General features: G+C 44.6%; 1 protein-coding gene across 1 annotated transcript; it reads left to right on the forward strand.

Moving 5' to 3' along the window:
• The first annotated feature begins 27,073 nt into the window (after positions 1 to 27,073).
• On the forward strand, positions 27,074 to 52,846 carry tshz3a (teashirt zinc finger homeobox 3a). Its single transcript, XM_046310419.1, has 2 exons — positions 27,074 to 27,545; positions 48,299 to 52,846. The coding sequence occupies exons 1-2, from the start codon at positions 27,506 to 27,508 to the stop codon at positions 51,820 to 51,822; spliced, it is 3,564 nt and encodes a 1,187-aa protein (XP_046166375.1). The 5' UTR covers positions 27,074 to 27,505; the 3' UTR covers positions 51,823 to 52,846.
• Positions 52,847 to 70,184: the final 17,338 nt, after the last annotated feature.

The raw sequence follows: 70,184 nt of genomic DNA on the forward strand, positions 1-70,184 counted from the left end.
AGTGAGTTGTCAAAAGCAGTTATGTTCGCTGCGATAGAGAGAGAGTCATCTTCCTGTTATAGTGGCTGGGTGCCAGCGATGAAGCCATCCTGGTTCTAACTATGTGTCACTCTATTGTGATTGCTGCTTCCCGGTTAAAGACTGAAGTTTGCGGTTATCAACCATTGCAACTCACTGACTACACAAAATAAAAACACGGGAGGCCATCTTGATGTTGTATCCTATTGTACTGACTGACAAAAAGGAGGCCATTTTTATACACAGAGCTCTGTTACTCTAAAGTGACATAAGGCCGGAAAATGTGAAGTGAAATCTGTTTGCGTATGGTGAGGATGATTCAAAGTGCCATTCAGCTGTGTGAGAACAGCCTTCACAAATACACTCGTCACATAGAGACGTTGTTGTCATGTTCCTCGTCCTCGCTGTGTGCTAAGTGATGTCTCCAAGTGCCATCAAATGCATGTAGGTTACACCCACTAACACTCATTTCTACTCCTCCTTTTCCCGTAGCTTTCTACCACCATCTTTCCGCTGAAGAGATTGGATATTGTACTAGGATGTGGGACTGAATTCCCATGTGTTCTCACTTGTTTCGATGTTGTATTTTCCCCATATTAGCACCATTGTTTGTTGTTTAACCTCTTTGATGTATGAAGTTATCCAACTAGCTAGCAGGACCGAAGTAGAAATACATTTGAACTACGTATTTCGGGTCAAGTGAAAGTGGCTGTACATGAGGCGAATAATGGTTTGTTGAATACTGAATGGCTTTACTCCTTGCTTCTCTGGTCTGACAGTGGCTGTTTCAAATCCATGTTTTTATACATTTTCAATTCTGGTGGCAGAGAAACTGAGGTTGGGGAATAGGAAGATATTTGAATGAGCGGGATTTCTGGAGCCGCCTGGTTGAGTCAACAGTCTAAATGCACAGATAGATTCTCCTGGGGGAAATGATTTGTCAACACATACATGGTACACAATTCAAATATGACTACATTTGCGAGGAAAGACAAAAACCATGGCTCATGGAGGCTTGGATAGGTTTCCTTTCAGTAAGCTTTCAGTTACATTCCAAGACAGTTATATGGAAAAATATAAATATTACAGGGCTAGGTTCCACACGGTAAGTTATTTTCAGTCCCCGTTTAAGTGACTAGTCCATTAAGGCTGTCTCCAGTAGTTACAATGGAGCCAGTGAAGACATGGCAGCCCCATTACAGCTTTAGTCCCTCCATCCCCCTAAATATCTCTTCTCATTACCTGATCGACCTGGAGGGACCGAGGGAGTGCATTCGTTACCCAAATAGCCTGGCCAGGGCTCCCCGCAGAGTAGTTCAGATAGATTTCCCATTTGAGATCAGAGCAAACTGAAGTCAGCTTCGATTGCACTAGATAACTAGGAGTTCTTCAGGGCAAACCAACTGTGACTGGGTTGATGTGTAGCTGTCAACGTGCCGTGACATGATATAATATGAAATGATATGGAACAACGTCAGTTTGGCACTAAATTGATAGCAAGGCTTCTGCTCTGACAGCAGTCGGTTTATGGCTTTAATCCCAAGGTCTTTTAACCTTGCTTGACATAAAATGTGTTTGGCTTTTGGAGAAAAAATAAATGACAGAGGAAACACTTGATGCCATTGTTCCTTTTTGCCTCAACTAAGTGTTGTTTTTCTGATCCAGTAATGTGTGCTACCCAATCAGTGGTTTTGTTTTTCTGATCCAGTAATGTGTGCTACCCAATCAGTGGTTTTGTTTTTCTGATCCAGTAATGTGTGCTACCCAATCAGTGGTTTTGTTTTTCTGATCCAGTAATGTGTGCTACCCAATCAGTGGTTTTGTTTTTCTGATCCAGTAATGTGTGCTACCCAATCAGTGGTGTTGTTTTTCTGATCCAGTAATGTGTGCTACCCAATCAGTGGTTTTGTTTTTCTGATCCAGTAATGTGTGCTACCCAATCAGTGGTTTTGTTTTTCTGATCCAGTAATGTGTGCTACCCAATCAGTGGTTTTGTTTTTCTGATCCAGTAATGTGTGCTACCCAATCAGTGGTTTTGTTTTTGCCTGAGACAAGAAATGAGATTGAGATGTAAAAATAGAGGATTTTTTTCATGTGTGTGTGCCTATGTGCATGCATGCGTGTAAGCACAGTACTACATTGTAAAACCTTTCGTGTGGTTTTTACGGTAACTTACAGGCAGACAGTTTCCTGTACGTAACCTTAAAAAAAGGTACAGTATGTTACTGTATTGTATTACTGTTAGTGTAATCCTTTCTGCTGTTATTTTTTACAGTAACTTACAGGCATCTGACTGCCTGTAAGTTACCATAAAACAACAGTACAATGCATTACTGTAATCTTATTATGGTAATTGTAATGACTTAATGAATGGATGGATTCAATTTATTGAGAGGAGATGGGTTTGCATTTTACAGTATGTTACCATAATTGCATGAGATTGGTGCAAGCAGTGCCAGCTAATGGCTTCTAGGTAATTTATTTACATGCAACAGCATATAAATTAAAGCCAGTTTGGAAGCCTTTGTCAAGGAAACTAGAAGTGTAAGTGATATAAAATACCAAATGTTGGTCTTTCATATCACTTGCACATCTAGAGGCCTTAAAAAGGCTACCAGACCAAAACTTCATAGTATTTTACTGTTGATAAATGTAAAAATGTACTGTATAAATCACAGTTTTCCATAACAATGTAATTCAGTGTAATACATTTTGTAATGTTGAAGACACCTTGTTTGGTTGGTTCACTTCAGACCTTGATGTCTCTCAATTCTATCAACAACAGAATTGTTTGAAAAAGTAGCCAGTTGCCAATCCCACAATTATGTGCTGTTACAGTAATGTACTGTTAAACCCGAGTTTTGGGGGGAATTTACAGTATAATTTACTGTTTACACCTAAAATCACCCAGTGTGCGTTGCCTTTGAGACTGAGATGTAAATGTGGAGGATCATTATGTGTGTTTGTGCGGGTGCCTGCGAGCATGCACGTGTACATGCATTGTGTGTGTGTGTGTGTGTGTGTGTGTGTGTGTGTGTGTGTGTGTGTGTGTGTGTGTGTGTGTGTGTGTGTGTGTGTGTGTGTGTGTGTGTGTGTGTGTGTGTGTGTGTGTGTGTGTGTGTGTGTGTGTCAACTACACTGTAAAACTTTTCCTGTTGTTTTTTGGTAACTTACAGGCAGCCGCAAAAAAAGGCACAGTATGTTACTGTACTTTAAGGTATCCAAAACTGTTACTGTAATATTTTATACATATTTTTTACAGTAATTTACAGGCAACAGGCAACAGCCAACAGTACAGTGCAGTGCAGTGCATTACCAAATGAATGAATGAATGATTTAATAGATTAATTAATTCATTAAATTAATTGAGTGGAGATGGCTTTGTATTTTACCATAATTGCGTGGGATTGGTGCAAGCTGTGTAAGTGATTGCACGGTATTGTTGTTCTTGAGAGACACCATTTATGGCAATTTACTGTAAATAATGAATACAGTACTTTACTGTTAGTTTTTATTATATAATACTGTCAAAAGAAGAAGAAAGCTTTACAGTGTACAGTGTACACCATATTCATGCACGACAGGGAGATCAAGTCAGATCAAGTGTCTCTATCTGAATGTACTGTCAGGACTTCAGAGTGTCACAGAGTGACAATGCACACCACCACCCCTAGAGGGTCATGTCTCTCTCCAGCCAACCCATCACACTGTGATCCATGATTGATCTGCTATGTAAAGCGTCAATGGAAGCCCCTGAACACAGATCAGACGGAACATTCACCATGACTAATGTCTCAGCCGACAGGGAAAGATAAGAGTCATCCCTCAACTCACCCAAGCCCATTTCTCAACACTAAAGGATCCTAATGGCATGCTCCTGGGTCGTTATTGTGTGAATAATTGAAATGGTGATTTAAGGGGGCTGAGGTGAGGTCAGAGTCAGAGTCAAAACACCTCAATGAGATATTACTTCATTCTGGAAGACGTCTGACGAGGTGGAAATGTATCTAGCAGTGGAGGGTCCTGCCCTTCCTCTGAGGAGGAAGGGGAGGACCATCCTACTCAGTGAATTTCATAAAAATAATAGTTAAACATTTTTTTTAAGTTATCCTTTTTAGATAAAACTATAGCAATTATATTCACGTCACCAAATAATTGATTAAAACACACTGTTTCGCATTGAAGGTCTACAGTAGCCTCAACAGCACCCTCTATGGTAGCACCATGGTGTAATCGGAGGACAGCTATTTTCCAACCTCCTCTGGATACACTGACTTCAATACAAATCCAGGAGGCTCATGGTTCTCACCCCTTCCATAGACTTACACAGTAATTATGATGAATTCCGGAGGTTGTCCTCCAACCAATCAGAGCTCTTGCAGTATAATCTGACATGTTGTCCACCCAATCAAAGGATGAGAGAATCAATGTACTACTGAAAGCATAAACTACAGGTAGCTAGCATTGCAGTGCTTAAAGTGCGGTCAGTAGATGACTCAAAGAATGACTCAAACCTCCTCTGGATACACTGACTTCAATACAAATCCAGGAGGCTCATGGTTCTCACCCCCTTCCATAAACTTACACAGTAATTATGATGAATCCGGAGGTTGTCCTCCAACCAATCAGAGCTCTTGCAGTATAATCTGACATGTTGTCCACCCAATCAAAGGATGAGAGAATCAATGTACTACTGAAAGCATAAGCTACAGGTAGCTAGCATTGCAGTGCTTAAAGTGCGGTCAATAGATGACTCAAAGAATGACTCAAAGACAATAGTTGAACAGGTTTGAGCAAATGTATTTATTTAGAAATTAAGGAGATGCACTTACTTAACAAATGCAGCTAATTTAGCCTACTCAACAACCTGACTCAAACAGAGAGAATGCTATCTATTCATGTTAGCTATTTATGTTAGCTAGCTGGCTATCCAACACTGCAACTAAATAAGATTTTGGTTTCATTAATTTATTGCCACCAGGACACGGTGATTGTACACATGGATTGGATTGTGGGTTTACTAACGCGTTAGTTCTAGTTTGTTGACTATAGAGTTAATATGCTGTGTAACGTTAGCGGTTAGTGGTTATGGCATGACGGTTTAGCTTGGGGGTCACAGACAACTGTTGTGTTGAGCACTGAAGTCCACGAGCGAAGGGAAACGGTGAGAGGAGGAGAGCGCTTAGACGTAAAAAGGAGTTATACAACAAGCAAAGTGGTGAAGCTGTATGTGGCTGCTATAAAAGGGAACTGTGTGTGCGGGTGATCAGGGGTGTTGTCATTCTGCCGATTCTGTTGCACCTCCTCCTCCATGCTTTACGGTGGGAAAGAGTGTTGCAAAGCTGTCATCAAGGCAAAGGCTGGCTACTTTAAAGAATTTCAAATATAAAATATATGTTGATTTGTGTAACCCTTTTTTGGTTACTCCATGATTCATTATGTGTTATTTCATCGTTTTAATGTCTTCAGTATTATTCTACAATGTAGAAAATAATACACATAAAGAAAAACCCTTGATTGAGTAGGCGTTCTAAAACTTTTGACAGTAGTGTATATGAATAGAATAGGCGTTCTAAAACTTTTGACAGTAGTGTATATGAATGGGATATGAATGTCAGTCATCTAATATGCTGTAATAGAAAAAGGCCACAAAATAACACAGACCAAAAAGCTAAAAAAATCATTAACGAAGCTGGTACTTAGTTAGCTAGATGTTCTGGTGGCATCGGTTTTGAAACCGAAACTGTAACTACGGCACATTAAATTGCAATGTACGAAATGACTGGTGTCATTCAGAAAGAGGAAAGTATGCCTGCTGTGTGTAATGCTGTGATGCTTTTCCATCTGTTTGGCAGAAATCCTGCATGCTCCTCCAATATTGGCACAGGTACACGAGGAGAGGAGCGATTCAAAATGAGCTGATGCTGATTGGAATGTCTCTGAAGGGGAAAATGGAACCTAGATGGAGTAGACATTACACCACTGGATCTTAGTTAAGGACGCCTCAAAAGTAGGTGACAGTGTCATTAATCTCATGATATGAACAAAGAAACCAAAACAATTGAATCACAGGGACCAAAAGAATGCAGTCCTCTATGTACACTGCAAGAAAACCCAGTGAATAACATTGTGTGAGTATCAAGTTTAATTTCACTATTACTTTAGCCTTTTGCAATGTAACATAAACTAGTTTTGTATGTGTTTTTTGCATTTAATTAATATACTGCCTTGTTCTCTGTTTTAGAGTCAGTATGAGTTTCAGTAGATTCATAGTCAGTATGAGTTAGATTCAGGGTCAGTATGAGTTAGATTCAGAGTCAGTATGAGTTAGATTCAGGGTCAGTATGAGTTAGATTCATAGTCAGTATGAGTTAGATTCAGGGTCAGTATGAGTTAGATTCATAGTCAGTATGAGTTAGATTCAGGGTCAGTATGAGTTAGATTCATAGTCAGTATGAGTTAGATTCAGGGTCAGTATGAGTTAGATTCAGAGTCAGTATGAGTTAGATTCAGAGTCAGTATGAGTTAGATTCAGAGTCAGTATGAGTTAGATTCATAGTCAGTATGAGTTAGATTCAGGGTCAGTATGAGTTAGATTCAGGGTCAGTATGAGTTAGATTCAGGGTCAGTATGAGTTAGATTCATAGTCAGTATGAGTTAGATTCATAGTCAGTATGAGTTAGATTCATAGTCAGTATGAGTTAGATTCAGAGTCAGTATGAGTTAGATTCAGGGTCAGTATGAGTTAGATTCAGAGTCAGTATGAGTTAGATTCAGGGTCAGTATGAGTTAGATTCATAGTCAGTATGAGTTAGATTCATAGTCAGTATGAGTTAGATTCATAGTCAGTATGAGTTAGATTCAGAGTCAGTATGAGTTAGATTCAGGGTCAGTATGAGTTAGATTCATAGTCAGTATGAGTTAGATTCAGGGTCAGTATGAGTTAGATTCATAGTCAGTATGAGTTAGATTCAGGGTCAGTATGAGTTAGATTCAGAGTCAGTATGAGTTAGATTCAGGGTCAGTATGAGTTAGATTCAGGGTCAGTATGAGTTAGATTCAGGGTCAGTATGAGTTAGATTCAGGGTCAGTATGAGTTAGATTCAGGGTCAGTATGAGTTAGATTCAGAGTCAGTATGAGTTAGATTCAGGGTCAGTATGAGTTAGATTCAGGGTCAGTATGAGTTAGATTCAGGGTCAGTATGAGTTAGATTCAGGGTCAGTATGAGTTAGATTCATAGTCAGTATGAGTTAGATTCAGGGTCAGTATGAGTTAGATTCAGAGTCAGTATGAGTTAGATTCAGGGTCAGTATGAGTTAGATTCAGAGTCAGTATGAGTTAGATTCAGGGTCAGTATGAGTTAGATTCAGGGTCAGTATGAGTTAGATTCAGGGTCAGTATGAGTTAGATTCATAGTCAGTATGAGTTAGATTCATAGTCAGTATGAGTTAGATTCAGGGTCAGTATATGAGTTAGATTCAGAGTCAGTATGAGTTAGATTCAGGGTCAGTATGAGTTAGATTCAGAGTCAGTATGAGTTAGATTCAGGGTCAGTATGAGTTAGATTCATGTCAGTATGAGTTAGATTCATAGTCAGTATGAGTTAGATTCATAGTCAGTATGAGTTAGATTCAGAGTCAGTATGAGTTAGATTCAGGGTCAGTATGAGTTAGATTCATAGTCAGTATGAGTTAGATTCATAGTCAGTATGAGTTAGATTCATAGTCAGTATGAGTTAGATTCAGGGTCAGTATGAGTTAGATTCAGAGTCAGTATGAGTTAGATTCAGGGTCAGTATGAGTTAGATTCAGGGTCAGTATGAGTTAGATTCAGGGTCAGTATGAGTTAGATTCAGAGTCAGTATGAGTTAGATTCAGGGTCAGTATGAGTTAGATTCAGAGTCAGTATGAGTTAGATTCAGAGAGTTAGATTCAGTCAGTATGAGTTAGATTCAGTCAGTATGAGTTAGATTCAGAGTCAGTATGAGTTAGATTCAGGGTCAGTAGATTCATTCAGTCAGTATGAGTTAGATTCAGTCAGTATGAGTTCAGAGTCATTCAGTCAGTATGAGTTAGATTCAGGGTCAGTATGAGTTAGATTCAGGGTCAGTATGAGTTAGATTCATAGTCAGTATGAGTTAGATTCAGGGTCAGTATGAGTTAGATTCAGAGTCAGTATGAGTTAGATTCAGGGTCAGTATGAGTTAGATTCATAGTCAGTATGAGTTAGATTCAGAGTCAGTATGAGTTAGATTCAGGGTCAGTATGAGTTAGATTCATAGTCAGTATGAGTTAGATTCAGGGTCAGTATGAGTTAGATTCAGTTAGTTAGATTCAGGGTCAGTATGAGTTAGATTCATAGTCAGTATGAGTTAGATTCAGGGTCAGTATGAGTTAGATTCAGAGTCAGTATGAGTTAGATTCAGGGTCAGTATGAGTTAGATTCAGAGTCAGTATGAGGCCCAAATCATTCTCTGTTTCTGTCTGACGAGATGAAGGGGGCCTCAGCCTGTGTTTCCAACCTGTGTGGCACAGGAGTCCAAGGGGGCCACTTGGCATACGGAGTGACTGCCTGTCATAAGTATGTTCAGATGAAATCTGAATTCTGTTCACTCACTGATAATGACAGGGGATTTGCGATATGCCCCACATCCAGAGTGATTTACGAAACATGGAAAAGTCAAGGGGCAAACGTTCAAATCCCAACAAATGCAATTGGCATGAGAGTTGAGTTTGGATGCTGGCTGAGACTGCTTGACACAGCGTTGGGTGCATGATATGCTTGATTGGCCTCCATGATATGCACTATTGTATTAATAGGCAGCTTTGCCGTTAGACTGCTGGCTGATGAGATATTGCGACGACAAATCCATCTCTTAAACTATCTCTCCTATCTTCACGTCTTACTAAGCCCGGGAGGATCAAAGAGTAATTGGTGAATATTATGAGAAATACAAAGGGGAATGAAATAATTTCACGTTTCGGGGGGTGTGAATTTGAAAATGATCTAATAAATGACAGAAGACATAGATGGAAATGGCCACTGTAACGTACTTCCTATCCTTCTGCTACTGTAACGTACTTCCTATCCTTCTGCCACTGTAACGTACTTCCTATCCTTCTGCTACTGTAACGTACTTCCTATCCTTCTGCTACTGTAACGTACTTCCTATCCTTCTGCTACTGTAACGTACTTCCTATCCTTCTGCTACTGTAACGTCCTTCTGCTACTGTAATGTACCCTATCCTTCTGCTACTGTAACGTAATCCTTCTGCTACTGTAACGTACTTATCCTTCTGCTATCCTTCTGCTACTGTAACGTACTTCCTATCCTTCTGCTACTGTAACGTACTTCCTGCTACCCTTCTGCCCTCTGCTACTGTAATGTACTTCCTATCCCTCTGCTACTGTAATGTACTTCCTGTCCCTCTGCTACTGTAATGTACTTCCTATCCCTCTGCTACTGTATCTGCTACTGTAATGTACTTCCTACACATCTGCTACTGTAATGTACTTCCTACACATCTGCTACTGTAACATACTTCCTACCCCTCTGCTACTCTAATGTAATTCCTACCCCTCTGCTACTGTAATGTACTTCCTACCCCTCTGCTACTGTAATGTACTTCCTATCCCTCTGCTACTGTAATGTCCTTCCTACCCCTCTGCTACTGTAATGTACTTCCTACACATCTGCTACTGTAATGTACTTCCTACACATCTGCTACTGTAACATACTTCCTACCCCTCTGCTACTCTAATGTAATTCCTACCCCTCTGCTACTGTAATGTACTTCCTACCCCTCTGCTACTGTAATGTACTTCCTACACATCTGCTACTGTAATGTACTTCCTACCCCTCTGCTATTGTGATGTACTTCCTACACATATGCTACTGTAACATACTTCCTACCCCTCTGCTACTGTAATGTCCTTCCTACCCCTCTGCTACTGTAATGTACTTCCTACCCCTCTGCTACTGTAATGTACTTCCTACACATCTGCTACTGTAACCTACTTCATACCCCTCTGCTGCTGTAACATACTTCCTACCCCACTGCTACTGTAATGTACTTCCTACACATCTGCTACTGTAACGTACTTCATACCCCTCTGCTACTGTAACGTACTTCCTACCCCTCTGCTATTGTGATGTACTTCCTACCCCTCAGCTACTGTAATGTACTTCCTACACATCTGCTACTGTAACGTACTTCATACCCCTCTGCTACTGTAACGTACTTCATACCCCTCTGCTACTGTAATGTACTTCCTACACATCTGCTACTGTAATGTACTTCCTACACATCTGCTACTGTAATGTACTTCCTACCCTTCTGCTACTATAATGTACTTCATACCCCTCTGCTACTGTAATGTACTTCATACCCCTCTGCTACTGTAATGTCCTTCCTACCCCTCTGCTACTGTAACATACTTTCTACCCCTCTGCTACTTTGACATACTTCCTATCCCTCTGCTACTGTAATGTCCTTCCTACACCTCTTCTACTGTCATGTCCTTCCTACACTCTTCTACTGTAATGTCCTTCCTACCCCTCTGCTACTGTAACGTACTTCCTACCCCTCTGCTACTGTAACGTACTTCCCCCTCTGCTACTGTAACGCACTTCCTACCCCTCTGCTACTGTAACGTACTTCCTACCCCTCTTCTACAGTAATGTCCTTCCCACCCCTCTGCTACTGTAATGTACTTCATACCCCTCTTCTACTGTAATGTCCTTCCTACCCCTCTGCTACTGTAATGTACTTCCTATCCCTCTGCTACTGTAATGTCCTTCCTACCCCTCTGCTACTGTAATGTACTTCCTACACATCTGCTACTGTAATGTACTTCCTACACATCTGCTACTGTAACATACTTCCTACCCCTCTGCTACTCTAATGTAATTCCTACCCCTCTGCTACTGTAATGTACTTCCTACCCCTCTGCTACTGTAATGTACTTCCTACACATCTGCTACTGTAATGTACTTCCTACTCCTCTGCTATTGTGATGTACTTCCTACACATCTGCTACTGTAACATACTTCCTACCCCTCTGCTACTGTAATGTACTTCCTACACATCTGCTACTGTAACCTACTTCATACCCCTCTGCTGCTGTAACATACTTCCTACCCCACTGCTACTGTAATGTACTTCCTATCTGCTACTGTAAAGTACTTCCTACCCCTCTGCTACTGTAATCTGCTATTGTATGTACTTCCTACCCCTCTGCTACTGTAATGTTTCCTACACATTTGCTACTGTAACGTACTTCATACCCCTCTGCTACTGTAACGTACTTCATACCCCTCTGCTACTGTAATGTACTTCCTACACATCTGCTACTGTAATGTACTTCCTACACATCTGCTACTGTAATGTACTTCCTACCCTTCTGCTACTGTAATGTACTTCATACCCCTCTGCTACTGTAATGTAGTTCATACCCCTCTGCTACTGTAATGTCCTTCCTACCCCTCTGCTACTGTAACATACTTTCTACCCCTCTGCTACTGTGACATACTTCCTATCCCTCTGCTACTGTAATGTCCTTCCTATCCCTCTGCTACTGTAATGTACTTCCTATCCCTCTGCTACTGTAATGTCCCTCCTACCCCTCTGCTACTGTAACGTACTTCCTATCCCTCTGCTACTGTAATGTACTTCCTATCCCTCTGCTACTGCAACGTACTTCATACCCCTCTGCTACTGTAACGTTCTTCCTACCCCTCTGCTACTGTAATGTACTTCCTACCCCTCTGCTACTGTAACGTACTTCATACCCCGCTGCTACTGTAACATACTTCCTAACCCTCTGCTACTGTAATGTACTTCCTATCCCTCTGCTACTGTAATGTACTTCCTACCCCTCTGCTACTGTAATGTCCCTCCTACCCCCCTGCTACTGAAACGTCCTTCCTATCCCTCTGCTACTGTAATGTACTTCCTATCCCTCTGCTACTGTAATGTCCCTACTACCCCTCTGCTACTATAACGTCCTTCCTACCCCTCTGCTACTGTAATGTCCTTCCTACCCCTCTGCTACTGTAATGTACTTCCTACCCCTCTGCTACTGTAATGTACTTCCTACCCCTCTGCTACTGTAATGTACTTCCTACCCCTCTGCTACTGTAACATCCTCCGTACCCATCTGCTACTGTAATGTCCTTCCTACCGCTCTGCTACTGTAATGTACTTCCTACCCCTCTGCTACTGTAACATCCTCCGTACCCATCTGCTACTGTAATGTACTTCCTACCCCTCTGCTACTGTAACATCCTCCGTACCCATCTGCTACTGTAATGTCCTTCCTACCGCTCTGCTACTGTAATGTACTTCCTACCCCTCTGCTACTGTAACATCCTCCGTACCCATCTGCTAATGTAACGTACTACCTACCCCTCTGCTACTGTAACGTACTTCCTACCACTCTGCTACTGTAATGTCCTTCCTACCCCTCTGCTACTGTAATGTCCTTCCTACCACTCTGCTACTGTAATATCCTCCGTACCCATCTGCTCTGTAATGTATTTCCTACCCATCTGCTACTGTAATGTACTTCCTATCCCTCTTCTACTGTAATGTCCTTCCTACCACTCTGCTACTGTAACGTACCTCATACCCCTATGCTACTGTAACACACTTCATACCCCTCTGCTACTGTAACGCACTTCATACCCCTCTGCTACTATAACGTACTTTCTAACCCTCTGCTTCTGTAATGTCCTTCCTACCCATCTGCTACTGTAATGTCCGTCCTACCCCTCTGCTACTGAAATGTACTTCCTACCCCTCTGCTACTGTAATGTACTTCCTACCCCTCTACTACTGTAACGTACTTCCTACCTCTCTGCTACTGTAACATACTTCATACCCCCTGCTACTGTAATGTACTTCCTACCCCTCTGCTACTGTAACGTACTTCCTATCCCTCTGCTACTGTAACATACTTCCTATATCTCTACTACTGTAACGTACTTCCTACCCCTCTGCTAATGTAATGTACTTCCTACCCCTCTGCTACTGTAACGGACTTCATACCCCTCTGCTACTGTAACGTACTTCCTACCCCTCTGCTACTGTAATGTACTTCCTATCCCTCTGCTACTGTAACATACTTCCTACACCTCTGCTACTGTAACGTACTTCCTACCCCTCTGCTACTGCAACGTACTTCCTACCCCTCTACTACTGTAACGTACTTCATTACCCCTCTGCTACTGTAATGTACTTCCTATCCCTCTGCTACTGTAATGTACTTCCTACCCCTCTTCTACTTTAATGTACTCCCTACTCCTTTGCTACTGTAATATCCTCCGTACCCCTCTGCTTCTGTAATAACCTCTGTACCCCTCTGCTACTGTAATGTACTTCCTACCCCTCTGCCCCCTCTCTCTTCATCTGCTTTCCTGTCTTCTGGATCCATCCCCCTCTCTCTGGAGGAGTGATGATGCTGTCTGTCTGCTCAGCTCAGATTCCCCTCAACCCGACATTTCGACATGTGGAAAAAGAATGTTCCTGTCCGTCTGTCTCTTCACATCACAGACGTCCTGACTCCACTCCCTCTCTCTCTTACCCGAGACTGTGATTCTTTTATTTTCAAATCTGACTGTCCATCATGAACATCTTCTCTTTTATGTTCCCCACCTGTCTCAGACAGGAAGGAGAAGAGAGAAACCCAACGGCTAACAATATCCAAACTGACAGCATTGGCTGACACTGTAGACTGACATCAGAAGTGATGCCTGTTTTATACAGTATGTTCTTATTAAAACAACACACAATGCAACAATTTCAAAGGTTTTACTGAGTTACAGTTCATAGAAGGACAGCAGTCAATTTAAATAAATTCATTAGGCCCTAATCTATGGATTTCACGTGGGCGGGTGGACCTGGGCAGGAGCGCAGCAATGGGTGGGACTGGGAGGGCATAGGCCCACCCTCTTGGGAGCTATGGTTCACCCACTGGGGAGCCAAGCCCAGTCAATCATAATGAGTTTTTCCCCACAAAAGGGCTTTATTACGGACAGAAATACTCCTCAGCACCATCCCTCCCTTCCTCAGACGAGCCCACAGGTGAAGAAGCCAGATGTGAAGGTCCTACGTTGGTGTGGTTACACGTGGTCTGCGGTTGTAAGGCCGGTTGGATGTACTGCCAAATTCTCTAAAACGAGGAGGCGGCTTATTGTAGAGAAATAAACATAAAATTATCTGGCAACAGCTCTGGTGGACATTCCTGCAGTCAGCATGCCAATTGTACACTCCCTCAAAACTTGAGGCATCTGTGGCATTGTGTTGAGTGACACAACTGGTCATTTTAGAGTAGCCTTTTATTGTCCTCAGCACAAGGTGCACCTGTGTAATGATCATGCTGTTTAATCAGCTTCTTGATATGCCACACCTGTCAGGTATATATTTTGGCAAAGGAGAAATGCTCAATAACAGGGATGTAAACAAATCTGGTCATGAAATTTGAGACATAAGCTTTTTGTGTGTTTGGAAAATTTCTGGGATCTTTAATTTCAGCTCATGGAAAATGCGACCAAAACAACATTGAGTAAACCAGCAGCAAAAACTGGTTTAATCAATGTTGTTTCCATGTAATTTCAACAACAAAAAATAAATGGGAGGATGTTGAATCATTGTGGAAAACTGATCTGATTTGCAAAAAGTCATCAACGTACGGGAATTTTGTGGTGGCATTTTTTGTTGATTTCAAGTTGAATTCATGTTAGTTGACAACTCAAACAAATGTAAATCAAAACTAAACTAACTGACGTCTGTGCCCAGTGGGATCCTAGTCCTTTAATCAGTCTTCTCCCAAATGATCTGAGCAATAGCGCCCCTTAAATTAAATCCTTCACCTTGACTCTCCATATAAATGTAATTCTGTCAACATAAGAGATATAAATAGATAGGGGTGTAACAATTCATAATCTACCTGAATATTTAAAGGGCCCTTTGGGCGACGAGGGAGAGAAAAGACTTGATCGATCGTCTTGACTTCCACCTCTACAATCAGAAACATGAGCATTAGAACGTGGGTACCATCTATTCTGCCACCATGTAGGATAATCATAACTTGATAAGAATCATGTTAAGGAGGTTTAACATTACAGTAGTAGCGCGATGGCCTGGGCAGCGGTCTGTTTCTGTTCTCTTGCCAACTCCTTGTGGAATTGTCATGCCAAACATGTGAGCAGAAATATCCTGGTACCCAGTCTAAAGGCTAGTAGCACTGCACTACAGCCTAATTCTCAAATCTACTCTCCTATCACAAATGCATCTAATAATATGCCTGGGCATTGGCAGAGTGTTAGCTGTTGTTGTGTATGGAGGAACTATTTTCTGCAGGGGAGAAATGTTAAGACCTTTTCACTGTCGCACTCAGCACAGTGTGTGAATGGTAATGTTCTTTACGAAGACATGAGCAGAAGTCTCTGAACTACGCAAGCACATTAAGAACAGTAAAGGGAAGAAAGGTGACAGGGAAGAACAATTTGATGAACACTGTAGAGACTGCAAAAAAAACAGTTGATGATAAATACAAGAGAAGAAGGATAATCAAGTACGGGAAGAGGATAGGACGGGACAGGATAAGTTTGGATAGGTTAACAAATTCTGAATCCTCATCAGTTTCCCACCGCTTCCCAAGATTTTCTATTTTCAGGGTAAAACTAATTAATCTGGTGCTGGAAATGTTCCTCTGAAGGTTTACAATGAGCAATGATGAGAGCTCAATGGCAATGCCTAAAAGGTAGGTGTGACTGGGAAAACTCAAAAAATGAGAGTGAGTCATCTCATGTTCCCGCTACCAGTTACAAAAAAATAACCCACGTCATATAGCACTGATTTATGGAAATCAGATTATTCATTGTAAGAAATGCATACATGAAACAAAATGAGTAAAGGTAGCTTTAATTATGTATGTATTAGGAAATCTGTTTAACTTCAGAGACTGCTAAAGCTACGGGACATTACTGACTGGTTGGTTTTGGGCATTAATGAATTAATCTCCCACACAACAACACTAGGCTGGCAAGCAAACACAAGATACTGAACTTGTCATTGCAATGACCTGATGTTCAGCTACACCTGAAAAGGGTACCTACTTCAAATCATGCATTGCACAATGACTGTATAGCTACAAAACACATGTAAAGGAATTATGTTCTTGCCATTTTGTTGTTTTCCATCCCCAATCTAATAAGCAATGTTGAACAGTGATACCAGTCCAGTACAGTTTGGGAACACTAGCCCAGTCCTACCATATGACTAGACCCGCTTCTGGTGTTTGAGAGGGACATTGCATTGACCACGATGTCACATATCTCCTGGGGGATACCTCCATGTGATTTGTGGAGTAGTAGGACTGATGAAGTGCTGTTGCCATCCTGCTTCTTTGCTAGATCAATTATACATGTAGGACTGGGCTTTATGAATGATGGAGACCTCCTCAAGTCATCCATACAGCTGCCCAAAGACACAGCCCTGGCCCCTGTAGCCCTCAGAGGCCGGAATAAAGCAATCACTCTTCTCTACAGGACGATGCATTACAGAGTACACGCCCACACAATGATACACACGTATTGTACATGCCTGGACAAACAGACACATGTACTGTATCCAGTGTTGGGATTAGTTACTTGAAAAACAAATATATTACTTTTTACATTTAACAAAACATGTTACTTTACCGCTTTGTGTGGAAAGTTCTGCGTTATATTACTTTGTATTACTTTCATGAAACAAAATCTATAAGTCTTACCATTTGTTTGACTGCCGGAGGGAGCAAGGCAGGCCACTCACACCCTACCAAAGATAGGCTGCTTACTAACTCAGATTTGATCTCGAGTTTCTCCTTTCATCTGTGGCACTGCTTTCCTGTGCTAGTCTACAAGTGCTACACTATCATATGGGCTGCTTAATTAGCCATATATACTGTAAGCCAATCAAATCAAATGTTATTTGTCACATGCTCTGTAAAACAACAGGTGTAGACCAACAGTGAAAAGCTTAGTTATGGGCCCTTCCCAACAATGCAGAGAGAACATTTTTGAAATAATAGAAAAATAATAACACAAGGAATAAATACACAATGAGTAATGATAACTTGGCTATATACACAGGGTACCAGTACTGAGTCCATGTGCAGCGGTATGAGGTAACTGAGGTAGATATGTACATATTGGCAGAGATAAAGTGACTGGGTAACAGGGTGGTCAGATGGTGCCGACAAATACGGTCTCTGGAGATAACATCGATGAATACGCCAACTCAGTCACTAGATTTACACAAATAATGCATAGAGGATGTTATCCCAATGGTGTCTTTCATAACATACCCGAATCAGAAACAGTGGATTGATGGCAGCCTTGTCTGGAAACTGAAGGAAAGAGATGCTGCTCATAAACACGGGAAAGTGACCAGGGACAATTGTATGGTTAAACAGTACAAATACGACCTACACAGATTGATCAAGATGGGGAAACACAAGTATAGGGACAAAGTGGAGGAGAAATTCTGCCCGTCGGACACGAGGAATATGTGGCAGGGGCTTCTAACGATCACGGATGACGGAAAGAAAGCCAGTGACGTCACGGACACCAGCGCTGCCCTGTCGAACAAGCTAAATACCTTTTTCTCCCGCTTCGAGCATCACAACTCTGAGCTGCAGAGGAGAGCCCCTGAGGAAAACGAGGGCTACGTGCTGACGGTCTCCACGGAGGAGTCAATCAAACTCGTTAATTCTCACAGTGCTGCCGGGCCCAGACGGCATACTTAGCCACACCTGCAGAGCAAGTGCACGTTTTTCGGGACATTTTCAATCTCTCTCTAGCTCAGGCCGTTATCCCCACCTGCTTCAAGGTGTCCACTATCCTCCCGTGCCCAAGAAAGGGAAAGTAACTGAACTGAATGACTACTGACCCATAGCTACCGACCCGTAGCTAGTCAAAGACCACATCACCTCCTCCGTCACCGACACACTTGATCTTCTCCAATTCGCCTACCACCCTAACAGATCCACAGACGTTGCAACCGCTATTGCACTGCACACTGCCCTCACCCACCTGGACAAAAGGAATGCATATGTGAGGATAATCTGTCCTTCAATACCACAGTGCCCTTTAAGCTCACCACAAAGTTCATGGCACTGGGACTGAACTCCTCCCTATGCAACTGGGTCCTGGACTTCCTGATGGGCCGCCCCCAGGTGGGGAAGGTAGGCAACATTACATCCACACTGATCCTCAACATGGGGGCCCCACAAGGGTGCATCCACAGTCCCCTCCTGTACTCCCTGTATACCCACGACTGCTTGGCCTCGCACAGTTCCAACTCCATCATCAAGTTCGCTGACGACACGACAGTAGTAGGCCTGATTACCAACAACAACGCGACGGCCTTCAGGGAAGAGGTAGGCACTCTGACAGCGTGGTGCAAGGTAAACAATCTCTCCTTCAACATCAGCAAAACAAAGGAGCTGATTGTGAACTTCAGGAGGAAGCCTTTGTGGAGACAGTCAAAAACGTTAAGTTCCTCAGTGTACACATCTCCGGGGAGCTGAAATGGTCAATCCCAACGGACACCCTGGTGAACGACATCGATTCTTCAACCTCAGAATGTTGAAGAAATTTGGCCTGTCCCCGAGGGCCCTCCCAGTGTTTATAGGGGCACCAATGAGTGCTGCATCACAGCCTGGTACAGCAACTCCACCACCGTTCACCGCAAGGTGCTACAGAAGGTGGTGCGCTCAGCTTAACACACCATTGGGTGCCCACTGCCTGCCCTCCAGGACACCTACATCACTAGGTGATGCAGGAGGGCCAAGAAGATCATCAGGGACCCCAGCCATCTGAGCCACAGACTGTCCTGCCCACTTCCATCACTCAGATGGGGGCAGTATACTGTAGGAGCATCATGGAAAAAAATGGCCAATAGCTTCTACCCCCAGACCACCTTGCTGCTCCCCCTATGGACATTTAAAATGTTTAACCCCCACCTCAATGGAGATTTGCTCTGCCTCCACCCAATGTACATTTAAATAACCACCACTAGTCAGCTACCTGCCCCCCCCCTCCCCCAGCGTATGTGATGAGTCAAAAGGGGTCAATACACATAGTCCTGGTAGCTATTGGTTAACTATTTAACTAACTATTTAGCATTCCTATAGCTTGGGGGTAGAAGCTGTTCAGGGTCCTGTTGGTTCCAAACTTGGTGCATCGGTAGAAGTGGTGAAAAGTACTTCAGTAAAAATATTTTAAAGTACTACTTAAGTAGTACGTTTTTTAGGGTATCTGTACTTTCATTTACAATGTATATTTTTACAACTTTTACTTCACTACATTCTTTTAAAAAATAATGTACTTTTACTCCATACATTGTTATGACACCCAAAAGTACTCATTACATTTTGAATGCTTAGCAGGACTGGAAAATGGTCCAATTCACACTTATCAAGAGAACATCCCTGGTCATCCATACTGCCTCTGATCTGGCGGACTCACTAAGCACACATGCTTCATTTGTAAATTATGTCTGAGTGTTGAAGCGTGCCCCTGGATATCTGTAAATAAATTTAAAAAATAAAAATGTGTGTGTCTGGTTTCTTAATATAAGGCATTTGACATAATTTTCTACTTTTAATTTTGATACTTAAGTATATTTAAAACCAAATACTTTGAGACAATTTCAATCGAAGAAAGTAGCAGATCCTGTATGACAGGGAGCTCGGCCCCAGTGATGTACTGGGACATACGCACTACCCTCTGTAGTGCCTTTATGGTCAGATGCTAAGAAGTTGCCCTACCAAGCAGTGATGCAGCCAGTCAAGCTGCTCTCAGTGGTGCAGCTGTAGACATTTTTGAGGATCTGAGGGTCCTTCTTCATGACTGTGTTGGTGTGTGTAGACCATAATCATTCCTTAGTGATGTAGACACCGAGGAACTTGAAACTCTCAACCCGCTCCACTACAGCACTTTCAATGTGGATTGGGCGTGCTTGGCCCTCCCTTTCCTGCAGTCCATGATCAGTGTGGCAGATGTGTTGTTGTCTACCCTCACCACCTGGGGGCAGCCAGCCAGGAAGTCCAGGATCCAGTTGCAGAGGGAGGTGTTCAGTCTCAGGGTGATGAGCTTAGTGATGAGCTTGAGGGCACAATGTTGTTGAACGCTGAGCTGTAGTCAATTAACAGCATTGCAATAGGGGCTCCAGAGTGGTGAAGCGGTCTAAGGCACTGCATCTCAGTGCTAAATGCATCACTACAGGCCCTGGTTCAATTCCAGGCTATATCACAACTGGCTGTGATTGGGCGGCACACAATTGGCCAGGTATCGTCCGGGTTAGGGGTAGGCCATCATTGTAAATAAGAATGTGTTCTTAACTGACTTGCCGAGTTAAATAAATAAATACAAGTGTGAGTGCTATGGGGCGATTGTCATTTAGACAGATTACCTTGGCGTTCTTGGGCACAGATTCCTGTCTTTTCATTCAAAATCTTTCTCTCGAGCCGCCATTTCTGGTTGTAGGCCGCAGGTACACAGACCCATAGAGATGTATAGAGGGCACACTTGCCACTAGACGGGAAAGCCCTCAAAGAAGCGATCAGTGTATAGAGGTGCGACCTCTATACATTTTCATGCAGGCCGCTGACGACATTTCTCCAAACAGCCTCGAGAACTAAATGAGGAAACAAGCCGAGATCAGATCATGGAAACACACCCGATAGAGGCATAATTCTGAAAGTAACTAAGTAGTACTGTTACTTATACTGAACAAAAATATAAACGCAACATGTAAAGTGTTGGTCCCATGTTTCATGAGCTGAAATAAAAGATCCCAGAAATGTTCCATATGTACGAAAAGCTTATTTCTCTCAAAATGTGTGCACAATTTTTTTTACATCCCTGTTAGCGAGCATTTCTCCTTTGATTAAGATAATCCATCCACCTGACAGGTGTGGCATATCAAGAATCTGATCAAACAGCATGATCATTACACAGGTCCACCTTATGCTGGGGACAATAAAAGGCCACAGTTTTGTACAGTTTTGTCACACAACACAATGCCACAGACATCTCAAGTTTTGAGGGAGTGTGCAATTGGCATGCTGACTGCAGGAATGTCCACCAGAGCTGTTACCAGATAATTGAATGCTCATTTCTCTACCATACGCCGCCTCCAACGTCCATCTGTATGAATGTCGTGTCATTGAGATACAGTGTGAATATGACCCCTATTTATCAAAGTCACTATTTCCAATCATTTTGCCTAAAATAACCAGGTAATTGTTCACGAAAACAAATATTACATCTCTTTTCCTTCTACTACTTTAGTTTAATTCTACTTTTTTTAGTTATATCCAATTGGGACTGATGGGACTTCTTTAAATGGGAGAAGAAGCACAGTCAGGGTGCAGCACACTGTTATCTCTGGATGGGCCCACAACTGGGTGCTTGCCAATGAGTAACATCTGATGGTATTGAGGGATTAAATCAAATTGCATTCATCACATGCAGGTTCAGCACTCCTCTGAAGCCTGAATCGCATCTTGAAACAGAGCGGCATGCATAGTCCTGCCTCCTGCAGAGAGGTTGAAAGAGAAAAGTGGAGCGCAATGAATACTTGAGTGTTCTGGAGGCTGTGAAATTGAAAGGCCTCTCCCCATTTTTTTCAGAAGATTTCAATAGAAGAAAGAATCAGGGCGTGCTTTTTAATCTCAACTTTTAGATTGATTGGTTGAATGTATGTGTACAAATCAATGTGGCTCTGACATACCTTTTATGGTAATCCTCATGGCTACCTGACGCACAAAGAGGAGCACGTGAGCCTTGTACAAAGAGATAAATATATATATATATATATAATCTCCAAAACATAAGAACTTGACCTGATTTAAATGATAGTGGTTGACACCACGTGAAACAAGAGTGAAAATGAAGTGATGTTCGTCTTATCAAAGAAACAAGAAAATTATGATTTCCATGCTTTTTATTTGACAACTCTATCAAGAACATACAATATGCTTTGTTTCATAATCCATCTAGGCCTTTATGTTTATGCCCATGATTCAAGGACATTTACAGTATTCCCAGCAAACAGAGGAAATCCTAAGGACATTCGGCAACAATCCCATAAGGTACCTTAAGGGTTTCAGCTATGTGACTCACTGACTTTCTGAAAACATTCTAGGGACATTTGTCTAGTTCCCTGTAAGTTCCCAGGACATGACTGAGGACCATGTCAAGACTTTCCTTTTACTAGTCCTTAGGACGTTGTGTGATGGTCCTGAGGGAATGTTCTCTGGGGGTCCTTTGTCTAGTTCCCTGTGAATTACCAGGACATGACTGAGGACCATGTCAGGACTTTCCTTTTACTAGTCCTTAGGACGTTGTGTGATGGTCCTGAGGGAATGTTCTCTGGGGGTCCTTTGTCTAGTTCCCTGTGAATTACCAGGACGTCACTGAGGACCATATCAGGACCATTTTAGGACGTTCTCAGGACTTTCATTTTACTATTCCTTGGGACTTTGTGTGATGGTCCCAAGGGAACGTTCTCTGGGAGACCTTTTATGACAGTATGATTACAATTGACATGATCACTTAATACTGACTTTTCAATATAAAGCCACAACCTGTGGATTTGGGGTATGCTAATATTTCTGCTGCGCCACAAAGCTTGTAGAATCCCTTACACATTCATTACGTATAATACATCACTGCACATAGTGAAATCGTGCTATCTGCACTGGTATGTTATTTATCCGTTAATGTGACTATTCCCATATTGATTTAATTTACTTAAAGTATTTCAACAATTTGAATTAGGGTTTTCAGTATAGTTGTCTAATGTGGGTGGGGCATATTATTATGTTTTAATGTTATTCATTAATCCCTAAGATAAATATTATAGTTTTTCGTGTTTTTAACAAAGCTGAGATTTACTTTGAAGTGCAAAGTGTAGGAATAGGCCTACTACAGGTGAAATGAGTCCTTGCTACAGACATGTTGGCGTAGCAGGAAGATCAGGGCGCTGTGAACCGTGAGGCTATGAGTTCAAATCTCAGGTGAGGACTGTAATCATATACTGTATGCCTGTGATTCAAATACTGTATGTAAGTTGAGAACACTGTTTTTGTGAGTCCCTAACATTGTCAAAAGACAAAGCGCTGAGAATTGATTTGTGGTCCACCCATCAGGGCCTTGATGGGCTTGGCAACAATTACAAGGGGTGATGTATATGAAACTAGGGTGCGTGTTCCCTGGGTAAAAACATTTTGGGGGAAAACGTTTCTTTGTGACCATCAGGTGACATCCCCGGGACAACCTGGGAACTAGACAAAAACCTACAGGGGACCATGACCATGACACCACATCCCATGAATGTCTTAAAAATGTAATGGGGATGTCCTAAAAACTTCCTCGGGGCCGTTCTTGGGACAAACCGGGAACTAGGCAAAACCACCAGGGAACCATGACACAATGTCCCAAGAACATCCTCAAAACGTCCTCGGGGACATCCCCAGGACAAACTAGGAACTAGACAAAACTTCCAGGGGACCATGACACAATGTGCCAAGAATGTCCTCGGGGACTACACAAAACCTCCAGGGGACCATGACACAACGTCCTGACCACTTTAGGCAACCATTTCCTAACGTTCCGGGGACTTCCTAACAACTCATTTTTGTTTGCAGGGTCTGTACTACAATATGTAAATCATATTTATTGTTTTCCCATTTAATTACAAGGTAAGTTATCTACAAGGTTACGTATAGGCTAGGGGTATTTTATGTCCAGGCGTTGCGTTCTACAGTCTCCCCCACCAAGACATATGGCACAGATAACTCCCTTTTACAGTGGAGGAAAAGCACCGAGATGCTGCAGTATTTATGGGTTAATCGATATGCAGTCAAGATGACACCATGTTCCTGTAACTTTCTGTCACCATGATGGCTCACTAATTTTGGAGAGGATGCTTTCCCCACCTCCGACAGTCCCTGAGATGGTTTAATTTGGCAGTAAAAATGCCAATCAGCCAGTCACTGTCGGTTACTTGTTGTTCCTCGGGAGGTCATGATGAGGGTAAATCCATGTGAGGAAATATATTCACATACTGCAGCTCGAGACACTTCTAACCCCTGACATCCCATTTGGGTTGTAATTTCATGTTGTTAAAGTGACTAGGCTGAGACTGCAGTCCCTGTGCTGTTAGAAGGGGGCATGGCCAGATCAGGGGGATTTATGCTTTAATTTGTGTGTGTGTGTGTGTGTGTGTGTGTGTGTGTGTGTGTGTGTGTGTGTGTGTGTGTGTGTGTGTGTGTGTGTGTGTGTGTGTGTGTGTGTGTGTGTGTGTGTGTGTGTGTGTGTGTGTGTGTGTGGCTTTTGCTGACAGAGGTCAGTACCGGTCAAAAGCACAAGGGGATCCCAAGGACCTTACCCCCTTGAAGGATTGTCCCAAGCCAAAGGGATGGGGAAATGAACATGGCCATGTAATCATTACCCTGGTTCCAACACTAAAAACTACATTTTGATGATGTTCTATAACTGATAGTTGAATGTGATTCACATTTTTTTTTTAAATGTTTTTTATTTATTCTAAAAAATAAATTCTTGACATTTTCAAACAGTTCATTTAGTAAGAACCACATCCATAGAGACACATACCATACCACATACTGGTAGTACAGCACCTGTCGACAACACAAGTTGTTCTGCTTCCACGAGCACTTCCAATGCTAGAATTAGTAATTCTACATTTGTTGTTAGCCCAGCTAGCATCGACACTGACAGTTCTGAATCTGACGCAGCCGAAGAGCTACTGCCCCCTTACCCGGGAAAGCACCAAACAGACAGGGACGTTGGACCATCGAAGAGGCGCACATATGATGAGAACTACAGTGATTTGGAGTTTACTTATATTGGGAGTAGTGCCTTTCCTCAGCCACAGTGAGTTATATGTGCAAAAGTACTATCTCACAACTCAATGACACCTTCACTCTTGCACAGACATTTAGAAAAGAAGCCTGCCAATTTGAAAAATAAGCCATGCAAGTTTTTTGAGCGAGAATTAAGACAACTATCGAGTAGTAAGACATGTATAAAAGCAACAGATACCATTACTAAGAACGGGCTAGAAGCGTCTTATATGGTGAGCTTCCGAGTGACTGGGACAGGCAAGTCACATATTATTGTGGAGGACTTCATTCTTCCTGCTGCCGCGGATGTGGTTGGGACAATGTTGGAGCAAAGGCCAAAAAACCTATACAGACGATGACTTCATCAAACAACACTGTTTCACAACGCATCAGTGACATGACAGGAGATGGTTTGAAACAATTACTGCTTTGCATACAAGCCAGAGAAATCGATACGTCGGGCCTGGCACAGCTCCTGGTATATGTCTGTTACGTTTATGGGGGTCAATTAAGGAAGACATCCTCTTCTGCAAATCACTGGAAACCATGACAACAGGAGAGGATATTTTTAAAGTACTGGACAGCTTTGTGACATCAAATGGACTTTGGTGATCAAGATTTGTTGGTATTTGTACTGATGGCCCAAAAGCTATAACAGGGAGACATAGTGGAGTGGTAACGTGCATGCAAGCAGTTGCTCCCGCCGCCAACACTGCAGCATCCACCGAGAGGCTCTTGCTGCCGAGGGAATGCCTAACAGCTTGAAATTAGTTTTGCACACTACAGTGAAAATTGATATTAAAGCAAGGACTCTGAATTCTCGTGTATTTTCTGCACTATGCAAGTATATGGAGAGTAAACATGTAACGCTTTTACAACATACAGAAGTGCACTGGTTATCAAGGGGCAAAGTATTGACACAATTTTTTGAATTGAGAGACGAGCTTAAAGGTTTTCTTTACTGACCATATTGTTCACTTGTCTGACCGCTTGCATGATGCTGAGTTTCTCACATGATTGGCCTATCTGGGTGATGTTTTTTCTCACATGAATTTTCTGTATCTAGGATTACAGGGACTCTCCGCAACTATATTCAATGTGCGGGACAAAATTGAGGCTATGATTAAGAAGTTGGAGCTCTTCTTTGTCTGCATTAACATGGACAACACACAGGTCTTTCCGTCATTGTATGATTTTTTGTGTGCAAATGATCTCAAGCTTATGGACAATTGTCAAATGTGATGTAGCGAAGCACCTGAGTGAGTTGGGTGCGCAATTACGCAGGTACTTTCCCAAAACGGATGACAGAAACAACTAGATTCGTTATCTCTTTCATGCCCTGCCTCCAGTCCACTTACCGATTTCTGAATAAGAGAGCCTCATCGAAATTGCATCAAGCGGTTCTGTGAAAATTGAATTTAATCAGAAGCCACTGCTAGATTTCTTGATTGGGCTGCGCTCAGAGTATCTTGCCTTGGCAAAACATGCTGTTAAGACACTGATGCCCTTTGCAACCACATACCTATGTGAGAGTGGATTCTCGGCCCTCACTAGCATTTGACATACTGCCAAATTCTCTAAAATGACTTTGGAGGCAGCTTATGGTAGAGAAATTAACATTCAATTCTCTGGTAACAGCTCTGGTGGACATTCGTGCAGATAGCATGCCAATTGCACGCTCCCTCAAAACTTGATACAGCTGTGGCATTGTGTTGTGTGACAAAACTGCACATTTTAGAGTGAGCTGTTATTGTCCCAAGCACAAGGTGCATCTATGTAATGATCTTGCTGTTTAATCAGCTTCTTGACATGCCAGTGGATGGATTATCTTGGCAAAGGCGAAATGCTCACTGACAGGGATGTAAACATATTTGTGCACAACATTGGAATTAAATAAACTTATTGTGTGTATTTTACATTTTTGGGATCTTTTATTTCAGCTCAGCATGGAACCAACACTTTGCATGTTGCGTTTATATTTTTCAGTATAATTAGTGCTATCCGGGAACCTTGGGATGTCCCTGCCCTAAGCCTTACCCCAACCTTAACCCTTACCTTTTTAAATGTCAACTTCAATGGGGTGACGTCAGAGTTGGACCCCCAGTGATCTCGTTTAGACTTTTACATTCAAATTACTAGTCATTTGTTGTTTTCAGTCAATAGATGTAGCCCACACATTGTTGACAGTAAAGAGAATAGGACTGCCTCGTGCCATAATGTCCCTCCCCTCTCGAGGTGTAAAGAGTTAACGGAGCAGTGGGTTTGCCCATTCTCATGTTTTGAGTGACGCGATCATCTATGAGACAAGAGAGGATCCGAGGTGGCCGCGTTTAACGCTGTTGACCACTACAGTCATTGCGCGCGGGGGACGATAGACATTCGCCTTTTTTCGCCCCTGACTTGCTGTGTTTTTCCCGCGGACTTTTCTGTGCTATTTGACAACAATGCTCTTAGTTTTCTTACGGACAATAGTCACTGTGTCGTGTATGAAGGCGTAATCGCGGTGTAGTGGAGCAGCTCGGATTCTACGAGGCCAAAGAACTCTTCTTTGGGAAACCAAACATGCCGCGGCGGAAACAAGAAGCGCCCAAGCGCGCGGCAGGTACGTAGCCCACTACGACAGGAGTGGTTTTATTTGAAGCGATAGCAGCTCAACGATTTGTTGTTCTCAATCTCAAACCTTTGGAGTTCCGTTTTCAGTATTTTTTTCCCCCATAGGAATACTAGTGCATCTACTCGATGTATAGGCTAACTTGATTTGTAATAACACTTTGTAATACGAACCCACTATCCCAGGAGTAGCATACTAGTACTGTAACTGTAGGCCTATCCCTCGAATGTTACCATTTGTTCCCCCTCGTTACAAAGTAGCCATACTATTTGTCACAGTATCACCCACATCCAATGGCTGCCGTCAACTTTCCCCTTCCCATTGTTCCCATGGATAGTTTACTTTCCCGGTAAACGTTAACTTACCTTGGTGGAAGAATTAAAATGTGTGAAAAGTGTTCCGTCTGTAATAGCGAAATGCCCAAGGCGGTGCCAATACTCTGAGTCTCTAGGGGCTTTGAACATTTGATCCAAGCGGCTAACTTTGGAATTGGGAGGTGGACGAATAACTTACGCTTTTGTATTAGTATAAAACAAACAATTGGGTCCAGACGAAGAGATTGTGGACTGAAAGAAGGTATAATCGACAGTTGCCATGTCTGATTTGACAGTTGATTGATTAGCTGTCATCCGCTTTGATCTGTTTCTTCCCGATCTACATCAGGAAATCATTCCCCCATGTTATGCAGCCCCATGACGTCACATTAAAAGCACTTTGAAAGCATCGTGTACCCCCCCCCCCCTGCAATGGTCAAGTGACTCACAAAAAGCAGAGGGGTAAAGTGGTTTCACAGTTTGACACACACACACACACACTACAAACACACATGCACACAAGGGGGGTTGTAAAATGAGAAGTGCACAATGTAATGGAGGGGAGGAATGGTTTTCTCTATTAGACCAGGCAGTCGGGAAGGCTTTGTTTCATGTTTGATTTAATTGTCTCTTCTCTGACAGGCCCATTCATCAATGGCTTTAATGGTCAATCAGAGACAGGCTGAGTGAGTGCTCCCATTCTGTTTAGCCATACGCTGGCCCGGGCTTTTATTTAATCAAAATACCCCTGCCTAATGTACACACTCGCTCAGAGGGAGAGAGGGAGAGCATAAAGAATGTCTGAAAGCTTTCTGATTTCAGAACGAGAAATATTTGTTTCTATAGTTTTTTAAAATCTTTTCTGTCCATTTGTTTTGTCTCTGAGGCAGGATCACGGGATGTTGTAAAATAGACCCATTCTGTGTTTGTTGTGGAAATGTTGGGGAACTTTTAATGTCATTCTTTGTTCATTTATTCTTTATTTTTACCTCCTTTTTGTCAGTGGGTCCCTCCAGCTGCAAGTTATAAAGTTGTCAACTGTTCAGTGGCACACAAAGGGTGATGATGAATTGATTGCAGCACAGAGCATGGTGATGGAGAGAGCAAAGAAAAGGATGACAGATGATGGGCCTTGATTAGGGACTGAGGGGGAAAGCAAGCCCACAGCAACCTTGAGACTTGCATGAAAAATCTCCTCTCTCTCTCTCTCTCTCTCTCTCTCTCTCTCTCTCTCATATTCTCTATATCTCTCACCCGCTGTCCTTCCCCTCCCCCCTCAGCATTTTCCTAGAAAAAGGCGAAGTTTTGCTTGCTTCATTAGACTTCACCTAATTAGCTGGAAAGGCTGATGGAGTCTTGACAGGCTTAATGATTGGAGATGACAAGTCTGTGTGCCCGGCCTCAACCAACCAGGTTTGCCACCACTTTGATGTAATCAAGTTGATATTACACAGTGCCTCCCCTCCCGGCACAGCGCTATCCTTTGGTCGTGCTGTAACTCAATTTTCCGCTGCAGGTGACAAATGGCCGGGCGTACCTGTGTGGGTCAGGTTTGAGTGCTTTTAACAACCAAGGGCAGCCTGACAGGAGAAACGCAAACAGCTGGGGAAGAAACTCCGGATGCATTCACATAGCTTATGATTAGCTTAGGCTGTAGGCCCAGGGGCTATGATGTTTTACATTAAAGCATTCTAGTGAGTGTACTCAGTGTAGTGACTGGGACCTAAAAAGATGGCCACATAAGTTAGCATCCTCACAGTTAGTGGCTCTATTTGGTATGTGTGTGCCTGCGTGGGTACTTGCGTGCGTGGATGTTTTGGTGTGATGTGTTTCTATGAGAGTGCGTTTTATTTTTATTTAAAAATTAAATGTAAAAAAATTCAGGCAGGTTTTGAGTCTCCTACTCAGGCCAGGTTAGTGAAATCAAGCCCCCTGCTCCAATCCGGCCTCCCTGTGCTCCAGTAATCTTTGTGAGCAGTTCCAGTAGCACTGGGAGTTCTGGTTTAGACTGGGCACTACGGCTAGAGGTCTCCTGTTTCTGCAGGGTCAGGCCTATAGCTGCCAGGTCAGCTGTGGCAGCCATCGTGTGTGTGTGTGGGTGGATGGGTGGGTGGGTGGTTTGGATGGCAGGGGTGATGAAAGGAATTGCAACCATAGAGGCCCCAGTGAGGAGTGTCAGTCATAGGCCATCGTTCCTCTGAATTCTTTCATCTCTCTACCTCTCCCCTCCATCTACCCCCTCCACTCCTCATCCCCCCCCCTCCTCATTGTTACTCACAACTGTTGTCGTCACTGCAGCATCTATTATACTGAGACAGAAATGTTCTCAGGTACTGTATATTATCATTACAGCGCACATAGAACAAAAATACTAATTGAAATTGAAACCACATGATTACTTACAAATATGCTTATTGACATATGAATTGCAGAGACCAACAGAAATGTTTTTTGTTTTATATCTGTGGGTGACTGTGTGTGTGTGTTCTATATTTGTCATTAGAGGAATGAGGGGGCATATGGGCTCGTAATTGTTCCACTAACAGGTAGGACTAGACCGTGCAGGTGCGAGTCTCAAGGAAGTTCTTTTTGTAGTTTTGTAGGCAGCGCCACCCATGGCTAATGAAAGTTACTGTGGTTGGATTCCGGCGGGGTTGAGTCATGCCTGTGATCTATGTGTCTGATAAGTGCACACCTAATGAGGTCGCTGCACCTGCCTGCCATGCCATTGAGGAGGGGTGGTTGACTGAGTGTTTCCCATAGGTATTGACAGACACCACCCAGTGTAATGATAACAATGCCACCTTAAACTGGGAGGGAGGGAGAGGTGGAACGGGCTCCTCTTTTTGTGTGTTTTTTTTTTTAACCCCACTTGGCAGATGTCAGACCTTGGGCCGGGCTCCAAAAGAGAAAAGGGAGTGAACCGAATCACAAAAAGAGTAAGCCATCCTCTTCCGGGGCCGAGACGATACCCGTATCACAATACTCGTTAGTAACGTGGCAAGAAAACAAAACACGAAGCGGACTTAACACCTTTAGGAAAACAGCCCTAATGTTGGAAACAAACATTCGATTCTCATTCGGAATCACATTTATTTATTTTCCAAGCTATAGCACACAATATTTCACATGCATCACGTTTTTAAAGGACCAGCTTGATCTGCTTAATTTTTTTTCAAATTTTTGCCATGGAAAAAAATATTGTGCTACTGGCATCTTCATAGCTCTACCCTCCTCAGATCAGGGTTCAGGGCCCTCGTGTATGTGAGTGGAGTAGGCCTACGTAGATACTTTCTAAAAAATAGTCCCGCCATTCGTTGTTGTGATAGATGCAGCTGCGATATGGCAACAATTGGGGCAGTCTTGCTTACGCAAACCCTCAGCTCCCCTCCCAGAGGGCAACGCGTCAGAGCCTAGTGGGATGTGTGGTCTTTTCAGGATACTGAGCCCGCTCTGGTCTTCAGAGGTCCTGAAACCAAATCCAGGAGGAGAATAGCCCGGCCATGCCAAAGAGCCCATTTCCTTTTCAACAGAGTCATTTATCACTGACCCACCCTTCGTTCCTGACACACTGACGTGTGTCATTTATCATACTGGCTTTAGCAGACACACAGGGAGGGAGGGAGAAAGAGAGAGCGAGCAAGAGAATGAAAGAGGAGAGAAGTAGACCGAGAGGGACTGAGAGAAACAAAGAGAGAGGGGGGAAGGAATTGAGAGAGGGGCAGAGTGAGGTATAGTTAGAAAATGAGCAGAAAGAAAGTAACAAAGAGAAACGGCACGGTTTTAAGACTCTCACAACAGTATGGTACTGTACAAAATGCTGGAGAGAAGGTGGTGGGGAGGACGATGACAACTGGAAGGGCTTTTAGATGACAGAGGATTAAGTTACGTGATGTTTTGATGAGTGACAGAATATTCTTCCATGAGTCTCTGGATGTTTGGTTATTGAATATATGATGTGTTTGAGTGTGTGTGAATATGTATATGTGTGTATCCGAATGTGTGTGTAATTTACACCTTGTGTTACGGTGCGTGTTTGCGTGTGTGCAATGGAGTTGGTGTGTGCGACTGATGAGCGGGATGATGGGTATCACTCATGCTAGGCTGGCCTCCAAATGAACCCAAGCTGCTCTGCTATCCTGTGGTCCTAACCAGCACTCCCCAAGAGTAAAAAGCAGATTAATGATGGATACCAGGCTTATAGTGCCATTTATCATGGAGAATATTATTTAGGCTGGCCGTGTAGGGCTGTAACTGGAGAGCAGGACGAGCAGAGTGGAAAGACTTAGACAGACACTCACTGTGTGATGAATGACTGTGCTCTCTGGCGGAGTGTTACTAGACACCCGGGCCACAGCAGTTGGGCCGAATCATATGGCCCAGCTATAGTGGATGATATGACATTTATCCCTCAACTACACTACCCAGATTGCTTTGCCTGGAGGGTTCGGCCCTCTGAAAAAACTTGGTCCCCGTCTTTTATAAGCTAACAATGTGCTTGCAAATCATTTAATGGGAAAATTGTGCCTTGCTTCCTAGGCGTAAAAAAAAGCGATGGTTAGTTTTAATGGATAATCAGTTTGATTAGTGTAGCGTAAATTAGAAATACAATGGACTAGATGTCTGACCAAAACCCTCCCATTTTACTGTGCCCTGTGGAGGTCAGCAGGCTTCTGCTCCTCTGTGCTCCGGGCAGTTACTCCACAATCATGAATAAGAGTACAGTGAGGGGTCAAGGCAAGGTCAGCTCCGCTGCTTCCTCTCTTTTCCACAATTAGAAAAAAGGTTGTTTTGTTTCTCTCTCCCGCCCCACACACATAGACACTGGTGTTGTGATTTATGGTGCCCATCCATCTTAGGTCCCCCCGTCCATCACCTCCTCGTTGCTAGGCGATCATCGCAGCAGCTGTTTGTTGGGAGTGGAGTGGGCCTTGAATGGTTGTCCCTTTGATGTGGTGAGAACATAACATCTGAGAGGGTCTCTCTCTTTCTCCTCAGATTTGTTTGTGTGTGAGAGATCTTTGTCTTTGTACTGTAGCTGGTTGAATGTCAGATTAACCAATATACACTGTGTACAAAACATTAAGAACACCTATGGTTATTGCTGTGACCATATTACCGTCACACCGGCAGTCATGAGACATGACCACAGTAAAACTCTATGTGACCGTTGAGTCACGGTAATCTCCTCTTATGCACTCTGGACATGTTAGTGAACATCAAATACAATTTTATTAGTCACATGAATACAACAGTGGAATGCAGTGGAATGCCTACTTACGAGCCTCTAACCAACAATGCAGTTTCAAAAAAATAGATGGGAATAAGAGATAAAAGTAACAAGTAATTAAAGAGCAGCAGTAAAATAACAATAGCGAGACTATATACAGGGGGTCACCAATACAGAGTCAATGTGCGGGCGCACCGGTTAGTTGAGGTAGCATATACATGTAGGTAGTGTTATTAAAGTGACTATGCGTAGCTGACAACAGAGAGTAGTAATGGGGGGGGGTGTCTGGCTGGCTGGCTGGCTGGGTAGCCATTTGATTAGATGTTCAGGAGTCTTATGGCTTGGGGGTAGAAGCTGTTTAGAAGCCTCTTGGACCTAGAATTGGCGCTCCGGTACTGCTTGCAGGGGGTACCAGTACAGAGTCAATGTGGAGGCTATATACAGGGGGTACCAGTACAGAGTCAATGTGCGGTGGGCACCGCTCTGGTACCGCTTGCCATGCGGTAGCAGAGAGAAGTCTATGACTATGGTGGCTAGAGTCTTTGAGAATTTTTAGGGCCTTCCTCTGACACCGCCTGATATAGAGGTCCTGGATGACAGGACGTACTAGGCCGTTCGCACTACACTCTGTAGTGCCTTGCGGTCGGAGGCAGAGCAGTTGCCATACCAGGCAGTGATGCAACCAGTCAGGATGCTCTCGATGGTGCAGCTGTAGAAGCTTTTGAGGATCTGAGGACCCATGCCAAATCTTTTCAGTCTCCTGAGGGGGAATAGGTTTTGTCGTGCCCTCTTCACGGTCTTGGTGTGCTTGGACCTGTTGGTGATGTAGACACTAAGGAACTTAACTCTCAACCTGCTCCACTGCAGTCCCGTCGATGAGAATGGGGTCGTGCCCTGTCCTCTTTTTCCTGTAGTCCACAATAATCTCCTTTGTCTTGATCATGTTGAGGGAGAGGTTGATGTCCTGGCACTACATGGCCAGGTTTCTGACCACCTCCCTATAGGCTGTCTCGTCATTGTCGGTGATCAGGCCTACCACTGTTGTCATCGGCCAATTTAATGATGGTGTTGGAGTCGTGCCTGGCCGTGCAGTCATGAGTGAACAGGGAGTACAGGAGGGGACTAAGCACGCACCCCTGAGGAGCCCCTGTGTTGAGGATCAGTGTGGCATGTTGTTGCCTACCCTTACCACCTGTGGGTGACCCGTCAGTTGCAGAGGGAGGTGTTTAGTCCCAGGGTCCTTAGCTTATTGATGAGCTTTGAGGGCACTATGGTGTTGAATGCTGAGCTGTAGTCAATGAATAGCATTTTCACATAGGTGTTCCTTTTGTCCAGGTGGGAAAGGTCACTGGAGTGCAATGGAGATTACATCGTCTGTGGATCTGTTGGGGCGGTATACAAATTGGAGTGGGTCCAGGGTTTCTGGGATGATGGTGTTGTGAGCCATAACCAGCCTTTCGAAGCACTTCATGGCTACAGACTTGAGTGCTACGGGTTGGTAGTCATTTAAGCAGGTTACCTTAGTGTTCTTGGGCACAGGGACTATGGTAGTCTGCTTTAAAAAATGTGCATGTCCTTGTAATCTGTATGGCCCTGCGGCCTTGTGAATGTTGGCCTGTTTAAAGGTCTTAATCACATCGGCTGCGTAAAGCATGATCACAAAGTCTTCCGGGAACAGCTGGTGTTCTCATGCATTGTTTCAGTGTTATTTGCCTCGATGCGAGAAAATAAGTAGTTTAGCTTGTCTGGTCGGCTTGTGTCACTGGGCAGCTCTCGGCTGTGCTTCTCTTTTTAGTCTAATGTTTGCAAGCCATGCACATCCGATGAGCGTCAGCTGGTATAGTACGACTCTATCTTAGTCCTGTATTGACGCTTTGCCTGTTTGATGGTTCGTCGGAGGGCATAGCGGGATTTCTTATAAGCTTCCGGGTTATTGTCCCGCTCCTTGAAAGCGGCAGCTTTAGCTCAGTTCGGATGTGGCCTGTAATCCATGGCTTCTGGTTGGGGTATGTACGTACGGTTACTGTTTGGACGACGTCATCGATGCACTTATTGATGAAGCCAATGACGTAGTTAGGAGTATCCAACTCCCTATTGGCCTGGTTCTCGGCACTCTATTGTCCCTCTGTATTTATTTATTTATTTATTTATTTTATTTCCCCTTTCTTTAACCAGGTAGGACAGTCGAGAACAAGTTCTCATTTACAACTGCGACCTGGCCAAGATAAAGCAAAGCAGTGCGACAAGAACAACAACACAGTTACACATACACAAACGTACAGTCAATAACACATAGGAAAGAATCTATGTACAGTGTGTACAAATGTAGGGAGGTAGGCAATAAATAGGCCTCCAACCACTGACATCAATGCAAATACAAACACAATGAAACACAATGAAATGGACAGCCTTTCTAAGGTGGTATAAATGTGTCTGTGTAAATTTAAATAATGATTGTGCCATTATATAATATTCCTTTCTCTGGCGTGCAGAGAGTTGGGCTGTTTAGTTATGAAAAAATGTTACTACAGATTTAACTTGGTTTCCCAAATTAAGTGCTGGGTGTAACTGGTTGCACACCAGTATCTCTACCTGTACATGACCATCTGATCATTTATCACTCCAGTGTTAATCTGCAAAATTGTAATTATTCGCCTACCTCCTCATGCCTTTTGCACACAATGTATATAGACTCTTTTTTTTCTTTTTTTCTACTCTGTTATTGACTTGTTAACTGTTTACTCCATGTAACATGTGTTGTCTGTTCACACTGCTATGCGTTATCTTGGCCAGGTCGCAGTTGTAAAGGAGAACTTGTTCTCAACTAGCCTACCTGGTTAAAAAAAGTGAAATAAAAATTCTAAATAAATTTTAAAAACTGCAGGAACAGGCAGCAAATAACCCGAGTAGGCTACCTGACATGAGTGAAACGAACCACGCGGAAAGTGGCCTCCATTCTCTGTACCTGCACATGTAACCTGCACATGTAACCTTTTATCTTATTTACAATGACGGCCTACCGGGGAACAGTGGGTTAACTGCCTTGTCAGAATTTGACAGATTTGTCAGCTCGAGGATACGATCCAGCAACCTTTCGGTTCCTGGCCCAACGCTCTAACCACTAGGATACCTGCCTAGAGGAGTACCCAACATATATTATGTTTATAATAGGCCATTCTAAATCAAAACTAATTTGACATATTAAAAGTAAAGACAAGATTAACTTGAGAAAATATGATGACTTGATGAGAGAACAGGGTGTGCATAGCCAAATAACATACAGTAGGTCAACTTTGTTAAATGTAGATGTTACAAAGGCTTGTATGGAGATGCTAAACCTGTCTGTTAATCACCGTGAGACCGCCAGTATTTTGCATGACAATAACCGGCTGTCAAAATTTCATGACTGCCACAGCTCTAAGAACACCTTAATAATATTGAGTTGTACCCCTCAATTAATCGGGGTATGGACTCTACAAGGTGTTTTGAAAGCGTTCCATAGGGATGCTGGCTCATGTTGACTCCAATGCTTCCCACAGTTGTGTCAACTTGGCTGGATGTCCTCTGGGTGGTGGACCATTCTTGATACACACAGGAAACTGTTGAGCATGAAAAATCCAGCAGCGTTGCAGTTCTTGACACAAACCAGTGCACCTGGCACCTACTACCATACCCTGTTCAAAGGCACTTAAATCTTTTGTCTAGCCCATTCACCATCTGAATGGCCCACATACACTGACTATACAAATCATTAAGAACACCTGTACTTTCCATGACACACTGACCAGGTGAATCCAGGTGAACACTATGATCCCCTGTTGATGTCACTTGTTAAATTCACTTCAATCAGTGTAGATGAAGGGGAGGAGACGGGTTAAAGAAGGATTTTAAAGCTTTGAGACAGATTGTGTATGTGTGCCATTTAGAGGGTGAATGGGCTAGACAAAAGATTCAAGTGCCTTTTGAATGGGGTATGTTAGTAGGTGCCAGGCACGGCGGTTTGTGTCGAACTGCAACGCTGCTGGGTTTGTGTCGAACTGCAACGCTGCTGGGTTTTTCACGCTCAACAATTTCCATGTGTCAAGAATGGCACCCAACGGAAATCCAGCCAACTTTATACAAGTTAAAGCATTGGAGACAACATGGGCCAGCGCCAATTAATTGAGGCTGTGTTGAGGGCAAAATATCCTTCATTTACACTGATTTGAAGTGGATTTAACAAGACCTCAATAAGTGACCAAGGAATCATAGTGTTCATCTAGTCAGTCTGTCATGGAAAGAGCAGGTGTTCTTAATGTTTTGTACACAGTGTAGCTCAGGTCCTGAAGGTCTGTATACAGCTGCCTGTTGTAGGTCCAGTCATAACGCAACAATGCAGCATTCTGGGAGTACAGTACAGTTTGATCTATCTGCTTTCCCAGTCTCGCTCGCTCTCTCAACATGGTACAGCATTGAGCCTCACCTGGAGCAAGAGGAACCTCTGTTTTTCCCATCTCCTTGAGCACACATCCTGCACTACAATCAGCGGACACAGTGCATTCAATCATTCATTAGGGGGTAGAAAATAGGAACAGAATAGGAGGAACATTGATGTACAGTAATAGACTGCCGGGAGCATCTCTTTTTGAGCGATCAAACACAGCCACATATTAGTAAATCTTTCTCTTATGGTTATGACTTACGGCACTATTTTCTACCATTTCGAGTGTTGGACTATGTTGTCTTACCTCCACTGACGGTTGAGAGAAACTCCACCTGTAGCATGTTACCGACCACCTCGATTCGATCTTATGTAGCAAAATGTTTAATTGTGTTTAAATTTTTTACATTGGATGAAAGTAGAGCGCTAGAAAATCTTACATCATACACAGCAGTTGAAGAACAACTCCTTTGAAAGTTGATAAACTTGTAACCCCACTTTTGAGAAAATGGCCCTTGAATGTTTCTGCATTGTTTATACCCTCTTAAGCATTAGCCCCACCCATCTCTTTAAGGATTCACATGTGAGGCCATGTACTAAACAGAGTGAGTAGTTTAGTAAACAATCAAAGATTTGAAGACTATGAAAGTGGTAAAAGTAGTAGCTTACAATAAGAAACTCCAGGTAAAAATACACTATCTAGCCCTTGCCCAATATCCTAATCTGATTTTGGTGTATTGTCAATGTTGTTCACATTACTGTCTCTGGTATAATAAAATAAAGTAAATAAAATAAAATCTATGTGGATTGGTCACTTATGTCTAGACATGTACTCATGTTTATGAAATAGTATAGATGGCTGTAATCACCCCCAGACACACCTGGCTAACTTGATGTAATCAACTGGCAAAGTGGAGTCTTTTGTTTAGACATGGAGCTAGCTAGCTCAACAATGAACCGGCATAATTCCAACTCTTATTACTACCAATACAAACATTATCATAGCTTTAGTATGAATCTGCAGGTAGCTAAAAGCTAATAAACTAGGTTTTAATGTTAGCTAGCTAACATTAGGCTACAACTAGCAATGCAACTGGTTTTCTGATTCTAATAACATTACTACACAGATCATACACGTAACGTTAGCTAGCTAGCAAGCTAACGTTCACTAGCTAGCTAATAGTATGCTGTAACTTGCAATGAAAATGACTTTGACTTATAATATCTGAAAATGTAGCTAGACTCTTACCTGTATAAATGGATGAACGCTTCACAGCAGACTGGAACCATTTAAACTCCGTTTTTTTTGTAGCGACATCTTGTTTGGCCAGTGTTGTCAAGTCACTCCAGTTCACACTGACAGTGGTGTGTGCAGCAATTACTCCATCTTTTCCAACTGATCTGTCGATAGCACCTGCTAAATTCAGGGCATCCATGCTGTTGAGAATTGTAGCAAAACATTTGTAGTTCTCGATGGCTAATGTTATATCTTTCGAAATTGGCACTGTAGAAAGGGCTATCAACACATACTGAGCAGCTCACCTTATAGACCGAAGCGTGCTACATGGCAGACCAATCCAAACTCATCTCCCAGCATGTCCAGTCCATCCATTATCTCAGCCAATCATGGCTAGTGAGAAGGTTCCTGACTTTTTCTGTGGCTAAACCAACTAGGCTCGTAATTTAACAATTTTATTTGTATTTACAGATTGGAATACACGTTTGTTATTAAGGCACATGAAAGTTCATGTGTTCCAGATTTTGATTTTGATTTAAAACAAAATATATATTTATGTTAAAATGCATCTCCTGTGAAGTAGTGACGTGCGACATATGCCTAGTTTCCTGAAACAAGTCACATTTTTTTCTGACAGAGTATAATTTCACCTCATGCTACTCCCTCCTTCCTAGCAACAGAGGACACGAGGGGAATACCACCACAAGACCAATGAGTGGTTAGCCTAGCATGACAAATGTTAAGGAATGAAGACATTTAATTTTACTTTCCCCACTGATCTTCGGACATTTTGATAGAACCAAACAAGACTGTTTTGGTATGGAATTATTCAAATCTATTTTAAAGCCTGGAGTCAGTCGACTGCTGGGAAACTGGAACTAGTGGAAGTCTGTGGTTTGCGGTTGTGTGATTTTTAGGCTGTGGTGACTTACTTCCTGGAGGTTCTAAGTGTTATTTAAGGCTCCTTCCTGTAAGTAAGGCCCCCCTGCCGAGGCACTGTATTGCTTTAAGAGCAAGAGGGCCCAGTTAAAGAACAAATGTCCGGAATAAGAAACACCACAGCTGGGTAGTGAGGCCCTGCTTAACCCTCTCCACTCTCAGTACCCTTACTGTGATCTCTGATCATACTGTAGAGTGTTGTTCACTACCACCTCGTGATCCTCTAAGGATGTTGCCACTTTGAAGCATATCTTAACATTTTTCAGACTTGCCTCCTATTTTTCTAGTTACCCTAAAAGCAGTCTATTGGGACAGGAGAGATTTATCCACGGTTTGGATTAGTTTAAATAGCCGCCCTGCTATAACTACCTATTGTTAGCCAATTCTCACCAAAAGCAATGTGTGGGATAGAGGCAGGCTCATCATGTTCAATGAATGAATCCATTCTCTTCTCCCTTATTCCTCCTCCGTTTTTAACTCTAGCTAGCTGTTTTAGCTGGCCAAACCCTGGCCCTCCTATCTGTGGAACTGTTATTGTTACGTGGTACAGTAGCAGAACGAGATAGGAAAGGGATGCCATCATTAAGCTATGAATAGCCATTAGCCACATTTGCTTCGGTGCCAGCTATGATAGCCTAAGTCTGTCGCTTTAGGCTAGTTGGTGGTTGGACCACCGACAAATATAACACTCTCCTTCTTTTACTCCTTTTGATTTCTCCTTCCTCTCCCTCTTTTCAGCTGTTCTGTGGTCAGCTCCTGTAGCTAGCTGTAAGCTGCTATGTCATTCAGTGGTTGAAGTGCAGACTCTGGTAGTAGTGTCTTGATTACACATCCTGTTTACCCCAGTGTTGTGTGTGATTTGGCTCCCAGCTCTACTGGCTGTTTCCCCGTCTGTGTGGAGGCTGAGTGAGGTGATCACTGGGCAATGCAGGGAGCTGAGGGCGAACAGATCCACCCTTACCGTTCTTAAAAGCTGATTACTTCAGGATGCATGTTTTTGTTTTCGTTCATATATTTCTTTTCAGTTGAAGCTTTCACCTTTTCTCGTGTCTTGCTTCCATCACTCACCAGCCTTTCCCGGACAGGGTGCGAGTCCTGCCTTTGACTAAACGATTACTGATGATGTACTAGGGTGTACCATCTACCATCAGAAGAGAGGGCCTGGTCTCACTTTTGGTGTATAGTCCCAGTGCCTGTTCATCCCATGTTTCTTCCCTGTTCCTGATCGTCGGAACACTCTTAGAAGAAAAAGGTGCTAGCTAGAACCACAAAGGGTTCTTTAGATGGTTCCATGTCAAATCTTATACCTCCACAAATAGCTAGCTATTTTTATTTATTTCACCTTTATTTGTTAATTCTCCATCCAGGTGTATTGCTAATAATCCAGCATTCTTCTCAGAATGAACCCAACACACCCATCACATTTCATTAGAGTGATAAATCACCTCTGTTGTCAGTCAAGCTTGGGAGAATAATTGGATGGTGGTTGTCACCCACGGTGATGGATGATCAGTCATTGGGGATCAAATTAACAGATAGTGCTCAGATGTAATGACTGTTTTGCATTTTAAATTGCCTGGGAGCGTTGACTGCTGGTCGTCCGTTTTTATTGCGATGCCCTTTCAGCCCACATTTTAGCCTTGCTGTCTAGACTTTAGACTAGACTAGGAGATTGGAATTATGTTCTTAATATTTTTTAAACATAGGGTTAGGGTTTTTGTGTTAGGAAAGGCTTACCAAAATGACACACACCAGAAGTAGTCATATACAGCAAGAACAAAGGTTGAAAGGAATATGTGAAGCATGTTCACGGTGGGTCATTGATCAAGACTATAAGAGCGAACTAAGGACTTCTCTTTCAACCTGCCTGCTAATGCCAGAGTCATAACCTCAGTGATTGAACCCGACATCTGTGACCAGCTGCTCTGGATACAAACACATTAACGTGGCCACCTCATCCTGACTGTATTTCCTCCTTCAAATTAGACACTCACACGAACACCATCCGGAGATCGGAGGAGAGAAAAAAACCTAAGACTGAGATATCTCCCCTGCTGGTTTGTCCGCCGAGCTGTGAGAGATTTACCTCCTCAGAACCCCCCCCCCCCCCTCACATTATCATAATTGTGTCCAGGACATGAGGCCAGGGAAGTGATCATGTCATTTTATTTACACCCAGCTTGGCCCTCTTTACGAGCGGTGTGCCAGGCCCTGCCAAGCGCACGGGGCCCAGTGACATCTTTTGATCAGGGCTGTCGCAGAAGATCAGCGGAGACTGGCAGGTAATGGATACCCAGTGACAAACTAAATCTACGGGCAGGATGGGAGACTAGACCGCACCTGCCAGGTCCCTATTAGACGGGCCCTTTCAGTGGGGCTGCCTGCCTGCCTGCTGACACCCACCGCCCCCAGGGCCAACATCAGACCACCGCCCAGCCGCCCTGAGATTAAGTGTTAGCACAGGATATGGGGGTTATTCCAGCGATGCCATTTTTGTTTAGACTGGATGTGTTTGTGAGTGTAAAGGGATTAGTGATTTGAAGTGTGTGTGTGTGTGTGTGTGTGTGTGTGTGTGTGTGTGTGTGTGTGTGTGTGTGTGTGTGTGTGTGTGTGGATGCTCACCTGTCATAAGTATACAGGATGCTCACCTGTGGTCCTTCTGTAGCTCAGTTGGTAGAGCATGGCGCTTGTAACGCCAGAATGGGTCATCCTGTCCACCCATAGAATGTATGCACACATGACTGTAAGTCGCTTTGGATAAAAGCAAAATGGCATATATATATATATTATAATATATTATAATATACAGGATGCTCACCTGTCATAAGTATACAGGATGCTCACCTGTCATAAGCTACAGGATGCTCACCTGTCATAAGTATACAGGATGCTCACCTGTCATAAGTATACAGGATGCTCACCTGTCATAAGTATACAGGATGCTACCTGTCAGGATCTCACCTGTCTCACCTGTATACAGGATGCTCACCTGTCATGGTATACAGGATGCTCACCTGTCATAAGCTACAGGATGCTCACCTGTCATAAGTATACAGGATGCTCACCTGTCATAAGTATACAGGATGCTCACCTGTCATAAGACCACTCACCTGTCATAAGTATAGATGCTCACCTGTCATAAGTATACAGGATGCTCACCTGTCATGTAAGGATGCTCACCTGTCATAAGTATAAGGATGCGTCACTCACCTGTCATAAATACAGGATGCTCACCTATATTATATATGCTATATCATAAGTATAAGGATGCTCACCTGTCATAAGTATACAGGATGCTCACCTGTCATAGGATGCTCATACAGGATGCTCACCTGTCATAAGTATACAGGATGCTCACCTGTCATAAGTATACAGGATGCTCACCTGTCATAAGTATACAGGATGCTCACCTGTCATAAGTATACAGGATGCTCACCTGTCATAAGTATACAGGATGCTCAGGATGCTCACCTGTCATAAGTATACAGGATGCTCACCTGTCATAAGTATACAGGATGCTCACCTGTCATAAGTATACAGGATGCTCACCTGTCATAAGTATACAGGATGCTCACCTGTCATAAGTATACAGGATGCTCACCTGTCATAAGTATACAGGATGCTCACCTGTCATAAGTATATGCAGGATGCTCACCTGTCATAAGTATACAGGATGCTCACCTGTCATAAGTATACAGGATGCTCACCTGTCATAAGTATACAGGATGCTCACCTGTCATAAGTATACAGGATGCTCACCTGTCATAAGTATACAGGATGCTCACCTGTCATAAGTATACAGGATGCTCACCTGTCATAAGAACATCTTTGCTCATAGGTTGGATGCTCACCTGTCATAAGTATACAGGATGCTCACCTGTCATAAGTATACAGGATGCTCACCTGTCATAAGTATAAGGATGCTCACCTGTCATAAGTATACAGGATGCTCACCTGTCATAAGGGACAGGATGCTCACCTGTCATAAGATGGATGCTCACCTGTCATAAGTATACAAGATGCATGTGTCCCACCTGTCAGCTGTGACAGGATGCTCACCTGTCATAAGGGATGCTCACCCAGGATGCTCACCTGTCAAGTGGGGGATGCTCACCTGTCATAAGTATACAGGATGCTCACCTGTCACTGCTCACCTGTCATAGACAGGATGCTCACCTGTCTGAGGGATGCTCACTGTCCAGGATGCTCACCTGTCATAAGATACAGGATGCTCACCTGTCATAAGTATACAGGATGCTCACCTGTCATAAGTATACAGGATGCTCACCTGTCATAAGTATACAGGATGCTCACCTGTCATAAGTATACAGGATGCTCACCTGTCATAAGTATACAGGATGCTCACCTGTCATAAGTATACAGGATGCTCACCTGTCATAAGTATACAGGATGCTCACCTGTCATAAGTATACAGGATGTGTTGCTCACCTGTCATAAGTTACTCAATGCTCACCTGTCATAAGTATACAGGATGCTCACCTGTCTGTATACAGGATGCTCACCTGTCATAAGTAAAGGATGTCACCTGTCATGATACAGGATGCCTGTCATAAGTATGGATGTTTTGCCTAACAGGATGCTCACCTGTCATAAGCCTGCTCACAAAAGGGATGCTCACCTTCTAGTCTGCTCACCTGTCATAAGTATACTCACCTGTCATAAGTATACAGGATGCTCACCTGTCATTGGTAATGCTCACCTGTCATAAGGGATGCTCACCTGTCATAAGTTAGGATGCTCACTTTAAGAAAGGATGCTCACCTGTCATAAGTAACAGGATGCTCACCTGTCAAATAGGATGCTTACCTGTCATAAATCATATGCTCACCTGTCATAAGTATACAGGATGCTCACCTGTCATAAGTATATGCAGGATGACCTGTCATAAGTATACAGGATGCTCACCTGTCATAAGTATACAGGATGCTCCCTGTCATGTCTGGATGCTCCCTGTCTGTCTGATGCTCACCTGTCATAAGTGGATGCTCCCTGTCTGTCTGGATGCTCACCTGTCCCTGCTCACCTGTCTGTGGATGTCCCTGTCATGTCTGGATGCTCACCTGTCTGTCTGGATGCTGTGTCCCTGTCTGTCTGTTGTTTTTTTTGTGGGGGGGATCTATATAATGAAGTGGGCAGAAAGGGAAGGGGCAAAGGGAGGAGGCTGGTGATGTGTCCTTCACCAAGACATTTGTCCCACTTAGCTGTGACAGTGTGTGGGGACCCTAGTGGGGGAGGGTCTGTCACTACAGGGGACCGTCACTCTCTGAAGACGGGAGGGGGGGTGCTGAGGGAGGGTCACTGTCCCCTGTGATCGGTCAGGGCCAGGCACCCAGAAAACGTACACACCTGTCTAAGGTGAGCCGTGGGCGCACACATGCAAAGTGACAGGTCGCTGATGTGTTGCCATCGTCTCTTACTCAACCTCGCACTCTGATGTCTGTTTCTCTCTGAGGAAATGTCTCTGATGTCCTGTGTATGTGTGTTTTGCCTAACACCAAGCACCTGTTAGCCTGCTCCAAAAGGCACTTCTAGTCTGTCTGTGATACTCATCACCATTGGTAATCTCATGTGCCTCACTTCCATTTAGTTGACTTTGAAAGGTGTCGATCTAACATTTTAAATAGTCTTATCATAAATCATATTTCCCTTTATTAGCAATGAGTGGAAATCCTGTGTGTGTCCCTGTCTGTCTGTGTGTGTCCCTGTCTGTCTGTGTGTGTCCCTGTCTGTCTGTGTGTGTCCCTGTCTGTCTGTGTGTGTCCCTGTCTGTCTGTGTGTGTCCCTGTCTGTCTGTGTGTGTCCCTGTCTGTCTGTGTGTGTCCCTGTCTGTCTGTGTGTGTCCCTGTCTGTCTGTGTGTGTCCCTGTCTGTCTGTGTGTGTGTCCCTGTCTGTCTGTGTGTGTGTGTGTCCCTGTCTGTCTGTGTGTGTGTGTGTGTCCCTGTCTGTGTCCCTGTCTGTCTGTCTGTGTCCCTGTCTGTCTGTGTCTGTCTGTCTGTGTCTCTGTCTGTGTGTGTCCCTGTCTGTCTGTGTGTGTCCCTGTCTGTGTGTGTGTCCCTGTCTGTGTGTCCCTGTCTGTGTGTGTGTGTCCATGTCTGTCTGTGTGTCTCTGTCTGTGTGTGTCTGTCTGTCCCTGTCTGTCTGTGTGTGTCCCCGTCTGTGTGTGTGTGTCCCTGTCTGTCTGTGTGTCCCTGTCTGTCTGTGTGTCCCTGTCTGTCTGTCCCTGTCTGTCTGTGTGTCCCTGTCTGTCTGTGTGTCCCTGTCTGTCTGTGTGTCCCTGTCTGTCTGTGTGTCCCTGTCTGTCTGTGTGTCCCTGTCTGTCTGTGTGTCTGTCTGTCTGTGTGTCCCTGTCTGTGTGTCCCTGTCTGTGTCTGTGTGTCCCTGTCTGTGTCTGTGTGTGTGTCCCTGTCTGTCTGTGTGTGTGTCCCTGTCTGTCTGTGTGTGTCCCTGTCTGTCTGTGTGTGTCCCTGTCTGTCTGTGTGTGTCCCTGTCTGTCTGTGTGTGTCCCTGTCTGTCTGTGTGTGTCCCTGTCTGTCTGTGTGTGTCCCTGTCTGTCTGTCTGTGTGTGTGTGTGTCCCTGTCTGTCTGTGTGTGTCCTGTCTGTGTGTGTCTCTGTCTGTGTGTGTCTCTGTCTGTGTTTGTGTCCCTGTGTGTGTGGAGACGGACAGACAGACAAGAGTTGAAGAGGCGTCAGACATATTAACTGACAGATGGAGGTTGATCCAACTCATTTATTACCCCAGAGGAGAATGCCACAGCACGATTGAGCTTCATTAATTTCCGATTTAGCTTTCATTTCAAGCTGTTGCGCCCTGAGATAAATAAAATGGCACATTGTGTTTTTGCCAAGATATTGTTTTTTGTTTTACCCCACCATAAACAAAGTAAAGGAGAGAGTAGAGGAGAATCAGCTAGTTATATGTGTGGCTGGGGTAGTATATAAACACAGGCTTGTCTGGGAGGAAAATAACACCTTAATGGTTGATGAGGTGAAATGGGATGACTGTCATTTCTCAACTCGGCTTTCACTCGCCTCCCGCACAGATGGCTCATTTATCCCTGCGAGTCCTCAGGCGCCCGTAGTAGAGAAACTTTCTCTCCAATAGTTCAACTAACACCCTGTGTGGGAAAGATGGGTCAGTCTGTGCACATCTGAGGGTTGGAATTAAGATAAGTGACTGGTTGATTTTAACGATTCACTTGGAGTCCAGTACAAATAGGAAGAAACCATATACACTGAGTGTACATACCTTTAGGAACACCTGCTCTTTTCCATGAGACTGACTAGGTGAATCGAGTTGAAAGCTATGAACCGTTATTTATGTCACATGTAGATGAAGGGGAGGAGACGGGTTAAAGAAGGATTTTTAAGCCTTGAGCCAATTGAGACATGGATTGTGCATGTGCTGTTCAGAGGGTGAATGGGCAAGACAAAAGATTTAAGCGCCTTTGAACAGGGTATGGTAGTAGGTGCCAGGCGCACCGGTTTGTGTCAAGAACTGCAACACTGCTGGGTTTTGTCACGCTCAACAGTTTCCCGTGTGTATCAAGAATGGTCCACCACCCAAAGGAGGTCTAGCCAAACCGTGGGAAACAGTGGCGTCAATATGGGCCAGCCTCCAGGTGGAACACTTTCAACACCTTTTAGTCCATGCCCCAACGGATTGAGGCTGTGCCGAGGGCAAAAGGGGGTGCAACGCTATATTAGGATGGTGCTCTTAATGTTTTGTACACTGAGTGTGTTCAAACCTTCCTAATATTGAGTTGCAGCCCCTTTGCCCTCAGAACAGCATGAGTTTGTCAAATGGACTCTAAAAGGTGTCAAAAGCGTTCCACAGGGATGCTGGCCCATGTTCACTCCAATGCTTTTCAGGTGTCAAGTTGGTTGGATGTCCTTTGGGTGGTGGGCCGTGCTTGATACCAGTGGAGGTTGCTGAGGAGAAGATGGCTCATAATAACGGCTGCAACGGAGCTCATGGAATGAAATCAAATGCATAGAAACCTTGTGTTTGATACTATTCCGCTCCAGCCATTACCACGAGCCCGTTCTCCCCAATTAAGGTGCCACCAAACTCCTGTGCTTGATACACACGGGAAACTGTTGAGTGGGAAAAACCCAGCCGCGTTGCAGTTCTTGACACAAACCACTGCACCCGTCACCTACTACCATACCCTGTTCAAAGGCACTTCAATATTTTGCCTTGCCCATTCACCCTCTGAATGGCACACACACAATCCATGTCTCAATTGTCTCGAGGCTGAAAAATCCTTGTTTATTCTGTCTCCTCCCCTTCATCTACACTGATTGAAGTGGATTTAACAAGTGACATCAATAAGGGATCATAGCTTTCACCTGGTCAGTCAATGTCATGGAAACATCAGGGTTCTTAATGTTTTGTATACTCAGTGAATATCTATATTATTTCCATGTAACAATTGTCATGCTTTCCACCAAGTCCTCCAACCAGGGGAGAGGGTAGTTCAATAAAAGAAAAAAAGTTATCAGATATTATTCAATTAATAGAATTAGTCAGTGTGTTCAGTGGCCTTCATATAACACACCCTTCTCTTCTGTTTCCCCTCCAGCCTACTCTCCAGAGGAGTTGGAGGAGATGAAGGAGCATGCGATGGAGGAGGTGGAAGAAGAGGGCGTGGACTTTCAAGAGGACGGAGAGAGCTCAGAAAAGGACCTCACCATAGAGCCACTGGGTGACCGGGACTCCATTGTTGGGGCCGAGCTCTCTGCTCAGGAGATGGACATTGAATCACACGTGAGCGATGCCAGCGACCCCTTGTCAGACTTTGAGACCACCTCTGTCGACGCCGAGGAGAGGCCTGTCAAAGAGCCTCTGAACGGAGCAGGGGTGAGGCTGGACACTCCCTTGGCGCTGGACACTCCCTTGGCGCTGGACACTCCCTTGGCGCTGGACACTCCCTTGGCGCTGGACACTCCCTTGGCGCTGGACACTCCCTTGGCGCTGGACACTCCCTTGGCGCTGGACACTCCCTTGGCGCTGGACACTCCCTTGGCGCTGGACACCCTGGAACAGATGAAGACCATCTACTCCAGCTTCCTGACCAACACCTATTGGTCGCCCCTGAACTTTAACCCCACCCCAACGCCAACTCAGACACTGACACATGTGGAGAAGCCACCGCGGACTAGCAGCTCTAGCAGCAGCAGTAGCAGCAGCAGTAGTTATGACTGGCACCAGTCTGCAGTGGCTAAGTCCCTGCAGCAGCAGGCCTCTCAGAGCCGCCACCACCCTCATCCCTCAGAGCCCAGTCTCTTCAGCACAGTGCAGCTCCATAGACAGAACCCCAGATTGTACGGCAACATCTTCACCGGGGCCAGCAAGTTCCGTTGCAAGGGCTGCAGTGCTGCCTACGACACCCTGGTGGAGCTCACTGTGCACATGAACGACACGGGCCATTACCGCGATGACAATCATGAGAGGGGAGCCAATGGGGCCAAGGGGCACTGGTCCAAGCCTCGCAAGCGCTCCCTGCTGGAGATGGAAGGCAAGGAGGATGCTGCGAAGGTGCTGAAGTGCATGTACTGTGGCCACTCCTTCGAGTCCCTGCAGGACCTGAGCGTCCACATGATCAAGACCAAACACTACCAGAAAGTGCCTCTGAAGGAGCCACTGGCCCCTGTGGCAGCCAAAATGATCTCAAGGAAGAGAGGCCCACTCTCTGGGAGCCTGGACCTCCCTGGCTCCCCAAGCTCAAGAGAGGTGACCCCCAAACCCAAAGCATCCCTGAGTGGTGACCCCAACGACCCCTCCCACAAGGTCTCCAACCCCTATATCACCCCCAGCAACCGCTTCGGCCACCAGAACGGCGCCAGCTATGCGTGGCAGTTCGAATCGCGCAAGTCCCAGATCCTCAAGTGCATGGAGTGCGGAAGTTCCCACAATACCCTGCAGGAGCTGACCGCCCACATGATGGTGACGGGTCACTTCCTCCGGGTCACCAATGGCAACCCCCCCAGCAAGAGAGGAGGCAGGCCTGTCCCAGAGGCTGCCTCCCCCAGCTCTGTACAGGCCACACACCCCACACAGGAGGGGGTTCAGTCAATCCCATTGGCTCCTACATTCTCCCCCCCTCCACCCTCTGCCGTTTCAGCCCTGGCCATCTCCCCTCCTCTCAAAGACATTAAGAAAGAGGAGATGGAGGACGAGGACATGGTCAGCCATGACAAGGTTTCGAACGGGGATGAGGAGGTGGAGGAGAAGTTTCACAACTCCACGAAGTATAACTATCTGACCGAGGAGGACCTGAAGGAGAGCCCCAAGGGCGGCTTCGACATTCTCAAGTCCCTGGAGAACACAGTGACTTCGGCCATCAACAAAGCCCAGAGTGGCAACCCCAGCTGCGGGGGATACCCCAGTATCCACGCTGCATATCAGTTCCCCAACTCCCTGAAGCTGCCCCAGGGTAGTGCTGAGAAGAGCTCCCCTCGCACGTACCTATTCACTGGAGGAGAGGGGGTGCTCTCTTCCCTCAGCAAGAGCCAGCCCCTGATCTCCCCACCGGCTAGTCAGAGCTACCCCCTCCCCCACCTCAACAACTTCCAGGCCATTGAGGAGCTGGTTAAGAAGGTGACTGAGAAAGTGGCCAAAGTGGAGCGGAGGGTAAAGAGAGAGGTGTCCCCCAAGAGAGAGGTGTCCCCCAAGAGAGAGGTGTCCCCCAAGAGAGAGGTGTCCCCCAAGAGAGAGGTGTCCCCCAAGAGAGAGGTGTCCCCCAAGAGAGAGGTGTCCCCCAAGAGAGACGCTGCAGAGTCAACTGGAGCAGAGTCCCTGCTTCGAGAGTGGAGGGCGGTGACTCCGGCTAACAGTGACAGTAGCCATAGCGACAGAGCCTCGCCGTCTGCGAGAGCGAGCAGGAGAAAAACGGTTCCGTTGCCTGCCTCTGCTCTGAGCTGCAGCACAGCCTTCATAACAGGCCACGCCCCTCTGGAGCAGCCCTTCGTTAACCCTTTAAGTGCTCTTCAATCTGTGATGAATGTCCACCTGGGGAAGGCAGCCAAGCCCACCCTGCCCAGCCAGGACCCTCTCAGTCTGCTGTCCAGGCTGAGCCAGAGTATGGCCGAGAGGGCTGCCGTGGCCTCCTCTCCCACGCACACCAAGAGACACCCAGAGCCTGTGGCTTGTCGCGGCATAAGTCAGTCCAATGATGACCAGCCCATGGACCTGACAAAAGGGAAGCGTGATCGAGGGGGCTCTATGGGCTCTGACCCTCTGACTCCCTCATCCACAGCCTCCTCAGTCTCCCCTTCCTCAATGGTGACCCCTGCTAAAATGACAGTGGTCTCTCCCTTCACATCCAGCAGCCCGTTACATGAAAACGCTCTGTCGGACATCTCCGACATGCTGAGGAACCTGACGCAATCAGCACACCACGTCTCCAAGCCCCCCTCCAGGACGCGGATCACAGAGCGGGTCACAGATGTAGTGGGCTCTACCACCCAAGAGGAGGCTGAGGGGTCCATGGCCAATAAGAGGAAGGGCCGTCAGTCCAACTGGAACCCCCAGCACCTGCTTCTCCTACAGGCCCAGTTCTCTTCCAGCCTCAGGCCGACATCCGAGGGCAAGTACATCATGTCCGACCTGAGCCCCCAGGAGAGGATGCACGTGTCCCGCTTCACGGGCCTCTCAATGACCACCATCAGTCACTGGCTGGCCAACGTCAAGTACCAGCTGAGGAGAACCGGCAGGACGAAGTTCCTCAAGAACCTGGACTCAGGCCAGCCGGTGTTCTTCTGCAGCGAGTGCGCTTCACAGATCCGGACCCCCGCTGCCTACATTTGCCACCTGGAGGCCCACCTGGGCTTCAGACTGAAGGACCTGGCCAAGCTCTCCCCCAAACAGACCCTGAGGGACTCCTCGAAAGGTGGGTCTGATGAACTGCCCCTCCTGGACCCTTTCCTCTTCTCTTCTGCACCCTCTTCTCAGTCACAAGAGGAGGGCAGTGGGACTGTGTATCGGTGCCAGCTGTGTATCCGTAAGTTTGCCAGTAAGCATGCCATCAAGCTCCACCTCAGCAAGAGCCATGGGAAGTCCCCAGAGGACCATCTCCTGTATGTCTCTGGGATGGGGAAACACTAGAAGTAGAATTGACATTTCATTATAGAAACACTTGAGTGCTCCCAGCATTGGACATACTGGAATATAAGTTGTTAAAAAAAAGAGAACTTAAAAAGAAACTTAAAAGAAAACAGTTGAAGGTGTGACAAAAGTAACTACTGTTAAGTGTCAGCACAACATGTTTACATTCATGGCCTATGCTTGTCTGTATTTTTCTCCATTTCAAAATATGTTAATTTCACATGTTGAAGATCATGAATATTCAGCTTTTAAAGGGATAGTTCGCCCAATTACTAATTTACATATTTTTCCTTACCTTTTACCACAAGTTGTCTATTGGCCAGGAGTGACCACGATACAAACTTTAGATTTGTTTTCATCTCTGAAGATAAGGACACATTTAAGTAATTTTGTATTTTGGGTGAACTCTCCATTTGTAAAATATAGTAATTTGAGATTTATTATATTGTAATGTAGTTATTTTTACATTTTTGTGAAGTTTATTGGAATTTGTTGACTCTTTGAACTGTATGTATGTATGTACTAACAAGTGAACAGTTCAAAACTAGTTTGATACTCCAGTTTTTAGTTGGCTTTTGTCACCTTAAGCGGGGTTTGCAGATGAAGCATTTCTACTCTGAGATCAGCCATGAACCTGGGAGTGCTCTTCGGGAGAATTAGCCAAACAAATAAATTACATTGTACTAGCCAGTAATATCACATTTTATATACAGTTTGTGTTGCAGGTTTTGTCGACTCTGCAGTATTGCTTATCATCATGTCAGGGGCCCTCAAACCACGTCTATGTACAAATGTACATACAGTATATAGGCTAACCACTTTCTTGTTTAAGTTATGCATACTTGTTATATTTCCTAATTTAAGAGGACTATGACTATCCACTGGTGCAGAGCCTTTGAAGAAGACAGAAATGACATTGTTTTGCACAATAGTTTTATAAATGTTATTTGATAAGAAAATATATAAAATTGAACTTTGTTCATGCTCTGTTGCTTCTATTATTAAACTGACTTGAAGTGCTGCACACAACTGTTTTGTATTTCTTAAAATATCACAAATGCTTATTACACCTCTTATTGTATTGTTACCAGGTCCCAAACACACCCCAGCACGACAAAACAGATTCGGCATCCACAAAACACACTTAGTTACTGCAGAGCCTTCAGCCCTGTCTAGGCTCTGTAATGTCTGCACAGGCACAGTCCTACCAAACACAAACTGTAGTGTGTGTGGCTAAGAGACAGTGTGTTGCACCGAGACGTCTGCCAGGTGGTGCTGCATGTCAACCACCAGATGTTCCTGAAACAAGCCACTGGAGGAGAGTGCAACAGCAGGCAGAGTGGGCTGATTACCACCGGGGCTTCAATGCCATCATCATGAGGCAGCCAGGGACAGAGGCAGAGAGGAGCTGGCATATCGCCGGTTTAATGTTGATATCCCTCGGCAGACGTGCATATGATGCTCACACCCAGCCTCCAACTGTATAGTTGTATACCTAAACCGCTGGAACGGGAACCTTTTAAACAGACTTTTGAAACACTCCTATTCTGTCTCAAGGGCATGAATTACTGTGACATTGCAACAGGCTAACTGCTCGATCACACTGTGTCCTTGAGGCCATGGAGAAAGTGAACGTACTTGCACAAGATCTCTTAGTTAGCCAAATAATGAGTTTTTTTATTGTCCTTTGTAATATCAATTTATTTTAATGTAGATGCAATGCTACATTGACAAGCCATAAAATCTTCATTTATTGGTCTAAAAGAAGCAATCTGAGGTTGAGGTTGACTTGGTTACTATGGTGACTGATGCAGTTGCCCAGACTCTAACCCCTGTTCTCTCACCAAGGACAGTCGGCTCAAGCAGCACACCATTTACTCTCTTAAATCTCATCATCTCGCTTCAGTTCCTCTCACCCGGGAACACATTAATTAACACACACACTGTGCCCTGACCCCGTCTTCTCACACAAACTCATTACCGCCTCAAACTGCTCCCAGCTCCGTCTCAGACGTTTGGGATATGTTGCACTAACGTTGCACAAGAATCTTGTGATCAGTCACTTCAGATTAGCCGAATAAAGCCTTTAGCTAACAAAGGCTGAACATTGAAAGATGGGGCGTAACATATAAGTCATTGATTATCGTATAGTTCAGTAGTTGATTATAATTCAACTGACAACATTGTGGTGTGGAATATACTACTACAGCGTGAACATAGACCTTTATATTATGACAAAGGTATAGACCTAAATCAGTGTTTTGATTTTTTTGTCATATGTGTATCCCTTATCTGACGGGTGAGTGAATTGTATGGACACCTTGGGAAAGATGGCTAAGATGGTTTAGGGCGAAGATAAGACAGTTTACATTATGGGGGTTAATGAGGAGCTTGAGGGAAAGCCCTAAATGGTTTGACTTCTGCTTGAATGAGCATTAAAACAGACAGTTGGCGAGGATAAGCAACTGCCTTCGCCCCTTAGACTAAATTTAAAAAGACCCTTGAAAAGCAACATTTCCGTGTGTCAGGGGGTTGAGTGGAATGCTTATAGATGGTTTTTAGTGTAGTAATTCAGATGAGATGTATTTTCTTTGTCTCGAGGAACCCCGAGCTGGGTGAAGGGATGGGCAGTGCTGCGCCTCACTGATCTCAAAACAAAGTCACTCAGCGTCGGGCAGGCGGGCAGAGAGACGGAGAGACAGAGAGGGAGAAATGAGTCCCCTCATCCCCTCTCCTCCTCCAGAGGCCCATCAGCTCTTGTCATCTCTCTAATGAATATCAGTTAAATTGCTCTGTGTGTATCTGACGAGTCGGGATGTCAATGTGATTTGTGTGAGTGTGGCGGACAGAGGGCCCAAACTAATGAAAGGAGAGCCCAGGCTGACAGTGTGATGAGCATCAGAGCCAACACAACAATCTGAACAGAGAGGCTGACAGACAGGGAAGACAGCTCAGTCTTTAGGAAAACAAAATGGCTGCCATTGTTTCAGGGGTTGATGTTGATAAAGCCAAGGATACCCTGCACCTGTCTCAAAATGTTAGTGATAGTGTAAAAGTCTCTTGCAGGTCTATGTTTCTGTATATATTCATGTCTAAATTTATAGAGATAAAACTATGTCTAAATCATTCTTGAAATCAATGACACTGTGGGCCTTTGATTAATTGAATTAATCATTATCATCTTGGCCAAGTAGGCCTAAAGATGAAAATTGTATAAACTAACTTGGTTGTTGATTAGCTCAGTGATGACATCAATGGACTTACAAGGACGACACAACAGATACTCATGAGTCCAATCCGATTACAGATAACTTTCGATTATCGACCATGTCACATAGTCCACTCTGACCTTTGCCTTTCTTGGAATCCTTGTGTGCTTCTTAGTGAGTGTGTCTCTTCACACTGTGGCCACTCCAGTCGAGGTGACACGATGCTTTATGACAGCACAGAGGAGGTCATGAGTAGTGCCGAGATGGCTTAACCTTTGACCCTTGACATCTGTCCACTGAAAAGGAGGGTTCAACCAGAGAAGAAGAGTGTTTAATCCACCCAAAATCTGTCCACAAAACTAAGACCACGAAGTGAGGATTTTTTGTATGGAGGTCAATGATAGTGTTAAATATGCTCCCCAAATAATTGCTACGTGGGGCTTATTTGATTGAAAAGAAGGTTTGTAATGGTTAGGTTGTTCCTGCCATCCAGGAACTCTATACCAGGCAGTGTCAGAGGTCCAAAAAAATTGCCAAAGACTCCAGCCAACCTAGTCGGCGAGCAGTACCAGACTCCTCAACAGCTAATCAAATGCATTGTCCCCCTCCGCCCCCATTTTTACACTGCTGCTACTCTCTGTTTATTTACCATGCATAATCACTTCACCTCTACCTACATGTACTGTACATATTAGCTCAAGTACCTTGACTAACCGGTGCCCTCGCACATTGACTCTGTACCGGTACCCCCTGTATATAGCCTCAGTACTCTTATTTTATTGTTCTCCTTAATTATTTTTCTTATTTAAAAAAATATTTTTTAGCACTTTTGTCTTCTTAAAACTGCATTGTTGGTTAAGAGCTTGTAAGTAAGCATTTCACTGTAAGGTGTAGATTCAGCGCATGTGACAATTAAACATTTGATTGAATTTGTTTCAAATGCACTGAACTTTTTATTTAACCAGGCAAGACAGTTAAGAACAAATTCTTATTTACAATGGCGGCCAATCCCAGATGACACTGGGACAATTTGGCACCACCCTATGGGACTCCCAATCACGGTCGGATGTGATACAGCCTAGATTCGAACCAGGGTGTCTGTAGTGACGCCTCAAACACTGAGATGCAGTGCCTTAGACCGCTGCGCCACTCAGGAGATATAAGTGGACACGTGGCATTTTGGCAACCTTGAAAAAAAAGACTTTATATTGGTGTTGTGCCTGTTTTTCACACACATATCTGCCCTCTCATTGGCTAGTCCTGATCTCGCCTCCTCTCACATGCCTTCGATCTTTGAGGACATGCATTCCCACAGCCAATTACCAGCCTGAAAACATCATCCTGGCATGTTTTTACAAAAAAGGTCAAATATCACAGTAGCTAATGTTTTTCCCAATACATTGCAGTCAACGGGAAAAGATGAGTCACAGAGTGGATGTTTTTTTCAATACATTGTAGTCAATGGAAAAAAAAATGTGTCACAGGGTTGATGTTTATGTCAATACATAGCAGTCAATGGGAAAAGATGAGCATCAGCCAAATGTATCTTATGTCAATAATTTGCAGTCATTAAGAACAGCTGAGTGTCACAGGGCTGATGCCTAAGTGAATATATTGCATTCATTGGGGGAAGAACAGCATCACAATATGGATGCATGTAGAAAGGCATCAAAGACATGACACCCTACTTTCTTTCGCTCACACTCCCTTCCTCTCTCACTTTCTCTCTCTTTCCCCTCTTCCTTCCGAAACACAACCCTGCCAAGCCGCACTGCTTCTTGACACAGTGCTCATTTAACCCGGTAGCCAGCCACACCAATATGTCGGAGGAATATTGGCGACCGTGTCAGCGTGCATGTGCCCGGCCCGCCACACGGGTCGCTAGAGCGCGATGGGACAATCCCATCCCGGCCGGCCAAACCCTCCCCTAACCCGGACGTGTGCCGCCTCATGGGTCTCCCAGTTGCGGCTGGATCAAACCCGGGTCTGTAGTGACGCCTCAAGTACTGCGACTTGAAGACTTGCAACTCATGACATTGTTGAAGAGTGTCCCCAAGGGGTCATACATTGAATTTCAGCTTTCCCCAAATTTAAAAAATGTGTAAGTCAGTCAACCCAAAAGCATTTTTGAACTTTTTGACCAGTTGTAGAAACTAAGAGCCTTGTTATAAATTCTTGAATGAATTCTGAAGCGGATATTGGTCAAATATTTTTAGATGGACTTGAAACTGTCTTTGCCTGCCTGCCTGCCTGCCTGCCTGCCTGCCTGCCTGCCTGCCTGCCTGCCTGCCTGCCTGCCTGCCTGCCTGCCTGCCTGCCTGCCTGCCTGCCTGCCTGCCTGCCTGCCTGCCTGCCTGCCTGCCTGCCTGCCTGCCTGTGTGTCTGTCAGTCTGTCAGTCTGTCAGTCTGTCAGTCTGTCTCCTGGCCTGTTTGTCTGTGTATGCCTGTGTCTGATTACAGGAAGTGACTCAATTGGGGGTCAATGGAGCGGTTTCAAAGGGTTAAAAATATTTAATCTTCCCAAATTGTACATATTTGTGACCAGGGACCATCATGACCTAGCATATGGAATTTAAAGTCAATTGACCCAAAAGCATTTTTGATCTCCTGTGACCCAGCGGTTGGATTTTACTGTGAGGAGGCAACCATGCAGAATTGTTTTTTCTTGCCAAGAGTGAGGCTTTTTAATGAAACAAGAATGAGCAGCATGCCGACATGTTCCCTGTCCTGTCCCACAAACAATGAGATGTCAGGCTTCTTATAGCAATACCCATGATGCAACTGACCAATGGGAAACCCTTACACATATCTGGTCAATTAGCATTCAAAGCACATTAAATACTGTACATACATGTTCTGATAATAAACTACGTATTTACAGTGCATTCGGATAATATTCAGACCCCTTGACTTTTTCCACATTTTGTTACGTTACACCCTTATTCTATAACGAATAACAGTGTTATAATTTTTTTTTTGCAAATGTATATATATAAAAAAACTGAAATATTCAGATCCTTTACTCAGTACTCTGTTGAAGCACCTTTGGCATCGATTACGGCCTCGAGTCTCCATAGATATGACGCTATAAGCATGGCACACCTGTATTTTGGGGAGTTTCTCCCATTCTTCTCTGCAGATCCTCTCAAGTTGGATGGGGAGCGTTGCTGCACAGCTATTTTCAGGTCTCTTCAGAGATGTTCGATCGGGTTCAAATCTGGGCTCTGGCTGGGCCACTCAAGGACATTCAGAAACTTGTCCCGAGACCACTCCTGCGTTGTCTTGGCTGTGTTCTTAGGATCGTTGTCCTGTTGGAAGGTGAACCTTCACCCCCAGTCTGTGGTCCTGATCACTCTGGAGCAAGTTTTCATCAAGGATCTCTCTGTACTTTGCTCCGTTCATCTTTCTCTCAATCCTGACTAGTCTGCCAGTCCCTGTCTCTGAAAAACATCCCCACAGCATGATGCTGTCACCACCATGCTTCAGCGTAGGGATGGTGCCAGGTTTCCTATAGATGTGACACTTGGCATTATGGCCAAAGATTTCAATCTTGGTTTCATCAGACCAGAGAATCTAGTTTCTTATGGTCTGAGTCGTTTAGGTTCCTTTTGGCAAACTCCAAGCGGGCTGTCATGTGCCTTTCACTGAGAAGTGGCTTCCGTCTGGCCACTCTACCATAAAGGCCTGATTGGTGGAGTGCTGCAGAGATGGTCGTCCTTCTGGAAGGTTCTCCCATCTCCACAGAAGAACTCTGGAGCTCGGTCAGAGTGACCATCGGGTTATTGGTAAACTCCCTGACCAAGGCCCTTCTCCCCTGATTGCGCTCCTTGATTGCGCTCCCCTGATTGCGCTCCCCTGATTGCGCTCCCCTGATTGCGCTCCCCTGATTGCGCTCCCCTGATTGCGCTCCCCTGATTGCGCTCCCCTGATTGCGCTCCCCTGATTGCGCTCCCCTGATTGTGCTCCCCTGATTGCGCTCCAAATGCGCTCCATTTGTCTGTCAATTCTCTTAAAAGGAAATTAACAGAACCCTCAGTCTGCCAGCACCCTCTTTAATTAGAAAATAATATCACATTGTACTTGTAACTTTTGATCACTAAATATATGACCAGAAAGAGCCTATACTGTCGGGAAACGCACAACAAAAAGATTCTGGGCCCATCGCAAACTCTCAACACGTTTCTCATCTTTTAAAGGTGACCAGCATCAATCAAGAAGACATCTCTAACCCACATTATTATCAATAAATAAATCATCCGAAAGTCATCGTCACTGTCTGGTTATTCATAGTTTCCCACACCTCAATTGGACACAATGGTCTTGCAGTTCTAGAAACTAAGAGCTTTCTTATGAATTCTTGAATTAATTCTGAGAGGATATTGTTTTTTATTTTTTAGATTGACTTGAAACTGTCTGTGTCTGTCTGCATGCCTGCCTGTCTGTCTGACTAACTGCCTGCCTGCCTGTCTGTGTTTGTTTGTCTGTCTATGTCTGCCTGTGTCTGTCTTTCTGCTTATCAGTCTGCCTGTTTTTATGTTGGCCTGTCTGTGGGGGAGAGGAGGGAGAGAGAGGAGGGAGCGGGAGAGAGAGATGAAAGGAGAGGAAGACAGGGATAGAAGGAGGGAGTAAGAATGGAGGGGGGAGCAGATAGAAAAAAGAGGGACAGGGAGGGAGGGGGAGAGAGAGAGAGGGTGAAGGAGGAATAGGGGAGAGAAGAGAGAGAGATGAGTGAAAGAGATGAGAGGAGGGGGAGGGAAAGAAAGAAAGAAGGAGGGAGAGAGATCGAGGGGGAGGAGGGAGAGAGAGAGAAGGGGAAGAGAGAGGGAGGGGGAGAGAGAGAGAGGGTGAAGGAGGAATAGGGGAGAGAAGAGAGAGAGATGAGTGAAAGAGATGAGAGGAGGGGGAGGGAAAGAAAGAAAGAAGGAGGGAGAGAGATCGAGGGGAGGAGGGAGAGAGAGAGAAGGGGAAGAGAGAGGGAGGGGGAGAGGGGAAGAGGGTGAAGGGGGAAGAGAGAGGAGGGAGGGGAGAGAAAGATGGGAGTGGGTGAGGATGAGATGGGGTGAGAGGAGGGAAAGGGAGAGAGATGAGAGGGGGTGGGCAGAGGGAAAGAGAGGGAGAGAGAATGGAGGAGGGAGAGAGAGAGAAGGGGGAGAGAGAGAGGGTGAGAGAGGGGAAGAGGGTGGAGGGGTGAAAGAAGGGGGAGGGAGAGAGAAATAGGAAATAGATAATGGGAGAGACAGACATGAGATTAAAAAGAAAAACGTCAACCCTGGCTGTGAGACTCATATTTTCCCATTGACTGCAATGTATTGAGATATAAATCAACCCTGTGACCCTCATCTATTCCCATTGACTGCAATGCATTGAGAAAAAAATCACCTTTATGCAAAAACTTGCCAGGATGACGTTTTCAGAGTATATCATGTTGATTCCCATTGTTAAAGTGGTCACTCAACCATCTTGTCAAAATCAGTGGTGGAAAAAGTATTCAATTGTCATACTTGAGTAAAAGTAAAGATACCTTAGAGGCTGCAATGAATCAGTTTGAAAACAGGCTATATGAGTCAGAAACAGTTATTCTAGTGTCGGAATTGACTACAAAATGTAAATAGCACAATTTTGGTCATAAAGTCATTCTCATCTAAAAGACTTTGGATAAACAGCTGCTTTGATTGCTCTCTATTCAATAGCATAGACAGTGAGACAGACCTGCCCAGCAGCTCCTACTTTGTTTACATAAGACAACACGTCGTAAAAACATTTACTTGAGAAATACTGCACCAAACACCAGTGGTGTAAAGTACTTAAGTTGAATACTTTAAAGTACTACTTAAGTCGTTTTTTGGAGTATCTGTACTTTACTATTTATATATTTTTTGCAAATTTTACTTCTACTTTATTACATTCTTAAAGAAAATTATGACACCGAAAAGTACTTGTTACATTTTGAATGCTAAGCAGGACAGACCTACTGCCTCTGATCTGGCGGACTCACTAAACACAAATGCTTAGTTTCTAAATGATATCTAACTGTTGGACTGTGACCCTGGCTGTCCATAAATAAATAAAAAACAAGAGAATTGTGCCGTCTGGTATGCTAATATAAGGAACTTTAAACGATTCATACTTTTACTTTTGATACTTATGTATATTTTAGCATCTACATTTACTTTTGATACCTGTTGGAGACACCCTTTCCAACTTTGGAACACCCCCCCCCACGTTCAGCTGGAATGTGGCGCAGGGAACGCAAGAAATATTCCTAAAAATATTTAACCTCCACACATTAACAAGTAAAATAGCTCAAATGAAAGATAAACAAGTTGTTTATCTACCCAGCAAGTCAGATTTCTAAAATGTTTTACGGCGAAAACATAGCACATATTTATGTCAAACCACCACCGCAGACATAGCTCATTAGCATAGCCAAGTAGGAAAAAATATGCAATCAACAAACGCAGGATTAAAAAAATAAAAATTTCACTAACCTTTTGAAATCTTCATCAGATGACAGTAATATAACATGTTACACAGTACATTCATTTTCTTTTCAATAATATGCTATATATATCCATAAATCTCTGTTTACAATGATGCATCGTTCAAAAAATGCTACTAAAATGCCAGGAGAAATGAAATAGCTCCGGCAGATAACGTCAGCTAACAAGGAATACACATCATAAACTTTGACTAAATATGCATGTTTTACATATGTATAGGAAGATACACTTATTCTAAATGCAATCGCTGTGTTACATTTATTTTTAACGTTACAGTTTGCGTTCATTAGGCTATACTAGGAGGCGGCGCTCCAAAGGTATCATTATGCCTCCTCTATCTTGGAGTCGACAGAAACCCAAAATTAACACATAAATATTCCCTTACCTTTGCTGTTCTTCCATCAAAAGACCTGGAAGGGATTATACTTACCAAAACAGCGTTTAGTTTTCAAGTCTGCGTCTTTCGGTTCTCAAAATAGCCTCATTTCGGTCAAAATGTAGGCAAAATTCAAGTGGATGCGCACCAAAACGTCGAAATTATATATTATATGTCGAGCAAACTTGTCAAACTATGTTCATAATTAAGCTTTAACATGTTATAAAGGTGTACAGCAATTGTGAGGACGAAGCGAAACACACACGTCTTTTAATTGATCCTGAAGAAAAGAGAGAGCGGGAGCAGAGCACGCATAAACGTACACTTTTTTTGGCGTGACCGAGACCTTTTGTGTCATGCAGGTGAATGAGGACCCAAAAGCGACTTGGCGAAAACAGAGTATTTAATCCAGAATAAACTTTACAAAACAAAAAGCATAATACTACACGTAAAGACGAGAACAGACTGGAGACTTGATCGAGAACTGCAGGTTGCCTCGGGAAGGCACTTGAACCTAGCAGACTCAGACACCTGCTCACCACGCAGCATCTGAGGGAAACACGACACGACAGGGCAAAACATAGACACAGCACGGTGAATTAAATATGAGGATCCGACAGGGCAGGTACGGGAAACAAGGAGTGAAATAGGGACTCTAATCAGGGAAAAGGATCGGGAACAGGTGTGGGAAGACTAAATGATGATTAGGGAATAGGAACAGCTGGGAGCAGGAACGGAACGATAGAGAGAAGAGAGAGCGAGAGAGTGAGAGAGGGAGGGGGAGAGAGAGGGATAGAAAGAGGGAAAGAACCTAATAAGACCAGCAGAGGGAAACGAATAGAATGGGAAGCACAGGGACAAGACAAGATAATAAATGACAAAACATGACAGTACCCCCCACTCACCGAGCGCCTCCTGGCGCACTCGAGGAGGAATCCTGGCGGCAACGGAGGAAATCATCAATGAGTGAACGGTCCAGCACGTCCCGAGACGGAACCCAACTCCTCTCCTCAGGACCGTAACCCTCCCAATCCACTAAGTACTGGTGACCCCGTCCCCGAGAACGCATGTCCATGATCTTATGTACCTTGTAAATAGGTGCGCTCTCGACAAGGACGGGAGGGGGAGGGAAGACGAACGGGGGTGCGAAGAAAGGGCTTAACACAGGAGACATGGAAGACAGGATGGACGCGACGAAGATGTCGCGGAAGAAGCAGTCGCACAGCGACAGGATTGACGACCTGGGAGACACGGAACGGACCAATGAACCGTGGAGTCAACTTACGAGAAGCTGTCGTAAGAGGAAGGTTGCGAGTGGAAAGCCACACTCTCTGGCCGCAACAATACCTAGGACTCTTAATCCTGCGTTTATTGGCGGCTCTCACAGTCTGTGCCCTGTAGCGGCAAAGTGCAGACCTCACCCTCCTCCAGGTGCGCTCACAACGTTGGACAAACGCTTGAGCGGAGGGAACGCTGGACTCGGCAAGCTGGGAAGAGAATAGAGGAGGCTGGTAACCCAGACTACTCTGAAACGGAGATAACCCGGTAGCAGACGAAGGAAGCGAGTTGTGAGCGTATTCTGCCCAGGGGAGCTGTTCTGCCCAAGACGCAGGGTTTCTGAAAGAAAGGCTGCGTAGTATGCGACCAATCGTCTGATTGGCCCTCTCTGCTTGACCGTTAGACTGGGGATGAAACCCGGAAGAGAGACTGACGGACGCACCAATCAAACGACAGAACTCCCTCCAAAACTGTGACGTGAATTGCGGGCCTCTGTCTGAAACGGCGTCTAACGGGAGGCCATGAATTCTGAACACATTCTCGATAATGATTTGTGCCGTCTCCTTAGCGGAAGGAAGTTTAGCGAGGGGAATGAAATGTGCCGCCTTAGAGAACCTATCGACAACCGTAAGAATCACAGTCTTCCCCGCAGACAAAGGCAGACCGGTAATGAAGTCTAGGGCGATGTGAGACCATGGTCGAGAAGGAATGGGGAGCGGTCTGAGACGACCGGCAGGAGGAGAGTTACCCGACTTAGTCTGCGCGCAGTCCGAACAAGCAGCCACGAAACGGCGCGTGTCACGCTCCTGAGTCGGCCACCAAAATCGCTGGCGAATAGACGCAAGAGTGCCTCGAACACCGGGATGACCAGCTAACTTGGCAGAGTGAGCCCACTGAAGAACAGCCAGACGAGTGGAAACAGGAACGAAAAGGAGGTTACTAGGACAAGCGCGCGGCGACGCAGTGTGCGTGAGTGCTTGCTTAACCTGTCTTTCAATTCCCCAGACTGTCAACCCGACAACACGCCCATAAGGAAGAATCCCCTCGGGATCAGTAGAAGCCACAGAAGAACTAAACAGACGGGATAAGGCATCAGGCTTGGTGTTCTTGCTACCCGGACGGTAAGAAATCACAAACTCGAAACGAGCGAAAAACAACGCCCAACGAGCTTGACGGGCATTAAGTCGTTTGGCAGAACGGATGTACTCAAGGTTCTTATGGTCTGTCCAAACGACAAAAGGAACGGTCGCCCCCTCCAACCACTGTCGCCATTCGCCTAGGGCTAAGCGGATGGCGAGCAGTTCACGGTTACCCACATCATAGTTGCGCTCAGATGGCGACAGGCGATGAGAAAAATAAGCGCAAGGATGAACCTTATCGTCAGACTGGAAGCGCTGGGATAGAATGGCTCCCACGCCTACCTCTGAAGCGTCAACCTCGACAATGAATTGTCTAGTGACGTCAGGAGTAACGAGGATAGGAGCGGACGTAAAACGTTCTTTTAGAAGATCAAAAGCTCCCTGGGCGGAACCGGACCACTTAAAACACGTCTTGACAGAAGTAAGAGCTGTGAGAGGGGCAGCAACTTGACCGAAATTACGAATGAAACGCCGATAGAAATTAGCGAAACCTAAAAAGCGCTGCAACTCGACACGTGACCTTGGAACGGGCCAATCACTGACAGCTTGGACCTTAGCGGAATCCATCTGAATGCCTTCAGCGGAAATAACGGAACCGAGAAAAGTAACGGAGGAGACATGAAAAGAACACTTCTCAGCCTTTACGTAGAGACAATTCTCTAAAAGGCGCTGTAGAACACGTCGAACGTGCTGAACATGAATCTCGAGTGACGGTGAAAAAATCAGGATATCGTCAAGATAGACAAAAACAAAGATGTTCAGCATGTCTCTCAGAACATCATTAACTAATGCCTGAAAAACAGCTGGCGCATTGGCGAGACCAAACGGCAGAACCCGGTACTCAAAATGCCCTAACGGAGTGTTAAACGCCGTTTTCCACTCGTCCCCCTCTCTGATGCGCACGAGATGGTAAGCGTTACGAAGGTCCAACTTAGTAAAGCACCTGGCTCCCTGCAGAATCTCGAAGGCTGATGACATAAGGGGAAGCGGATAACGATTCTTAACCGTTATGTCATTCAGCCCTCGATAATCCACGCAGGGGCGCAGAGTACCGTCCTTCTTCTTAACAAAAAGAACCCCGCCCGGCCGGAGAGGAAGAAGGCACTATGGTACCGGCGTCAAGAGACACAGATAAATAATCCTCGAGAGCCTTACGTTCGGGAGCCGACAGAGAGTATAGTCTACCCCGAGGGGGAGTGGTCCCCGGAAGGAGATCAATACTACAATCATACGACCGGTGAGGAGGAAGGGAGTTGGCTCGGGACCGACTGAAGACCGTGCGCAGATCATGATATTCCTCCGGCACTCCTGTCAAATCGCCAGGTTCCTCCTGAGAAGTGGGGACAGAAGAAATGGGAGGGATGGCAGACATTAAGCACTTCACATGACAAGATACGTTCCAGGATAGGATAGAATTACAAGACCAATTAATAGAAGGATTATGACATACTAGCCAGGGATGACCCAAAACAACAGGTGTGAAAGGTGAACGAAAAATCAAAAAAGAAATAGTCTCACTGTGGTTACCAGATACTGTGAGAGTTAAAGGTAGTGTCTCAAATTTGATACTGGGAAGATGACTACCATCTAAGGCAAACATGGGCGTAGGCTTGTCTAACTGTCTGAAAGGAATGTTATGTTTCCGAACCCATGCTTCGTCCATGAAACAACCCTCAGCCCCAGAGTCAATCAAGGCACTGCATGTAGCACCCGAACCGGTCCAGCGTAGATGGACCGACATAGTAGTACAAGATCTAGATGAAGAGACCTGAGTAGTAGCGCTCACCAGTAGCCCTCCGCTTACTGATGGGCTCTGGCCTCTTACTGGACATGAATTAACAAAATGTCCATCAAATCCGCAATAGAGGCACAGGCGGTTGGTGATCCTCCGTTCCCTCTCCTTAGTCGAGATGCGAATCCCTCCCAGCTGCATGGGCTCAGTCTCAGAGCCAGAGGAGGGAGATGGTTGCGATGCGGAGCAGGGAAACACCGTTGATGCGAGCTCTCTTCCACGAGCCTGGTGACGAAGATCTACCCGTCGTTCTATGCGGATGGCGAGAGCAATCAAAGAGTCCACACTGGAAGGAACCTCCCGAGAGAGAATCTCATCTTTGACCACTGTGTGGAGTCCCTCCAGAAAACGAGCGAGCAGCGCCGGCTCGTTCCAGTCACTAGAGGCAGCAAGAGTACGAAACTCTATAGAGTAATCCGTTATGGATCGATCACCTTGGCATAGGGAAGCCAGGACCCTAGAAGCCTCCCCACCAAAAACTGAACGGTCAAAAACCCGAATCATCTCCTCTTTAAAGTTCTGGTAATTGTTAGAACAATCAGCCCTTGCCTCCCAGATAGCTGTGCCCCACTCTCGGGCCCGGCCAGTAAGGAGTGAAATGACGTAAGCAACCCGAGCTCTCTCTCTAGAGTATGTGTTGGGTTGGAGAGAGAACACAATCTCACACTGGGTGAGAAAGGAGCGGCACTCAGTGGGCTGCCCGGAGTAGCAAGGTGGGTTATTAACCCTAGGTTCTGGAGACTCGGCAGGCCAGGAAGTAACAGGTGGCACGAGACGAAGACTCTGGAACTGTCCAGAGAGGTCGGAAACCTGAGCGGCCAGGTTCTCCACGGCATGGCGAGCAGCAGACAATTCCTGCTCGTGTCTGCCGAGCATGGCTCCTTGGATCTCGACGGCAGTGTTACGAGCGTCTGTAGTCGCTGGGTCCATTCCTCAGTCGGATCCTTCTGTCATGCAGGTGAATGAGGACCCAAAAGCGACTTGGCGAAAACAGAGTATTTAATCCAGAATAAACTTTACAAAACAAAAAGCATAATACTACACGTAAAGACGAGAACAGACTGGAGACTTGATCGAGAACTGCAGGTTGCCTCGGGAAGGCACTTGAACCTAGCAGACTCAGACACCTGCTCACCACGCAGCATCTGAGGGAAACACGACACGACAGGGCAAAACATAGACACAGCACGGTGAATTAAATATGAGGATCCGACAGGGCAGGTACGGGAAACAAGGAGTGAAATAGGGACTCTAATCAGGGAAAAGGATCGGGAACAGGTGTGGGAAGACTAAATGATGATTAGGGGAATAGGAACAGCTGGGAGCAGGAACGGAACGATAGAGAGAAGAGAGAGCGAGAGAGTGAGAGAGGGAGGGGGAGAGAGAGGGATAGAAAGAGGGAAAGAACCTAATAAGACCAGCAGAGGGAAACGAATAGAATGGGAAGCACAGGGACAAGACAAGATAATAAATGACAAAACATGACATTTTGGCACGCTCAACCTCTCGTGAGCGCGCGATTGTCACAATGAGAAGCCCCATTGAAAGCAGGCTTCGCGCTGAACATGTAGGAACTGTTCCCAGAGCGGTAGCCTTTTGGGAAGTGCGTTTAAGATGACGTCAAATTTGGGGCAACTTTTTCCATGACAAGAGAGATTTTGGGAGAATGCATGCCCTGACACTTCTGCTTTACATAGAGACAAAATTTAAACAGTTTTAGAAGCTTTAGAGTGTTTTCTATTCGATAATATTTTTTATATGCATATATTAGCAACTTTTGACAAAACTTTATCCTGTTTTATATGGGTACCCAATTTCTCCAGAAGGGGCAGTAAACAGGGGGTATCCTTAAAAGTTTTTAAACCAAATATTTTTAGACTTTTACTCAAGTAGTATTTTACTGGGTGATTTTCACTTTTACTTGAGTAATTTTCTATTAAGGTGTCTTTACTTTTAGTCAAGTATGATAATTTAGTATTTTTTCCATCACTGCCAAACACAATAGTTAGATGTAAAATTGCACAACAAAAATCCTCTGCAAAAACATAAAAATGTATTAAAGGAAGAGAAATAGGGTTCCGCGTCTACAGTGTCTCATGGGGGATGAAGTCATTAACCGAACGCTGAATCGATCTGACCGAAATCTTGTTTTTCTAATGGCAACAGAAAAACACACCTGCCAATTGGCGTGTTCAGTCGTTCTTTAATATAAAATGAGTTGAGTAAAAGTGAAAGTCACCCATTAAAACACTACTTGAGTAAAAAGTCTAAAAGTATCTGGTTTTAAAAATACTTCATAAGTACGGTGGTGGAAAAAGTTTGAGTCATACTTGAGTAAAAGTAAAAAGTAAAAGTAAATGTTAGACATCAATTAGCATTTTAGAAGATACCTATAGACTTCTTAGTATTTCTCTAACGCTAGTTAGCATGAACGTCCTTCATACTGGACACAGAGACAAATGGTATCCACAAGTTCATCTGGCTCTGAAGAAGTATCCCTTTAAGCAAACCAGACGCACAATTTTCTTGCTTTTCTAATTTACTGACGCAGTATTTGCTTTTAGTGAGTCCGCCAGATCAGCGGCAGCAGGGATGACAACTCGTTATATTGATAGGCGTGTGGGTCTGACAATATGGCTGTCCTGCCTGAGCATTCAAAATGTAACTCCTTTTGGGTGTCAGGGAAAACGTATGGGAATAAAATGTACATATTGTCTTAAGGAATGTAGTGGAGTAAAAGTAGAAGTTGTCAAAAATATTGTGGGGGGGGGGATTTTCTGTTAAAACGATCCCCCCAAAAACCAGAAAATGATACATCAATTTACAATGCAGATGAATGCTCCTATGTATGACTGCTAGGGCCAGGCAATGAAGTTATATCTACCGCAGTCATAGCTCTGAAAGCGCCACAGGCTATTGCATATTTGTTTGCCTGTAAAAGCCAATTTATGCTTAATCCGAATATGTGGTCCAGAGGCTCCGTACAGAGGGTGTGGTGCACAAATCAAGCTCCGCACCGCATCGTCGTGCGCCTCCCAAATTTTGTGACATGATTGGTTGACGGTAGGTAGGGGCGGGAGGTCTTGTATAAATAAAAACTCACTTCCATGACAACTTCTTTCACAACAGCTCTGCTCTGATATGCGAAGAAGTATGAATGCCATGACTTCTGCAGAGGCCATATCGCAGGAAACGCTGTACAGCCACTGCAGACAACAGACTGACCATGCAGAGCCTTTATTAAGGGCACACTACAGCTCTTTAAATACCGACACAAAACCTTCTCTGGGGATAGTTTCTGAAGCTCCACTGAATGGCCATTTTACTTGTATGTAAAGAAATGCCGCTTCTGAAGCGGGACTTCATCACTAGGCGACCAGAACTGTCAATCAAATAATCTTAAACTGCCTGCTGCTTGCATGCAGACCACTTTCTCCTAAAAAAGTACTTTTGACTTACCAAGACATGTGGTAGAAAGACAACCCATCTTCCGCTAGTCATTGACTCCTGGGATTCAGCATGGAATGGAAGAGACTGATTAGTTGCCTTAACTTCCAGGAACACAAACACTCGCATCTTTCATAGCAGGCTAGCGAGGGACGGAGAGAGGAGGGGAGGGGCACAGTATAGGCTGGTTGGCCACCAGGCAGACAGTCAGAACTATACACTAGACCTATCTATCGGCAATCAAAAGCTGTATCTGGCAATGGAATGCTGTATTCCGCAACTTCTTGGCTTTCAATGTCTTGCAACTTCAGTAATGCAGGACCTGTCATCAATGAATAGGCAAGGATTTTTTCCACGCAACAGACTGAAGAGTGGACACATTCTCACATCATTAGCAAATAGAAAGAGCAGGCGAGCCAGCTGCACTGTGATTGTTTTTCCATTAGGGATTGTTCTTAATGTTAAGGATCCCAATTTCTTTTAAACGTTTTAACTTTTAAATGTTCACACCCCTTGCACAGATACCCCAAAAGACGACTTAAGCAGTATTTTTTACTTAAGTACTTTACACCACTGGTCAATTGATAAACTTTGGTTCAACACATCCTATGAAGACAGCCA

This window comes from Oncorhynchus gorbuscha, linkage group LG02 (genome assembly GCF_021184085.1).
Source record: "Oncorhynchus gorbuscha isolate QuinsamMale2020 ecotype Even-year linkage group LG02, OgorEven_v1.0, whole genome shotgun sequence".
Taxonomy (NCBI): Eukaryota; Metazoa; Chordata; class Actinopteri; order Salmoniformes; family Salmonidae; genus Oncorhynchus; species Oncorhynchus gorbuscha.

Excerpts from the sequence above, each read along its gene's own strand:
- tshz3a (XM_046310419.1), top strand. The coding sequence starts at position 27,506 with ATGCCGCGGCGGAAACAAGAAGCGCCCAAGCGCGCGGCAG. Across the intron at positions 27,546-48,298 it reads AGCGCCCAAGCGCGCGGCAG|CCTACTCTCCAGAGGAGTTG; the intron begins GTACGTAGCCCA and ends TTTCCCCTCCAG.